Source organism: Balaenoptera musculus, chromosome 17 (assembly GCF_009873245.2).
Source record: "Balaenoptera musculus isolate JJ_BM4_2016_0621 chromosome 17, mBalMus1.pri.v3, whole genome shotgun sequence".
NCBI lineage: Eukaryota > Metazoa > Chordata > Mammalia > Artiodactyla > Balaenopteridae > Balaenoptera > Balaenoptera musculus.
The window spans coordinates 70189-121875 of NC_045801.1; the positions used below are offsets into that span (position 1 = coordinate 70189).

At 47.6% G+C, this 51687-nt stretch overlaps 2 protein-coding genes across 16 annotated transcripts in view; one reads left to right on the plus strand and one right to left on the minus strand.

Annotated features, from left to right (window-relative positions):
• Positions 1 to 409: 409 nt before the first annotated feature.
• ZNF250 (zinc finger protein 250) lies at positions 410 to 20015 on the plus strand. 7 transcript variants are annotated; one of them, XM_036831051.1, is made up of 7 exons: positions 952 to 967; positions 6435 to 6689; positions 6862 to 6956; positions 7181 to 7307; positions 7414 to 7527; positions 9238 to 9300; positions 17575 to 19468. In XM_036831051.1, exons 3-7 carry the CDS (start codon positions 6915 to 6917, stop codon positions 18897 to 18899), a joined length of 1671 nt encoding a protein of 556 aa, XP_036686946.1. In that variant the 5' UTR covers positions 952 to 967; positions 6435 to 6689; positions 6862 to 6914; the 3' UTR covers positions 18900 to 19468. The 7 variants fall into 7 exon arrangements, with proteins under 7 accessions (XP_036686952.1, XP_036686948.1, XP_036686947.1 ...); XM_036831057.1 differs by lacking the exons at positions 952 to 967; positions 6435 to 6689 and adding an exon at positions 410 to 498 and having other exon boundaries at positions 6896 to 6956; XM_036831053.1 differs by lacking the exons at positions 952 to 967; positions 6435 to 6689 and adding an exon at positions 416 to 498.
• A 20860-nt stretch (positions 20016 to 40875) lies between these two features.
• ZNF34 (zinc finger protein 34) overlaps positions 40876 to 51687 on the minus strand; it is an 11182-nt gene continuing 370 nt past the window's right edge. The window contains exons 1-7 of one of the 9 annotated variants that reach the window (XM_036831059.1): positions 47448 to 47601; positions 46829 to 47151; positions 46696 to 46748; positions 46249 to 46335; positions 45833 to 45959; positions 45324 to 45434; positions 40876 to 43284 (exon numbers count right to left, since the gene is read on the minus strand). In XM_036831059.1, the coding sequence (XP_036686954.1) occupies positions 41921 to 43284; positions 45324 to 45434; positions 45833 to 45959; positions 46249 to 46281 (1635 nt within the window). In that variant the 5' untranslated portion in view covers positions 46282 to 46335; positions 46696 to 46748; positions 46829 to 47151; positions 47448 to 47601 and the 3' untranslated portion in view covers positions 40876 to 41920. Of the gene's footprint in view, positions 43285 to 45323; positions 45435 to 45832; positions 45960 to 46248; positions 47640 to 51687 lie in introns of those variants that run through there. The other 8 variants (XM_036831063.1, XM_036831068.1, XM_036831060.1 and 5 more) reach the window with 8 other exon arrangements.

Consider the following 51687-nt stretch of genomic DNA (forward strand, 5'->3'; position numbering starts at 1 on the left):
AAAACCACCTGGGACGGTGCAATAGTAGAGCCAAATCGGACGACCTTGGTCCTGGCTTCAGTCCCTTGGCAGAGGGGACTCTGCTCACGGGGGTGTGCGTGCTAGGCGAGTTCCCCGTGGGAAGGTGACCTCACTCTCCGCGGAGTGGGAACCCTGCCCCTGATGCCGGTGCCTGCTACCCAGAGAATTACTGCCACATCCTCCCCCACTTCCAGCCTGGGGCCTCTCCCCAGACCACTTCTCCTGCCCCGCAGTCGGGGCACCGGCTCTGCCTGGCCAGTCCTCCCAGCCTGCCGAGCTCTTCCCTAGGCCCAGCCAACGTGCCACTTGGAAGGACACCAGCCCGCCCTTGGGGGGCCAGAGAGTGCGGTAGGAAGCAGCGATGACCACCTCTTCCTTCCGCCCGCGCTAGTCCTCCACGTCGGCCACAGCGTCCTCCTCGGACGCTCCAGCCCCGGACCGCGCACCGCCCCGAAGTGTGCAAACACCAGCGCAGGGGTATGGGGAGGCGGTCGCCGCCACACATGACGACCACCGCCAGCCCGTGCCAGGCCCCGCCTCGGCGGGGTGACACCGGCTGAAGCAGGGCGGGGACCGGCCAGGGTGGGGGTGCGGCGGCCACTACGGCCTACAGGGCCAGCAGTTGGGGGGGCCACGCCGGAAGTGCGGCCTTGGGAGGCCCGGACGCGGCGTGGCCTCTCTAGGCGCGATGGAGGCCGTGTCTCTCGGTGGCTCCGGAGCGCGAGTCACAGGCGTCAGTCAGGAGAAAGGCGCCGGGCAGGGAAGGCGGGGCCCACGGCGGACTGGGAAGTGTCGCGCTCTAGGAGTGGTTGCCTGGGAGGCGTGGGCGTGGCCCTGGGAGGCGGGGCGCTCCGGGATTGGCGGGTACGCAGACGGGGCGGGGTGTCCCCTTTGTCTGAGTGAGGTGCGGGCGGTCGCATCTGCGCGTGAGACTGCGGCGGGGACGGTGAGTCGGGGCACGGGCAGCACCGGGAGCCTCTGCCCTCGGGGCGGGGGGGCCGGGACCCTCCACGCGGCCGGGCGCTTCCCACGCGCGCCCCCTGCCCTCTCCAGGCGCACTCCGAGCCCCCGCCCCACTCTCGCCTCCGCCGGGCCCTCCCCGCCCCGCTCCCGCGAACGGCGAGCCCTGCCCAGCGGGTGGTCCTCGACCCCGCGAGCTCCAGCTTCTCGCGGCGCCCGGGGGCGGGCCGGGGTCGCGGGACCGCTGTCCGCGGGGGTCGCACTCAGCGTCCCGGCGGCCTTGGCGTCTCTCTGGGAAAAGTGCTTCCTCCCGAGTTCCCCTCCCGCCTCCATTTTCCATCGAGGCTCGTTTCCCGGTTACTTTGTAAAAGCCCTTTTTCGTGAGCGCGACCAGCCTTTCCCAGAGTCCGCGGGTGTCTGCCTGCTGGAAGCTTGCCGGGGCGCTTCAGCGGGAGACGGCGTGCCGCCTTTTCAGCCGAGCCCTCGGTGTGCGCTGCCCTTGGCGTTTCCTTTCTCATCAGCTCGGTTCTTTAACCTACGTGTCTTCTCAAATTGTCATTTGACTCCGGTTATGGTGTTTTTTTCCGTTTTGAGATGGAAGATTTCGAGTGTTTAATGGTCAGATATTTACCCTCGAGGCTTTTGGCTTTGTGCTGTGTTTTAAAGGGCTTTCCCTATTCCAAGATTAGTTTTTAAATAAACTCTTGTTTTTCTCTGGTACTTGTGAAATGTTGGCTCCATCTGGAATCATGTTGGTGTGGGGCAAGTTGGGAATCCAGATTCAGTGTTGTCTCTAAATCCTGATATTTCTGACACAACCTACTGAATAATTCATTTCTCCATTGATTTGGAAAACCACCTTTGTCACGAGTTAAGTTCTCGAGTCTTGGGCCCATTTCTGGGATTCATGGTGCTTTGATGTGCAAAGGTTTTGATTTTCATGCAGCAGATCTGTGGATCTCTGCCCCCCAGACTTTATTCAAGTTCTTTTTATGATGTAATTTTTAAATTTATCTCTTATTCATTCATTAGCCGAATGCTTTCAGTATATGATATGAAATGATCTCATTTTTTTTCTGTCTTTTTTTTGTTTTTTGTCGTATTTTTTTAATCTCTGCTTTTGCTTAGCTTTCTGGGAGATAAGTTGAGCCTTGTGCAAAGATCTAAGTTTAGACCCCTTGTCCAAGTGCCGGTTACTGGACCATCTTCCCCGGGATCCGTTTGTTTATCGACGTGGCCCTGCTCTCCCCCTTCTAGTCCAGGCCAGCTTGGCTCTCGGCACCACGGCTTTGTGGATACAGTGGGCAGAATTAGCATCACATTTCTCAGGTTTATTTTAACCTTGTTTCTTGTTGCCATCTGTGAATAGAACCTTTTTCCCTGTGTATTTTCTGACTCCGTGTTGCTGGTGTGTAGGAAAGCTGTCCACGTGGATGCATGTTTGTGATCATTTACTTCCGAAGGTTGCAGGGTTGTGCTTTGGGCTTACGGGTGGCTCAGAAGTGCCTCTTTGGAAGGCGATTCCACCCTGGAGGGTGGGGCTCCGTGGAGATGAAGAAAGAGGGGGCAGGCCTTCCAGCAGGAAAACCTGGGGGTGAGGACGGTGAGGATGAGGGGGGAGACTCTGGGAGCCTCCCACCCCAGACCAGGGACTGGGAGTGTGCCTGTCATGCCTGTCACTGTGGGCGGGGTCTTTGGAAGAAAGGCTCTTTTATATCAAGATCATCAGCAGTTCCAGCAAGAGCGATAAGTTACTAAAGCTTAGCTTACAAAACCAAATAATAACAAACGTTAAGTTCTGAGCTCTTTGCGTCTCTGCAGTCCCTTAGTCACCACCCGAGCCAGACCTCACTCGGCAGAGTCTCACTGCAGTGTGACCACTGCTGCAGAGAATGTTGGCCTGTTCTGGTTTGTTTGGGTTATTCCCTGGTGGGAGTTGCAAAAAATGAAATTCCTGCATCTGAAGAATGACAGTGACCCGTGGGTGGGTGGGTCACTGTTGCGGGCACCCCTGGGGCGGGTGCTTTTTGTACTTGCCGCTGTGTTGGGGGCGGCATGGCCTCCTTAGGCAGCTCCTCAGAGCCAGTTCTGACCCTTGGTGGTGGTGATTTCGGCTCTGGGGACCATCTAAACAGGACTTGTCCTGCCCAGCTGTTCGCCCTTCCTGATGCCTGGAGCTCCGGGCATCGAGGTGGGGGTGGCCTGGTAAAAGCCAGGTTCAGTGCCCAGGTGGCTCTCTTGTCCTCCCTGTGGTGTCGGTTAGCGGCCTGCAGTGTTTTTTGCACGTCTTTGCATCTGGCACAGACTCGTTCCAGGAGACCCAGACCTTATCTACCAAAGTGCAAGTAAAGAAAAATGAAAAACTAGTTAGTACCAGTTTTTAAATTTGTTTTCTTTATTTTTTATCAGGATGTAAGTGTCTTATTCTATTTGGGTTGCTATAGCAAAGCACCACACACTGGGCAGCCTGTAAAACAACAGACATTGATTTCTCACAGTGCGGAGGCCGGATGTCCGAGGTCAGGGGGCCAGCAGGGGCGGGTGAGGCCCTCTTCCTGGCTGCAGACTTCTGTGTCCTCACGTGGAGGAAGGGGCAAGGGAGCTCTGTGGGGTCTCTTATCAGGGGGACTCCACCTTCATGACCGAAGCACTCCCAAAGGCCCCACCTCATAACACTCTCACATTGGGCATTAGGATTTCAACACATACATATACATTTGGGGGACACAGACCTTCAGAGCAGAGCAACAAGCGTACTTCACGATACGCTTTTTCCCTTTGGCAGTTTGCAGAGGTCATCCTAGGCAGAGTTCTTTTGCTTTCGTGCTTCTCTGGGACTCACCGCAGGTGGGAATCTTGTCGCCTTCTCCCTCTCCACCCCTCCGTGCCTCAGGCCTGTTGGCCGCTGGGTTTGAGTTAATCCCATCGGGTGACTGCCGCTTAGTCAAGCGCTCTCACCTGAGAGGAGGTGTGTCTCTCTGTCTTACCAGTGTGGACAAGGGCTCACACCCCTTGTGAGGGTGAGCCCTGAGGTCTTTGTTTGTGAAACAGGAGCATCGTGGACACACGCCGTATCCCGTGCTTTTGCTGACCCGTCTGGCCACCGGGCGCAGCCTGAATCTTGGTCTTAGCAGGTGCCGGACTGGTGTGTGGAAGGACTGTGGCTTTGGCAGCAGCACCATCCTGGAGCCTGCTTCTGAAACCCCACGACTCACATGGGATTTGAACTCATGGGCCGAGACTCGAACTCACTGTCTTTTAATTGAAACCACACACCTAGGCTCAGGACTTACTGAAGCTCAGGTTCTGTATGTCAGCGGTCCCCAACCTTTTTGGCCCCAGGGACCGGTTTCGTGGAAGACAGTTTTTCCACGGACGGGGTAGGGGGGGATGGTTCAGGCGGTCATGCAGGCGATGGGGAGCAGCAGGTGAAGCTTCGTTTGCCCGCCACTCACCTCCTGCGCTGCGGCCCGGTCCGGTACCCGTCCGCGGCCTGGGGGTTGGGGACCCCTGCTCCATGTCTCAGCGCAGAAGGAATTCATAGTAAGAGGCTAAGTGATAGGTGAGAAGTGGAATTATTTAGAGAGGTACACATTCCTTAGAATGTGGTCCGTCTCAAAAGGCGAGAGTGGCCCTGAAATATGGGGTGGTTACTTTTTATGGGCTGGGTAATTTCATAGGCTAACAAGTAGGAGGATTATTCCAGCTTTTTCAGGGGAAGGGCAGGGGCCTCGGAACTGTGGGGCCTGTGGGTGTGTCATTTAGCTGATGTATTACAATGAGCATATAATGAGGCTCTGGGGGGCGAGTCTTCCACCATCTTGGGCGTAGTTGGTTCTAACCAGTTTTTGTCATATCTGACATCTGTGTTATTCTTTAAGGATTGTGCTCTGCCCCCTCCCCTCCTGGTTTCACCTCCCTCCCGGGAGGGCGTGCACTGCCTAAGGGTGTATCTGCTGCACCTAAATATACCAGGTGACTTTCTCACCTAAGAAAGAGCGTACCGGAAACTCCGCTTCCCCATTGCTGCTGGCAGCAGATGTTCGCCGGGCACTTGTTGCTGTTGTGAGGGTGGAGTGTGGTCTCATTGCTCCTGTAATTTCATACACTTTTTCAGCAAACATTGAGCCACTGGCTGCTCTGCTGGGGCAGGAAGGGGGGTGTGAGAGCGATGAGGCAGAGGACCCCAAGGGGGCTCAGGAGGGGCTTCAGCGAGAGGGTGACATGGCCAAGCACCAGCCGAGGGGCGGGAGCCACCCCAGCCAAGGGGAGGCCCGGGCAGGGCTGGGCAGCCTCAGGAACGGTGTGGGGGCAGGGTGGGGGTGGCCTTGGAGCCGAGAACAGTCACTGCGTTCCCATGGGGGGGCAGGACAGGACGGTGCTGCCGCGGGCCCAGGTTCTGGATCGTATGCAGCTGCCAGATCAGCTGGGGCAGAACCGGGTGGAGGGCGGGGTCGGTGTTTGATGTTAATTGTCTGAGGTGCTAGAGGACACCCACGTGGAGATGCCCGGTGGGGGGAAGGAGGTCACCAGTTCAGCACACCAAAGGGAGCCCCTGGGCTCCACTGGACATTCAGGCCTGTGCAGCGGGAAGCAGCTCAGGTCACAGACACGGGCTCGGGCAGGAGCTGGCCTGGCCCAAGGCCTCGTGGCCAGCCACCAGCACCCACTGGGGAGGCTGTGAATGGGGCGCCTGTGGGTGCTCATTATTGGGTCCTGGCCCAGGTATGGTCAGCCCGTAGTGCAAATGACTGTCCACCTCTGCTGGGTTCCCAGAGGACCAGAGCTGTGCCGTTAACAAAGGTCGGTATCCGTTTTCGGGTGAATTCTGGGGTACTTTTATTCACTCCTTGAATTCTAATCGAAGACTCCGGTTGGAATTCTAATTACAGTCGTGTTGCCTTTACATGCACAGACACGCGCGCGCGCACACGTTTTGGGGGAATGGGCCTTTCTGGTGGACGGAGGGGTGGGCAGTGAGGGCCATCCTCTCTCTCCGCCACGGCTCCTGCTCCCCAGAGGCGGCCGCGGTCACGAGTTCAGTGTGTATTTTCCTGAAAGTTGTGTGTGTAAACGTACTCATCCACGGGACGCTTTACCAAGAGCGTGAGGTGGTGGCTCCCTGACTTGCTCCCCCAGAGGCCCACAGCATGAGGCGAAGCGTCCTGCTTGGTGAGGTGCCTGCCTGAGGGCTTGACCTCATTATTGTGTCGCTTTTCCCCGAGCAATCTGCCTGCTGGGCTTCTGTGTCCCTGTTGCGGACCCGCCTCGGCCTCCAGATGATGTCAGCCCCATCGCCCTGCCAGGAGAGCTCTTGGTCCCCCCTTCTGTCTGGCAGTTGAGGTGTGACAGATAGCTTACTTGGCCTGGCATTTCCCCAGAACCTGCCCACCCTCGGGCCTCCCTGTCAGGTGCTCAAACCAAATCCCTGGGTCACTCTGGACTCCCACCAGAACCCGACCCCCGCTGGAGCCGCCACCAGGGCAGGACCAGGCGCGGCCAGGGCATTGGTGGGCCCACAGGAGGGCTGTGGTCAAGCCAGGCATGCAGGGCCTGGCATGGGGTCCCCACAGGAGTGCGGCCCTGGCAGGACTGTCCACGCCCAGCATCTCTGGAGGCAGCCAGGCCCGGTGCCTCCCTGGATGACAGCTTGGCTCCTGTGAGGACACGCTCACCCGGGCCTGTGCACGCACTGCAGGCCGTGCCAGGTGAGCTGGGCAGACGGCCCACTGCCCTAGGGGCGCACGGCGTCCCCAGGTGTCTCAGGTGGGACCTTCCTGGGCCCGAGAGCTCGGGGTCCATCTGTGCGGCTCTGGGACTGGAGTCAGAGTTCACGGGGGGCCCGGCTGGGCCTGTCATGTGCTCCCTGCTCTTCCTCAGTCCCACAGGCTCCTCCGATTTCCATCTTCCTCAGAGACCCCAGGGACCAGGTGATGGCAGCGGCCAGGCTCCTACCGCCACCGGCGGTGCCCCAGGTGAGTTGCCCCGAGGCCTGCGCAGCACCCCTGCCTTGCTCACAGTCGGCCCACGCCTGGGGCTCCTGGTGGCAGCCTGAACATCACTGCCTCCTGAATGCTGTGGCCCCTCCTGTCACTGCCCCCGCATCCCTGGGCGTATCCCCACACCCCCATGCTGCTTGCACCCACCTCGTCTCGGATGGAGACACTCAGTCGACCTGCAGCAGCCCCTGTCATTCCAGGCCAAGGTGACCTTCGAGGACGTGGCCGTGCTCCTCTCCCAGGAGGAGTGGGACCGCCTGGGCCCTGCTCAGCGGGGCCTCTACCGACATGTGATGATGGAAACCTATGGGAACGTGGTCTCCGTGGGTAAGGTCCCTCTGCAGGCCTCGTCTGTCTGTGTGCTCGGCCCAGGGCGGGTTAGGGTGCTCACGGATGCTGTGTAGACAAAAGGCCTTTCCCTCCCCGTGAGCAGGAATTCCAGGATCCAAGCCCGAGGTGATCTCGCAGCTGGAGCGAGGAGAGGAGCCGTGGGTCCTGGACAAACAGGGAAATGAGGGGCACAGGGGCCTGGGCATTGGCCGCTCAGGTGAGTGGGGAGCCGCCTTCCTGCACCAAGGGCTGAGCACCTGCGGGTGCTGATGGGAGGTGGCCGGAGTGGCTTCCTCCTGGGGTCTGATTTGGCAGGGACCCTGCGGGCAGGCGGGGCCGAGCAGGCAGAGGCCCAGGGCAGGGAGCGAGCACAGAGGCAAGTGCAGCCTGGTGGTGGGTTGGGCGCAGGCAGAGTGGGGAGAGCACCCATGGGGACCGGGCCCCTGCCAGGTCCCCGTTCTGATGGGACATCCAGCGTTTGAGGGATACCTGGTTGGTTTAGGGAAGGAGGAGGCACCCTAAGTGTAGAAGGGAAGTTTCTTAACCTGCTAAGTAGTGGGGCTGGAGCTGTTTGCGATGAGGAGCCCACCATCCACAGCCACGTGGCGCTGTCCGGGCGTCCCACCCAAAATAAGGCAAGACAGACGAAACACAACAACGAAGTTGAAGCTATAGAACTGGAAAGAAATCACTGAAAATCATATGGTTTTCTCTTGTAAGATTGATTAGAATTCACAAGAGAGTTTGCTAGGTACAAAATCAGTTTTATTTCTATGTATCAGCACCAAAGGTATGATTTTTTTTTCCAGTTTTATTGAGATATAATTGACATAACATTACAAGTTTAAGGTGTAGAACATAATGATTTGACTTAAATATATTGTGAAATAATAACCACAGTAAGTTTAGGTCACATCCACCATCTCATATAGGTACAACAGCAAGAGAGAAAAAAATTTTTTAAAGATGTGATATTCTTTTTTTTTTTTTTGAAAGATGTGATATTCTTAAAGGTAGCATTTACCGCAGCATCAGAGAGGTGAGGTATCCAGTAGTTAACCTAGCAGACGAAGTACCAGACGTTTATGGAGGAAAGTGTAGAAGGGGGGGTGCCGGCAGAGGCGTCCAGTCCTGAGGGCAGTGGCCAGCAGTTGCTTTAGGGCGGGGTGGGGGTGGGCGACATCCAGCGAAGGACGAGGACAGGAGTCTCAGGGAACCTCAGCCAGCCTGCCCTGCAGGACGCGGCCCCTCTGGCTGTGAGGACAGCACGGCACCAATCCCATGGCTGCTCCACTCCAGGGTCTCTGGGTACTGCGTGGAGGGGCATCAGGTGTTACGGACAGCCCGCCTCTTACTGACCTGCAGAATCAGGTATCCTCAGAGGAGCAGTGACTTCGCTGGACCCGGAGGAATGCGATTTTCCAGGGAATGTAGAAAAGGCACAGCATCATGTTGAGCATATCTTTGACTGCAGCTGCAGGGGGCAAGAAAACAGCTGCCCCCAACCAGACCTGGGTCCCTGGTGGACCAGCTGTGGTTTCACCTGATGGAGGTTTTAGACGAGTGCCCTTCAGATCTGATGCCAAAGAGACCGCCGTTCTCCAAGAGCATGGCGGGCTGGAGAGAGAAGCTTTCGCACAGAAGCACCCGCGCACTCTGCCCCCCACCCGCAGGCCCCGGAGGACGGGGTCTGAGAGATGCGGGGCGTGCACAGAGCAGGAGCTGCCTGCTGCAGCCCGGGCCGCCACCATGTGCCTCAGCCTCGCCCGGCGGCTCCTCAAAGGGAGAAGCGTGTGCACCTGCCCGGCCCTGCTGTCTCTGACCCAATGAATTGCACTTTCGTCTTGTAACAGGAAGTGAGAGGATTTTCCACTCTTGGGAGAGGCGTTGGTTTTGTTGTCCCTTCAACTCTCTGTTCCTTTTGCAGACAACTTCACGTGTGACCACAAGGCAGCTTGTGTGCAGCAAGACAGCACGTCCTGTCCCTGGGGTAAGTGTGTGTCTCATCTTCTTTTTGATCCAGTACAATCCCTGACGTGTTTGTGCTCGTGTTCACGAGAACACGAGGAGATTCCCAGGCTGCTCTGATGTAGAACATGTGTTTTCATTACACAACACACACAATCTCTACAGAATGCCGGCGGGGGGCGGGGGCGGTTAATTAAAAAATTGGTTTCAGTGGACTTGCTTTTTCCCCTTTATTTGTCTTGTTGCTACTGTACACTTGAAACAACGATGAAGCCGCCATCCTGAGAGTGTGGGGCAAGAGGCAGCCCATCCCCGCATTCCTGGCAGCCTGGGTCTGTTGTGCGCTGTGTTTGTGCCATGGGTAATGGAGGGAGTTACCTCCTGAAATGTTAATTTATTCTTCACCGTTAAAGTCATCTTTCTTGTCTTGTTAGTCTGGCATCAGGCCAGAAGCCACCCATTCAGGAAGCTTCAAACATTAGAAGTGATACTTTTCCACGCAAATGAGTAATTATTTCTTTGACCTACCAGCTTTACTCTGTGATGATGAGGCTTATAAGTCAAAAAAAGGAACTAAAACTTGTTTTCCGCTTAAAAAAAACACATAGTACAAGTTTTTAAGAACATGTAAAAATCTTATTAAACAGATGACAGTGAATTCAGATATTTAAATGAAGAACCTATGGAATACTGTTGCCATTTATCAGTACAGTGCACACTTAATAAATAAATTGCTCTGAAGAGAATAAAATATGAAGAAACACCCAATAAGAAAAATGGGCACAAAACTTGAACAGGTTCTAATAGAAGAGAACCAAAGGAGAGGCCAGATGAGAAGGTGGCGGCCACCTACAAGCCAACAGAAGAGGCCTCAGGATGAAATCTACCTTGCTGGCACCTTGATCTTGGGCTTCCCAGCCTCCTGTTGTTTAAGCCCCCCAGTCTAGGATATTTTGTTAGGATACCAAGCCAACTAAGATAACCACCAGGATCCCTGCCCTCTGATCCCTGGTATACGTGCCCTGCATAATCCCCAGGACTGTGGTTATGTGTTTTATGATTAGGTTATGTTAAATGGCACTGTTGCCTTTAAGGAACAGAGAATGCTCCAAATCTGGGTCTAGAGCTCAGAGACAAGTCAAATTCAAAGCAGGAGGAGGGAATTCCCTGGCAGTCCAGTGGTTAGGACTCAGCACTTTCACTGCCTTGGCCCAGGTTCAATCCCTGGTCAGGGAACTAAGATCCCACAAGCTGCTCTGTGTGGCCAAAAATAAATGTATTAATTTAAAAAAAAAATTTTCAAAGCAGGAGATGGATATGATGCATCATTGCTGCCTTAAAGATGCAGGTAGGAGGTAGGAGCAGAGAGTGACTCCCAGGCGGCATCCAGCAAGGAAACGGTCACCTCGGCCCTGCAGCTCCAAGGAGCCAAATGTTGCCAACAATAAAAAAGAGCTGAGAAGTGGATTTATCCCCTGAGCTTTCACACAAGATTTCAGACCGGCTGACACTTTATCTCAGCCTTGTGATACCCTGAGCAGAGAACCCATCCCCACCATGCAGAATTGTGGCCTACAGAACTGTAAGCTAATAAATACAGTTCCCAGTGCTCACACAAGGCTGGGAACACTGTCGCTTCCCACCAGCAAGAGTGGAAAACCTTGTAACTCACAAGGCATCATCAGGTAGAGTACTGAGTAGGGTCTTGCCTCGCTAATGGGGGGTGGGGGGAATAACCTTAAACACTGCTCTGGTCAGACTGAACAGAGTTGAAAGGCAAGAACCATACAATTTCCAAGTAACATAGCCACGTATTAGAACAAAGCTCAATAATGTTTATAAAAATACGGAAGTATCCAGCACCAAGCAAGGGGAAATCCATGATGTCCAGCATCTAATGAAAAATTACCGGAGATACAAAGAAGCAAGAAAATACAACCATGATTAGAAGAAAAACCAGTCAAGTGAAACTGACCAGAAATGACAGGGATGATAGAATTGGGAGATAAGGATATTAAAACAGAATAAATTCCATATGTTCAGGGAGCTACAGGAAATAGTGTATTAGGTAGAGACATGGAAGATTAATTTTTTTAAAACCCAAATCTAATTTCTAAAGATGAAAACAACGATTAGATGAAAAATTCACTGGGTAAAATTAGTGGCAGATTAAACATTGCAGAAGAAAAGATTAGTGAACTTGAAAACAAAGGCATGGAAACTTTTGAAAAGGAAACAGGACAAAGGCTAAAAAAGATTGAAGAATGTCGGTGAGCTGTGGGAGAACCTGAAATAGCCTGATATATATCATTGATGGGAACAAAGCAGGAAAAATATTTGAAGAAGTGACAGTTGAAGTTTTTCCAAATTTGATGAAAACTATAAACTCAGAAATCTAAGAAGCTCAAGGGACCCTATGCATAAGAAACATGAATAAAATTACACTAAACCACATCATGATTAAATGTTGACAACTGGTGACAAAGAGAACATTTTAAAGGCAGCCAGAGAAAAAGACATATCACATGGAGAGAAGCAGGGGCCAAAGGCAGACTGACAGACTGAAGACTCATGCTGTGAACCCTGAGACAACCACTAAAATAGCCCAGAGTTATAGCTGAGAAGACAGCAAAGGAGATAAGATAGAATCATGAAAAATACCTAACTTTTTAGAAAGAAGAAAAAGAAGAGGGAACAAACAACAGGGTGTATAGTGGCTGGTCCAGGGTAACCACTGCTTCCCTGCACTACTGACTGCTCCATAGTGGTGCACACAAAGCATGCTGTTGTATTGGCCGGCTCAGGCTGCCATAACAAAATGCCACTGATCGGGTCCTTAAACATCAGAAATTTACTTCTCACAGTTCTAGAGGCTGGAAGTCCAAAATCAAGGTACCAGCTGATTTGGTTTCTGGCGAGGGCTCTGCTCTCTTCCTGACTTGCAAGCAGCCACTTTGTCTTCCTTCCTTCCTCCCTCCCTCCCTTCCTTTTCTTTTCTTTCTTTTTTTCTTTCCTTCCCTTCCTTCCCTTCCTTCCTTCCTTTCTTTCTTTCTCTCTCGCTCTCTTTCCTTCTCTCCTTCCTTCTTTCTTTCCTTCCTTCCTTCCTTTCTTTCCTTCCTTCCTTTCCTTTCTTTCTTCCTTCCTTCCTTCCTTCCCTTTCTTTCAATATTTATTTATTTATTTGCAACAGGTCTTAGTTGTGGCTTGCCAGCTCCTTGGTTGCAGCTTGCCAGCTCCTTAGTTGTAGCACATGGGCTCCTTAGTTGTGACATGTGAACTCTTAGTTGTGGCATGCATGTGGGATCTAGTTCCCTGACCAGGGATTGAACCCAGGCCCCCTGCATTGGGAACGTGGAGTCTTATCCACTGTGCAGGCGGCCACGTTCTTGCTGTGTGTTCACTTGACTCTCTGTGCTTGCGGAGACATAAGGACACTATTCTCATCACTGCGGCCTGCCCTGATGACCTCAACTAGCCCTAAGCACTTTCCAAAGGCCCCACCTCCAAATACCATCACACTGGGGGTTAGGGCTTCAGAATACAAATTTGGGAGAACACAAATTTTCAGTCCTTAACAACTTCCCTGTTCCTTCTTTCCCAATTTTATGATACTGTCCTAAGTTTTATATATGTTGTAAACCCACAATATGCAACTACTGTTTTTGCTTTAGACGGTTGTCTTTTAGAGTGACTTAGAAAACTTTTTCATAGTCTTTTATATTTACCTTCATTTTAACCATTTCCAAAAACCGTCATTTCTTTGTGCAATTCCAAGTTTCTGTCAGGTATATTTTTTCCCCATGAAGAACTTCCTTTAACAGTAATGTGGATTTCATGGTTGGGAACTCTCTCCATTGGGTTTTTTCTTTTCAAAAAATTATCTTTTTTTTTGAAAGGTATTTTTTGCTGGGCACAGAGTTGTAAATTGACAAGTGTTTTCCTCTCAGCACTTGAAGGATGTCCGTGCATTGTCTTCTGACGTGATGAAGGTTTCTGATGACGAGTCTGCTGTATTTCTTACATTGGTTCCTCTGTGTTCTCTGTGGTTTTTTTCCCTGTAGCTGCGTCTAAGATTTTCTCATTCTCTTTGGTTTTTAGGAGTTTGAATAGGAAACATGTTTGTGTTTCTCTGATCTTGGATCTGTGTTTTGATATCATCTGTTATTGTTGGAAAAATCCCAGCCATTATCCTTTCAGATGTTTTACTTCCTTGTCCTCTGTCTTCTCCTGGGATTCTAACGACGTGCAAGTTGGTCTGTTCGGTATTGACCCACAGCTCTGTTCAGTGTTGTGTTTATTGTTTACTGTTCATTTTCCTCTTTGTGGTTCAGTTTGAATAATTTCTGTTGACCTATTTGCAAGCTCCCTGGTCGTTTCCTCAACTGAGTTGAGTCTACTGACGAGCACATCAAAGGCATCCTTTACCTCTGTCGCTGTGTCTTGTGTCTGATGGTGCAGGTTGTTCCAACACACGGGTCACCTCTGAGCCTGGCGTATTGCCGCTTTGTGTGTGTGTGTGTGTGTGTGTGCACACATGTGCGCGCACTCACACACCCTTTTCTTTTTTGGTATCTCTTACTTTTTTATTGAATGTCAGCCATCACTCATGGGACAGCGAAAGAGGTAAACTGTCTGTCTGGAAACACAGCCTCTCCTGCTCAACTGTTAGTGAGGAAGGCAGAGTCAGTTCAGTCAGGAGCTGGGCTGGGTTCTTTTGTGCCCATAGTTGCCTTCAGGGCGCCACCAGATTCAGGTTCCACAGGCACTTCCTCGTGCAGGGCGGGGGCGCTCAGTCTCCCGTGTGCTTCTGTACCGCAGAGGCTTGCTCCACCCGCAACAGCCTGCTGTGGCTTGTTGCTCAGCGCTTGTTAGACTTGGGGAAGCGGGGATGGAGCAACCCCTGCTCTCCTAGTCCGTCCTTGGGCTCAGCCCTCCCCCAGCTGAAGGAGGTTCTAACTGTCTGGGCCCAGGGTCGTTTCCTGCCCCTTCCCCACCCCCACCCACCAAGCACAGGATAGTCTTCCCTTCCCCCAGCCATGATTTTCATCTGTCCCCAGAGTGTCAAGTTTGCTTACCCTCCCCCAGCGACTCACAACTTTTGTTCCGTAGAGAAGGCTCCCCCCTCTTTCAGACCTGAACGCCCAAGGGAGCCTCCCTGTGGTACTACCCCCAGGGGAGGTCCATAGAGATGCGCCCTTGTGTCCATGCTCCCAGGGGCTCTTTGTCAATTTGTTAATGTTTTAGCTGGAGTCTCTGAGCCGCTTGTGTGGTGGCCCTGCCTTCCATCTTCCTCTCACCCCTCCCTTCAGCCATGGGCCATCCCACGCACCTGTCTTTCCCTAGATTTCGGGTCAGTTGGTTATTATTGTGACATTAGTTTTGTGATGGATTCAGAAAAGTTAAGATTTTGTAGATTGTCTAGCTTTTTCTTGCTGTCGGGATGGAAGAGATGCTCTTTCCAGGTTTCTAGCCCCTGGGGGAAGGCCGTTAACAAAATGACATAATAATACGTGTTGTCTTAAATAATATAATAACGACATTAATGGTAGAAGAACATGGGAATCACAGCTGGATTGGTCAGTGCAGTCACGAGACTTTGCCAAATTGAGATTGTGTTCTTCTGAGGGTCCCGGGGAGGAGCCGTCACTGCCTCTGATGAAGAGGCAGTGCTTGGAAGCAGAGGGCAGTGACTGTTTGGCAACAGGAACAAGGGCTTGGACACTGGGGTTGGAAGAGGAAGAGAAGAACAGAAGAGGGACTTCCCTGGTGGTCCAGTGGTTAAGACTCCGTGCTTCCAATGCAGGGGATGCAGGTTTGATCCCTGGCCAGGGAACTAAGATCCCACATGGCACATGGTGCAGCAAAAAAAAAAAAAAAGGGAATCAGAAGAGAGACGTGGGTCCTGAAGGCCCCCAGCTGCAGGAGGGAGGAGCCAAGTTCCGTTCTGGACGTTTGACATGGATGTGCTGGTGGGCCCTCCAGATGAAGAGGTCTGGCTGCAGGCAGAACACCCACCTGAGCCCTGGAGAGCAGTGTGGGTGGGGAAGCCAGGATGTCCCCGTGTCGGGGGCAGCTGAAGCTCGGGGTGGGACCCCAGCCTCTACACCACTGTGGGGGCCCCTCTCCCTCAGTGTGACTTCTTTAAGGAACCCTGGGTAAGTCTTCCCAGCCCTGCTCCTGCCTCTCGCGAGATGACCCTCTGCTGGGGGTTTGCTGCAGTCGGGCTGCCTCCATCCTTTTTTTTTTTTTTTTTTTTTTAATGTTTTTTGGGGTTTTTAAAAATAAATTTATTTATGTTTATTTTTGACTGTGTTGGGTCTTCGTTGCTGCCTACGGGCTTTCTCTAGTTGTGGTGAGCCGGGGCTACTCTTCGTTGCGGTGCGCGGGCTTCTCGTTGCGGTGGCTTCTCTTGTTGTGGAGCACAGGGTCTAGGCACACGGGCTTCAGTAGTTGTGGCGTACGGGCTTAGTTGCTCCGTGGCATGTGGGATCTTCCCGGACCAGGGCTGGAACCCGTGTCCCCTGCATTGGCAGGCGGATTCTTAACCACTGCGCCACCAGGGAAGCCCCTGCCTCCATCCTTTTGCAAGAAGTATTAGCGTTTGGTATGTCTAAGTCCCTCCAAGGTAACCATTTCCTGGATGTCACAAGACATCACAGGTCAAATCAAGCACATGTTGACCCTGTTGGCACAAATCTCTTTCCAAACACTTCAGTCAAAGTCTATCTTAGACGCTCCCTTGCTTGGTGGAGGGACTGCTTGGGTTCCGAGCCCATTATTTTCCAAGGGTCCTGGTTGGGGTTTGAGGGAGCCCGTTGCACAGCACCTGTCTTCTCAAACCAAGTTCTGAATGAATTAAAAAGTAAAGCTTATATCTCAATAATGCTGTTACCACCAAAAAAGAAAGAAAAGAAAAGCTGATGGGACTTGAAAATATTCTTACTACAGAAAAAGCACAGTTCGGTGACAACGTGCCTGGTTGCCGTTCAGTATGCTTCCTAATCAGAAACTCCAGAAAGACCTTTAACCACCAGATTCAGGCAGGGAGGGGCTTCTGTGTCTTCACCATGAAGCAGAATGCAGGTCCCCTGAGCTGAGAAGGCCCGGAGGAGGGGAGGGAGAGGCAGGCACCACAGGCACGCACGTTGGTGCCATTCTAGCTCGTGATCTCCTGGTGTTTCTGGGATAGCATTTGTCAGTCTGCTTTCCCCAAGGGCTGCCGGCCCTGGCACCTGTCAGAGGCCGCAGGAGTGTCCTTGTGTGGCGAGGGAGTGAGAGTTCCCTCCTCGGATCTTCCTCTGTGCGAGTGCTTTCTCTAGTTGTGGTGAGCAGGGGCCACTCTTCACTGCAGTGCGCGGGCCTCTCACTATCGCGGCCTCTCTCGTTGCGGAGCACAGGCTCCAGACGCGCAGGCTCAGTAGGTGTGGCTCACGGGCCCAGCTGCTTCGCAGCATGTGGGGTCTTCCCAGACCAGGGCTCAAACCCGTGTCCCCCACATTGGCAGGCAGATTCTCAACCACTGCGCCACCAGGGAAGCCCGCGACCGCCATTTTTAGCACTGTCCCCAGCGATGCCTTTGGGAAGCTAGAGGCAGCAGCACAGTGGGTGCTGAGATGGGCACTGGGAGGGTCGTGGGAGGACTGGTTCCATCCTGTCCCGCGTCTTGTGCTGTCACAGCCCTGCCGCAGGCCAGCTTCACCTGCTGAGTGTCCTTGATGAACATGACTCTGAGCAGGCCGTCCTCCGGGACAGTCCTGTCCCCTGGTGACGTCAACTCAGTGGCTCTGTCTCCGAGATTTAAAAAAATGTCCTTGGCACCCCTTGCTCCGCCCACTCAGCCTACAGAGCCCCTGACCTGACTGTAGAAACATCCCCTGGCGTTCTCTGCCATCCTCACTGACGCCTGGAAGGCCTGTCTTGTCCCCCAGGGAGCAGTCTGCTGGACACGCACGCAGCGCTCACGCATCTCCCTAGCAGCCCCCTTCCCACCCCCCACGGTCATAGGTGTGGTCCTGCCTCGATCCCACCTCCGATGGCCTCTGGATACTCCAGGGAGGGCGAGGCTGGGGTGGCAGTGGGCTCTGACCTCGTGTGCCCCTCACAGGGGCCCTCGGACTGGAGCCGGCCCTTCTCTCCAGCCACACTGTCGGCCTGGGCACCTTTTGTGTCACCTGCTGGTGGCTTCTCAGCCGTGGGCATCCAGGGTCCTCCCTGCTCCAGTGAAGCGCCTTCAGGGTGGCAATTGCTCTGCAGTTTCAAGTGGGTTAACACACTCACTTTGGTTTTGTTGTTTCAGGATGTGAAAACAAGGAGCAGGACCAGAACAGAGACTTGAGTCTGAGACCGCTCACTTCAGAGGAAATATCGATGATTCTGAGGAAAACACCTGCCGAGTGGAGCGATCAGGGAAGCTACGAACCCGAGGAGAGCTTCTGTCTGAGTCCCAGCCACGCTGGCCCCCCTGAAGGCCGGGCCTTGAGTCAGGGCATGCCTGTCGCTCAGCGACCAGCCGTTCCTGGCGGGGAGAGACCCTACCGGTGCATGGAGTGTGGGAAGTGCTTTGGGCGGAGCTCCCACCTCCTCCAGCACCAGAGGACCCACACTGGGGAGAGGCCCTACGTGTGTGGCGTGTGCGGCAAGGCCTTCAGCCAGAGCTCGGTCCTCAGCAAGCACAGGAGGATCCACACGGGCGAGAAGCCCTACGCGTGTCACGAATGTGGAAAGGCCTTTCGAGTGAGCTCAGATCTTGCTCAGCATCACAAGATACACACGGGGGAGAAGCCACACGAGTGTCTCGAGTGTCGCAAGGCCTTCACGCAGCTCTCCCACCTCCTCCAGCACCAGCGCATCCACACCGGGGAGAGGCCCTACGTGTGCGGCGTGTGCGGGAAGGCCTTCAACCACAGCACTGTGCTGCGCAGCCACCGGCGGGTGCACACCGGGGAGAAGCCGCACGCGTGCGCAGAGTGTGGCCGTGCCTTCAGCGTGAAGAGAACGCTGCTCCAGCACCAGCGGGTGCACACCGGGGAGAAGCCCTACGCCTGTGGTGAGTGTGGCCGCGCCTTCAGCGACCGCTCCGTCCTCATCCAGCACCACAGCGTGCACACGGGCGAGAAGCCCTATGAGTGCAGCGAGTGTGGCAAGGCCTTCCGGCACCGCTCCACCCTCCTGAACCACGAACGCATCCACACCGAGGAGAAGCCCTATGGCTGCTACGCATGCGGCAAGGCCTTCGTGCAGCACTCCCACCTGACCCAGCACCAGCGGGTCCACACTGGCGAAAAGCCTTACGTGTGCGGCGAGTGTGGCCACGCCTTCAGTGCCCGCAGGTCCCTGGTCCAGCACCAGCGGGTCCACACGGGCGAGAGGCCATTCCGCTGTGCACAGTGCGACAAGGCCTTCAGCCTGAAGGCCACGCTGATCGTGCACCTGAGGACCCACACAGGCGAGAGGCCCTACGAGTGTAGCCGCTGTGGCAAGGCCTTCAGCCAGTACTCGGTGCTCGTGCAGCACCAACGCATCCACACAGGTGAGAGGCCCTATGAATGTGGGGAGTGTGGCCGCGCCTTTAACCAGCACGGCCACCTGATCCAGCACCAGAAGGTACACAGGAAGCTGTGACCTTGGCCGCACACGAAGCTGCACTCGGGAACTTGGGCACCCAGCCCCAGGAAGCCTCCAGTCCAAGGGAGGTGCCCGTCAGCATCACCAAGTGTCACTGAGAAACTCAAGGGAAGCACTGACATGGCTCTGGAAGAACTTCAGAGGATGCCTCATTTGTTTCTCTCAACTTCTTGAGGTTACATTGCAGAGTAATTACACAATTGTAGAGAATTTTGGTGAAGACAGTTACAATTCATTATTTAACATTAGTTTATTAGAAGTGAGGAAGTAAAGGAAGTTACAGCATAAGGATTACTGTCACAGTAAAACTTCCTCACACTCCAAATAAAGGTTTTTTTCTTAGAACGTTATATGCCTTTCCTAAATTCAATGACTGTTCTGATTATTGCACTTAAAATTAGAATGTTGGACTATATTTTCAGTATTCTGGTAAGCACTACAATGCTGTGTGGATAAAATGATATAAAAAAGATTGTCACCAAGTGTCGTAATGTATTATGGCTGAAAATCCTGTGTGTGTGGAACCACTTGTTTTGTATGAAAACCGGGTGGTGGGGCAGGGGTGGGACTCTAAAGATTAATTAGTGAGAAATGATGTAATTTAGAAAACCCTTTATCTAGTCCTTTAACTTTTCAAGATCAGAAGGGATGTCCTAACTTACTTATTAGTGAAGATTCAACTCAAGAATGCTTCTTTTCCTCAAAACCTGTGCACGGAAATCATGGGATGTCTTGGGCTTCTGGGCCCATGTAGGCTTAGGAGGCCTCTTCGCACTCAGAGCCCAGACCTCACAGCTGCTACACCACATGGGTGCCTCTTTATACACTATGGTGTTTCCCAAAAATAGTGTTACTAAAAAGACAGTTCTTTGGCACATACTTTTAAAACAAAATTCTCAAATAGCTTTTTGTTTACTCTTTCTAATATTTCTATTCCTATGAGGGTTTTCTTTCATTTTTTACTCCTCGTTCCAACAGAGTCTAGCATTCATTGTCGTGTACTGTGATTAATATCTAGTTTATTCATAATTTGTAAAAGTTTTTTTCTCTCTATTGAGAACATACCAGCATCTCAGGAAAAATTAAGGACCAGAGTGTTGATCCTTTTCTTTTTCTTTTTTTTTTTTTTTTTTTTTTGGCTGTGTTGGGTCTTCGTTGCTGCACGTGTGCTCTTCTCTAGTTGTGGTGCGTGGGCTTCTCATTGCAGTGGCTTCTCATTGCAGAGCACAGGCACCAGGTGCACAGACTTCAGTAGTTGTGGCACATGGGCTCAGTAGCTGTAGCTCTTGGGTTCTACAGCACAGGCTCAGTAGTTGTGGCACATGGGCTTCGTTGCTCCACAGTATGTGGGATCTTCCCGGACCAGGGCTCAAACCCATGTCCGCTGCATTGGCAGGTGGATTCTTAACCACTGCGCCACCAGGGAAGTCCTAGAGTGTTGATCCTTACGTCCATAGCAATCATCACTGATGCAGGTGAAAGCTTGTTTGCCCCTCTCTGCAGACACTGCTGAGAGGAGCTTACATCACTCAGGTGTAACATGAGAGAGGAACTGAGATCACAGGAAAGATACCAAACTTTCTGACTCAGTCCATGACTGGCATCTGACTCCCAGTGCTACTCAGAGCTGAGCCTACCACTACTCCTCAGGACACAATTCCTAATCATGTGGAAGTTAGAGTAAGAAACAGTCATGTTCCAAGACAAGGCTGCCCACTCTCACCACCTCTATTCAACATAGTACTGGAAGTCCTCGCCACAGCAATCAGACAAGAAAAAGAAAGAAAAGGCATCCAAATTGGAAGGGAAGAGGTAAAGTTGCCATTATTTGCAGATGATGTGAATACTATTGGGTGGGCCAAAATGTTCATTCAGCTCTTTCTTTAAGATGGCTCAGTAGCCATCTTAAATGAACTTTTAATGAAGTTTTAACTTCATTAAAAACAATTTTGTTAGACTGTATGTGACAGCTGTCATATCAGTGTGCATTTAAAAAAAGACTTGTATCAAAAGTCTTGAATTTCTGTGTAGCCATTTTAATATCAAAGATGGAAGAAAAAGAGCAACATTTTCAGCATATTATGCTTTATTATTTCAAAAAAGGCAAAAACGCAACCTAAATGCAAAAAAAAGATTTGTGCAGTGTATGGAGAAGGTGCTGTGATGGACTGAACGTGTCAAAAGTGGTTTGTGAAGTCTTGTACTGGAGATTTCTCCCTGGACGATGCTCCATGGTTGGGTAGACCAGTTGAAGTTGATAGCGATCAAACAGAGAACATTAACTGAGAACAATCAACATTATACCACACAGGAGATAGCCAACATACTCAAAATATCCAAATCAAGCGCTGAAAATCACTTGAACCAGCTTGGTTATGTTCATCACTTTGATGTTTGCGTTCCACATAAGCGGAGAAAACCTTGACCGTATTTCCCATGCGCTTCTCCACTTAAACATAATGAAAATGTTCCATTTTTAAAACAAATTGTGATGGGTGATTGAAAAGTGGATACTGTACAATAATGTGAAATGGAAGAGATCATGGGGCAAGAGAAATGAACCATCACCAACCACACCAAAGGCCAGTCTTCATCCAAAGAAGGTGATGTTGTGTATATGGATTGGAAGGGGGTCCTCTATTATGAGCTCCTTCTGGAAAACCAAACGATTAATTCCAACAAGTACTGATCCCCATTAGACCAAATGAAAGCAGCACTCATCGAAAAGCGTCTGGAATTAGTCAACAGAAAACGCATAATCTTCCAGCAGGATAACGCGAGACCACATGTTTCTTTGATGACCAGGCAAAAACTATTACAGCTTGGCTGGGAAGTTCTGATTCATCCACCATATTCACCAGACATTGCACCTTTGGATTTCCATTTATTTAGGTCTTTACAAAATTCTCTTAATGGAAACAATTTCAACTCCCTGGAACACTGTAAAAGGCACCTGGAACAGTTCTTTGCTCAAAAAGTTTTGGGGGAGCTTCCCTGGTGGTGCAGTGGTTGAAGAATCCGCCTGCCAATGCAGGGGACACGGTTCAAGCCCTGGTCCGGGAAGATCCCACATGCCACGGAGCAACTAGGCCTGTGCGCCACAACTAGTGAGCCTGCGCTCTAGAGCCCGAGAGCCACTACTGAGCCTGCATGCCACAACTACTGAAGCCCACACGCCTAGAGCCCGCGCTCTGCAACAAGAGAAGCCACCACGATGAGAAGACTGCGCACCACAACAAAGAGTAGCCCCTGCTCGCCGCAACTAGAGAAAGCCCGCGTGCAGCAACAAAGACCCAACACAGCCAAAGGTAAATAAATTAAATAAATAAATTTATTTTAAAAAAAAGTTTTGGGAAGATGGAATTACGAAGTTGCCTGAAAAATGGCAGAAGGTAGAACAAAAGAGTGAATACGTTGTTCAATAAAGTTCTTGGTGAAAATGAAAAATGTGTCTTTTATTTTTACTTAAAAGCCAAAGGCACTTTTTCACCAACTGAATATACAGAAGATCCTAAAGACTCCACACAAAAACTTCTAGAACTGATAATCCTAAAATTCATATGGAACCATAAAATACCCAGAATTGCCAAAGAAATCCTGAGGAAAAAGAACAAAGCAGGGGACTTCCTTGGTGGCGCAGTGGTTAAGAATCCGTCTGCCAATGCAGGGGACACAAGTTCCAGCAACGAAGACCCAATGCAGCCAAAAATAAATTAATAAATTAATTTATTAAAAAAAACAAAGCAGGAAGCATAACCGTCCCAGATTTGAGACAATACTATTGGATTGGCCAAAAAGTTCGTTCGGGTTTTTCTGTAACATCTTACGGAAAAACCTGAACTTTTTGGCCAACTCAGTACAAAGCTACAGTAATCAAAACTGTGGTATTGGCACAAAAAACCAACAAATGAGTCAATGGAACAGAATAGCCCAGAAATAGGCCCACACATCCATGGTCAATTAATCTTTGACAAAGGAGGCAAGAATATACAGTGGTAAAAAAAACTCTCTTCAGCAAGTGGTGTTGGGAAAGTTGGATGCATGTATATCATTGAAGTTAGAACACTCTCACCATAAACAAAAATAAACTCAAAATGGCTTACATAAGACATGACACCATAAAACTCGTGGAAGAGAACATAGGCAAAACATTCCCTGACAAATCGTACCTGAGGCAGTCTCCCAAGGAAATAGAAATAAAAACAAAAATAAACAAATGGGACCTAATCAAACTTACAAACTTTTGCACAGCAAAGGAAACCATAAGCAAAACAAAAAGACAACGTACAGAGTGGGAGAAAATGTTTACAAACAATCAACTGACAAGGGCTTAATTTCTAAAATGTACAAACAGCTCATACAACTCAACAACAAAACAAATAACCCAGTTAAAAAGTGGGCAGAAAACCTAAACAGACACTTCTTCAAAGAGGAAATACAGATGGCCAACAGCCACATGAAAAAATGCACAACATCGCCAATTATTAGAGAAATGCAAATCAAAACTACAATGAGGTACCACCTCACACCAGTCAGAATGGCCATCATTAAAAAGTCTACAAATAACAAATACTGGAGAGGGTGTGGAGAAAAGGGAACCCTCCTACACTGTTGGTGGGAATGTAAACTGGTACAACCACTATGGAGAACAGTATGGCGATTCCTCAGAAAATTAAACATAGAATTATCATATGATCCAGCAATCCTACTCCTGGGAATATATACAGACAAAACTCTAATCCAAAAAGATACATGTACCCCTATGCTCATAGCAGCACTATTCACAATAGCCAAAACATGGAAGCAACCTAAATGTCCATCGACAGATGAATGGGTAAAGATGGGGTCTATTTATACAATGGAATACTACTCTGCCATAAAAAAGAACAAAATAATGCCATTAGCAGCAGCAATGGATGCAACTAGAGATTATCATACTAAGTGAAGTAAGTCATAAAGAAAAAGACAAATACCATATGATATCACTTATATGTGGAATCTAAAATATGACACAAATGAACCTATTTTTGAAACAGAATCTTGGACATAGAGAACAGACTATTGGTTGCCAAGGGGGAGGGGGTTGGGGAGGGATGGAGTGGGAGGTTGAGGTTAGCAGATGGAAGCTTTTATATATATTGTTAATGTTTAATGGATAAACAACAAGGATCTACTGTATAGCACAGAGAATTATATTCAATATCATATGATAAACCATAATGGAAAAGAATATTTTAAAAAAGAGTATATATATGTATAACTGAATCACTTTGCTGCACAGCAGAAATTAACACAACATTGTTAATCAACTATATTTCAATTAAAAATATATATTGATTTTTTAAAAAAGAAAAAAAAACTAATGCTCTTGGAAAAAAAAAGAAATGGTCATGTTGTAGTCAAGATGAAAATAAGAGGTCAGGTAATTTCAATGTACAGAGATGTTTATTTGGAAAGACCCTCTATCACAGGACAACTTGAGTTACACAGTGCAAATCATTCTGATTGCTAAATCCTCCAAGTAAGTTAGGGTTTTGGGGGAAATCGTTCCAAAATGTATAGTTTGTTTTCCCACCTTGCCAAATGAAGTGCACTTACTCTGTCATTCTGCCTTTTCTTGCTCTCAGCTGCACTGACCTGAGTGGCAAGCTGCAGTGCCCCTCTCCCTGGGAAGGAGCCTGGAACATGCATTTTTGCCACTTGCCTCTCCAAGGAGCAGGAGTAGCACATGACCTGCTGGGACCTAAGGGCAGTCTGCCCTTTTTGGAAGTCGCGTCAGAGGCTGGAATGACCTTTGGGGTCCCCCTCACCCTGGTAACACCATTCTCAGCCATTATCTCCCACCTCTGACTTGTCAGCAGCATTCATACTTACTTTGGATTTTTTTTTTTTAGTTTGAAGTCTTTATATTTTATGTATTTAAATCTTTCTATTATTTCTCCTTACAGCTACCAAAAATCTGATGCTTAGTTCTCTTCAAATTTTCTATTATTTGGAAAATATTTTAGACCACCTAGAATTTGGTGTACTGTGTATAATCTGACATTTTCCAATAAAAAAGCAATGCCTGGACACCATATTTATGCGTGAAGGAAGATCAGTAACTTTGGCTTAAGGATCTCCTACACATCAGAGGCCATTGGACATGAGTGGGCAATCCAACCAGGAGAGCCTGAGAAAGGCTCATGGGTGCCAAATGCAAACAAACCATGCCTCTCCCGCCAGTCAATCAGTGAAGGCTATGCTGTGATACGCAGAGCTGTGAAGGGACAGGAAAATGCATGCTGGTGACAATACAGTCCACCTGCCGGGTAAGGGGACACAAGAGTGTGACCATCTCCTCTGGAGGAAGATGCCTGCGCACCAGGACGTGGCTGGCAGGTGCCAGGCAGCCCAGAGGCTCCCTGAGGGGCAGGGGGCACTCCTGGAGAACGAGTCTGGAAGTTTAGTCCACCAAAGTCCACTCCGTGCACAGAGAGGCTGGAGGTGGAGGCCCAGGAGTCGGACATGCCCGGGGGCAGAGGAAAATCAGGAGTGGCGGTGAGGACAGCACTGGGGTCTCGACTCTGGCCCATCTGGATAAGTTTGGGGAACACTTTTAGTTTCATGTGTAAAAGTTCCTGAGCTGAGAAATGCCGGTGAGATGGTGTGCAGTTCAGGGTCCCCAAGACTGCCCTCACCTCTGACACCACTCACAGGTTTCAGGCTCCCCAAGATCACTCTTAAGTTCAATAATTTGCTACATGGACACACAGAACTCACCTTGAAAGCTGATATACCATGGTTACAATGTGTTACAGGGAACAGACATAGATTCAAATCAGCCAAGAGGCTGCATGGGGCGGAATCCAGGGAAAGTTCCAGATGTGGAGCTTCCGTTGTCCTCTCCCTGCAGAGTCACAGGCAGCATTACTTTCCTGACACTGGTGTGGGACACAGTGCGCGGGTATGGCAACAGGGAAGCTCACCTGAGCCTTGGCATCCAGAGCTCTTACTGGGGCCGGTGACAGCTGGCCGCCTGCATGACCGACCTCAGGCTCCAGCCCCTCCAGAGGTTGAGCTGATGCCGTGCAGCCCAAGGACTCCACCACAGGTCATTGTTGGTGTAGACCACCTCTCATGGCCCAAGGCTGCAGGTAAACAAAGATACTCTTCTCAGGCAGGACATTCCAACCATCCAGGAGCCCAGGACAGAGGCCAGCCCTCTCCTGAGGTGAGGGTAGTCTTTTCTGCAAAGGTGATTAAGAGTGGGTTGGAGGGACTTACCTGGTGGTGCAGTGGTTAAGAATCTGCCTGCCAGTGCAGGGGACACAGGTTCCATCCCTGGTCCAGGAAGATCCCACATGCCGCGGAGCAACTAAGCCTGTGCACCACAACTACTGAGCTCGTGCGCCACAACTACTGAAGCTCGCGTGTCTAGAGCCCGTGCTCCACAACAAGAGAAGCCACGACAATGAGAAGCCCGCGCACCACAATGAAGAGTAGCCCCCACTCTCCACAACTAGAGAAAGACCGCACACAGCAACGAAGACCCAACGCAGCCAAAAAAAAAAAAGAGTGGGTTGGAGCCCAGACCTGCCTGCAACTACTGTGACCTCAGGACAGTCACTTCCCTTTGTGAGCCTGGGGTTCTGTCACAGGGTCAGTGTGGAATTAAGTCACTGCAGGAAGACCAGCCCAGGCCTCAGTCCATGTGGTCCACGTGCTGAGTTTGCAGGACTCTGGACAGGTGCAACCACCACGGGGGTTAAGGGGAGCCACTCACCCCCATGAGGAGGCGTCCAAACACTCTACAACCCCAGGGGACCCCGAGACCCACGTAGGAAGCTGGGACAGGCGCTTCCCCAGGCAAGCATGAGAGGCCTCATGGCCCCCTCCAGCCACTCCAGCCACTCAAGGAGAGCAGAGAGGCCATTCACCCGGGGGGGCACCCATGGACTGGCTCAACCCAAGGACAGGGCTGGGAGGGCCCAGGTCCAGCTCCCAGCAACCCTGTGGCTCAGATCTGATGTCCTGTCTGGGTCTTTGCCCCAAGGGTGTGCACAGGGCCAGGCACAAAACCTAGTATGTGAGCACCAAACATGCACGCTGTGAGCATGACCTCACCTGGCCTCACCATGACGTTCAGGGTGGATGCCGTTACCTCTTTTACTCAGGGATGCTTGAGCCTCCCCTAACAGGCCAGGGTCCTCATTGTCTGACCCTCTGACCCCAACTGCTCATCTGACTCACTGCTAGCTGCCCAGAGTTGTTAACAATTAATATCTAACAAGCAGCCTGTGGTCTGGGATGATATCACCCCCAAAGGCAGGCTCACAAATTGGTTCCTGATCTCCTGAGCTGAGGAGACAACAGGACACAGCCACAGGAGTGAGCTGACCAGGTGCCCAGGAGCGGCCGCCCAAGACAGCCCAGTGCCAACATCCAGAACCAGTGGGTCCCTCTGCCCGTGCTCCCTCCCCATCCCAAGACGGGCTGGACGCTTGGCCCCTGTGAAAATGTGTCACCAACTCGTGTTACTAGCTCTATTAAGCCAAAACCAAACAGCCAGGAAAACCTGTCAGACCGTGTCCTCTGGTTCTGCACAATGAAAACGACAGCGTACCTTTCTTTTTCCAGGTACACTTCACCATTAAATATGTTTCTTCAGACTGCACTGCCCCTCCACCCCTCCCTGCCTCTCCAGCCTACCCCCCAACCCAGGGCTTTGGGGCTCCCTTCAAGTAGGCCACAGTCCCTCGGGTGCCACTGGCTCAGGGGACATCCACGCCAGTGGAAGGGACTCCCCCAGAGCAGGGGTTCTTAGACAACCCAAGAAAAGATCATCTGGGCCACAAGCAGTGACAGGGCAAAGGGTCTGAGAAAGAGGAGGGTCCCACTTAAACCCAAACAAAGAAATGCTGTTTCCTGAGTAATCAGTCAGTTAGTGAAGCACTGGCCACGGTCGTGCCTGTTTAATCTGCAAGCAGAGGTTAAAAGCACGACGTCCATGCAGGAAGGTGGAGTGGAAATCAGACTGTGCTCTGCTCAACTTTGCATCCTGACAGGCAGGCAGGCGAATAGTTTTCCAATGATTCAGTGCTGGTGACATTACAAATTGGGTACAACCACTCTAGAAAGCGTTTGCATATTTACATCAGTGTCCTTTAAAACATTTATCCTGTTCCTAGGAATGTATGCTAAAGACACAATTTAAAAGAATAAGTTAAAGGTCTGAAGTAGTCACTGTGGAATAATATATGTCCAAATGATAAGTTTTATAAAACTAAAATATGTTAATTAGGTAAACATTTTGTTACTGTTACAAAGGCAGTTAACAGGGAGTGATGTCCTGGAAGATGGCAGAGTAGGAAGCTCCAGGACTCTGTCCCTCCACCTAAAGGACCATTGAGCTGGCAGGAACTCTAAAGTAACTATTCTGGAACTCAAGTCTAGTCAGACGCTTGCAGCATCCAGGAGAGAGCTTGACGAAGAGGGTAGGAAATTTCAGCAAATTCCAGTGAATCCACAGCTGGCCGGCACGTAGCACACCCATCACCTGGTCCATGGCACACAGCCGTGTGGATGCTGGCCTGCATTTCTGACACAGCTTTGCTGGAGGAAGGATAGGCAATAAGGCCACCATCTTCCAAACATGAGAACTGTGTTCTGACGGCTGACTGCTGCTTTTGATCACTGCAGGGCTGGCACAGGTTTGGCTGTCATTGTTTTAAACACTGGTTTCAAATGGGTAAAAGTGGCTTCCAGGGGGAATTAAAAAGATACTTGTTTCTTCCCCTTTTGGGAACTAGATATTTAAGGAAATCTTTGTTAGGTCACTGGATGACCACATGGAAAATTAAACAGATATTTCAGGGACTACACTTCGAAAAAGTAAGGAAAAGTCACAGGTGGCTCCAACCCTCAACAAGCAAGATGCAGCAACCCCGAGGGGTGGGGGACTTACAATCCGGAGTTGGCATCACATGATGCTCAGAACGTACCAAGCAGAAACTGTGGGACTGAAATGTACAACGACTGAAATGAAAAACTCACTGGAGGGGTTCAAGAGCAGATCTGAGCAGCAGAAGGAAGATCAATGAACTTGAAGATAAGACAACTGGTTTTTTGGTTTGTTTTTTGTTTTTCTTTTTTCTGTTGTGGTTGTGTCTTACCTTGTTGCAGTTGTTTCAACTATATTTTTATTTTCCCTAATTTTATCTAAGTTTATTTTTTATTCCTTGTTATTGTACTGCTTTTTTTCTTTTCTTTTTTTTTTTTGCCGTGCCACGCAGCTTGCGGGATCTTGGTGCCCAGGTTGGGCCCAAGCTCCTGTGGTGGGAGCTCTGAGTCCAAACTGCTGGACTAATAGAGAACCTCAGACCCCAGGGAATATCAATCAGAGTGAGGCCTCCCGGAGGTCTTCATCTCGTCACCAAGATCTGGCTCTACCCAACTGCCTGCAAACTCCAGGGCTGGATGCCTCAGGCCAAACAACCAGTAAGACAGGAACACAGCCCCACCCATAAAAAAAAAAAAAAAAAAGAAAAAGAAACGACAAAAAAATATGTTACAGATGAAAGAGAAAGGTAAAAACCTACAAGACCAAATAAATGAAAACGAAATAGGCAACCTACCTGAAAAATAATTCAGAGTAATGATAGTAAAGATGATCCAAAATCTCGGGAAAAGAATGGAGAAAATACAAGAAACATTTAACAAGGATCTATAAGAACTAAAGAGCAAACAAACAGTGATGAACACCACAATTACTGAAGTTATAAATACTCTAGAAGGGGCTTCCCTGGTGGCGCAATGGTTGAGAATCCGGCTGCCAATGCATGGGACACGGGTTCGAGCCCTGGTCCGGGAAGATCCCACATGCTGCGGAGCAACTAAGCCCGTGCGCAACAACTACTGAGCCTGTGCTCTAGAGCCCGTGAGCCACAACTACTGAGCCCACGTGCCGCAACTACTGAACCCCACGCGCCTAGAGCCCATGCTCCATGAGAGAAGCCACTGCAGTGAGAAGCGCCGCGCACTGCAACGAAGAGTAGCCCCCGCTCACCGCAACTAGAGAAAGCCTGCGTGCAGCAACGAAGACCCAACACAGACAAAAATAAATTAATTAAATAAATATATTTTTAAAATATATTTTTAAAAATACTCTAGAAGGAATCAATAGGAGAATAACTCAGGCAGAAGACTGGATAAGTGAGCTGAAAGATAAAATGGTGGAAATAACTGCCAGGGAGCAAAATAAAGAAAAAAAGAATGAAAACAATTGAGGACATCTCAGAGACCCCAGGGACAACATTAAACTCACCAACATTTTAACTATAGGGGTCCCAGAAGAAGAGGAGAAAAAGAAAGGGTCTGAGAAAATCTTTGAAGTGATCATAGTTGAAATCTTCCCTAACATGGGAAAGAAACTAGTCAGTCAAGTCCAGGAAGTGCAGAAAGTCCCATACAGGATAAACCCAAAGAGAAACACGCCGAGACGCATATTAATCAAACTATCAAAAATTAAATACAAAGAAAAAATATTAAAAGCAGCAAGGGAAAAGCAACAAATAACATACAAGGGAATCCCCACAAGGTTAACAGCTGATCTTTCAGAAGAAACGCTGCAAGCCAGAAGGGAATGGCAGGACCTATTTAAAATGATGAAAGGGAAAAACCTACAACCAACATTACTCCACCCAGCAAGGACCTCATTAAAATTCGACGGAGAAATCAAAAGCTTTACAGACAAGCAAAAGCTATGAGAGTTCAGCACCACCAAACTAGCTTTACAACAAATGCTAAAGGAACTTCTCTAAGCAGGAAACACAAGAGAAGAAAAAGACCCACAAAAACAAACCCAAATCAATTAAGAAAATGGTAATAGGAACACACATATCAATAATCACCTTGAATGTAAATTGATTAAATGCTCCAACCAAAAGACACAGACTGGCTGAATGGATACAAAAACAAGATCTGTATATATGCTGTCTACAAGAGACCCACTTCAGACCTAGGGAAACATACAGACTGAAAGTGAGGGGATGGAAAAAGATACTCTACACAAATGGAAATCACAAGAAAGCTGGAGTAGCAATACTCATATCAGATAAAATAGACTTTAAAATAAAGACTGTTACAAGAGATAAGGAAGGACACTACATAATGATCAAGGGATCAATCCAAGAGGAAAACATAACAATTGTATTTATGCAATGCAGCCAAAAATAAATAAACAAAAATTTTTTTAAATGTATGCCCCCAACATAGGAGCACCTCAATACATAAGGCAAATGGTAACAGCCATGAAAGGAAAAATTGACAGTAACACAATAATAGTGGGGGACTTTAATACCCCACTTACACCAATAGACAGATCATCCACACAGAAAATAAATAAGGAAAACACAAGCTTTAAATGACACAAACAACCAGACAGACTTAATTGATATTTTTAGGACATTCCACCTGAAAGTGGTAGAATACACTTCTTCTCAAGTGCACACAGAACGTTCTCCAGAAGAGATCACATCTTGGGTCACAAATCAAGCCCTGGAAAATTTCTGAAAATTGAAATTGTATCAAGCATCTTTTTCCACCACAACACTATGAGATTAGAAATCAATTACAGGAAAAAAACTGTAAAAAACACAAATACATGGAGGCTAAACAGTGTACTGTTAAATAACCAAGATATCACTGAGAAATCAAAGAAGAAATAAGAAAATACCTAGAAACAGATGACAACGAAAACACGATGATCCAAAACCTATGGGAGGACTTCCCTGGTGGGGCAGTGGTTAAGAATCCGCCTGCCAATGCAGGGGACATGGGTTCGAGCCCTGGTCCAGGAAGATCCCATATGCCGTGGCGCAACAAAGCCCGTGCACCACAACTACTGAGCCTGAAAGCCACAACTACTACTGAGCCTGTGCACCAAAACTACTGAAGCCTGGGTGCCTAGAGCCCATGCTCCGAAACAAAGACAAGCCACCACAATGAGAAGCCTGCACACTGCAACAAAGAGTAGCCCCCACTCACTGCAACTAGAGAAAGCCCATGTGCAGCAATGAAGACCCAACACAGCCAAAAATTAATTAATTAATTAAAAAAAAAAAAAAAAGAATCCGCCTGTCAATGCAGGGGACACGGGTTTGAGCCCTGGTTCAGGGAGATCCCACATGCCGCAGAACAACTAAGCCCGTGTGCTACTACTGAGCCTGTGCTCTAGAGCCTGTGAGCCACAACTACTGAAGCCCATGCGCCTAGAGCCCATACTCCACAACAAGAGAAGCCACCGCAATGACAAGCCCGCGCACCACAACTAGACAAAACCCACGCACAGCAACAAAGACCCAAACACAGTCAAATAAATGAATAAATAATAAATAAATAAATTTTTAAAAAACCCTACAGGATGCAGCAAAAGCAGTTCTAAGAGGGAAGTTCACAGCAATTCAAGCTCACCTCAAGAAATAAGAAAAATCTCAAATGAACAATCTAACCTTACACCTAAAGGAACTAGAAAAAGAACAAAGAAAACCCAAAGTTAGTAGAAGAAATCATAAAGATCAGAGCAGAAATAAATGAAATAGAGATGAAGAAAATAGCAAAGATCAATAAAACTAAAAGTTGGTTCTTTGAGATGATAAACAAAATTGATAAACCTTTAGCCAGACTCATCAAGAAAATACGGAAGCCACAAATCAGTAAAATCTGAAATGAAAAAGGAGAGATTACAACTGACACTGCAGAAATACAAAAGATCAGAAGAGACCACTACAAGCAACTATATGCCAATAAAATGCATAACCTGGAAGAAACGGACAAATTCTTGGAAAGGTACAATTTTCCAAGACTGAACCAGGAAGAATTAGAAAATATAAACAGACCAATCACAGGTAATGAAATTGAAACTGTAATTAAAAATCTTCCAACAAACAGAAGTCCAGGACCAGATGGCTTCACAGGCGAATTCTATCGAACATTTAGAGAAGAGTTAACACCTATCCTTCTCAAACTCTTCCAAAAAATTGCAGAGGGAAGAACACTCCCGAGCTCGTTCTACAAGGCCACCATCACCTTGATACCAAAACCAGACAAAGATATCACAAAAAAAGAAAATTTTAGACCAATATGACTGATGAACACAGACGCAAAAATCAACAAAATACTAGCAAACAGAATCCAACAACACATTAAAAAGATCATACACCATGATCAAGTGGGGTTTATCCCAGGAATGCAAGGATTCTTCAATATACGCAAATCAATCAATGTGATACACCATATTAACAAATTGAAGGATAAAAACCATATGATCATCTCAATAGATGCAGAAAAAGCTTTTGACAAAATTCAACATCCATTTATGACAAAAACTCTCCAGAAAATGGGCATACAGGGAACCTACCTCAACATAATAAAAGCCACATATGACAAATCCACAGCAAACATCATTCTCAATGGTGAAAAACTGAAAGCATTTCCTCTAAGATCAGGAAAAAGACAAGGATGTCCACTCTCACCACTATTATTCAACACAGTATTGGAAGTCCGAGCCACAGCAATCAGAGAAGAAAAAGAAATAAAAGGAATACAAGTTGGAAAGGAAGAAGTAAAACTGTCACTGTTTGCCGATGACATGATACTATACATAGAGATTCCTAAAGATGCCACCAGAAAATTACTAGAGCTAATCAATGAATTTGCTAAGGTTGCAGGATACAAAATTAATGCACAGAAATCTCTTGCATTCCTATACACTAACAACGACAGATCAGAACGAGAAATTAAGAAAACAATCCCATTTACCATTGCAACAAAAAGAATAAAATACCTAGGAATAAACCCACCTAAGGAGGCAAAAGACCTGTACTCAGAAAACTATAAAACACTGATGAAAGAAATCAGAGCTAACATAAACAGATGGAGATATACCATGCTCCTGAATTGCAAGAATCAATATTGTGAAAATGACTATACAACCCAAAGCAATCTACAGGTTCAATGCAATCCCTATCAAATTACCAATGGCATTTTTCACAGAACTAGAATAAGAAATTTTACAATTTGTATGGAAACACAAAAGACCCCAAACAGCCAAAGCAATCTTAAGAAAGAAAAACGGAGCTGGACGAATCAGGCTCCCTGACTTCAGACTATATTGCAAAGCTACAGTAACCAAGACAGTACAGTACTGGCACAAAAAGAGAAACATAGATTAATGGAACAGGATAGAAAGCCCAGAGTTAAACTCACGCACATATGGTCACCTTATCTTTGACAAAGGAGGCAAGAATATACAATGGAGAAAAGACAGCCTCTTCAATAAGCGTGCTGGGAAAACTGGACAGCTACATGTAAAAGAATGAAATTAGAACACACCCTAACACCACACACAAAAATAAACTCAAAATGGATTAAAGACCTAAATGTAAGGCCAGACAATATAAAACTCTTAGAGGAAAACATAGGCAGAACACTCTATGACATAAATCACAGCAAGATCCTTTTTGACCCACCTCCTAGAGTAAGGGAAATAAAAACATAAACAAACAGATGGGACCTAATGAAACCTAAAAGCTTTTGCACAGCAAAGGAAACCATAAACAAGATGAAAAGACAACCCTCAGAATGCGAGAAAGTATTTGCAAACGAAGCAACTGACAAAAGATTAATCTCCAAAATATACAAGCAGCTCATGCAGCTCAATATCACAAAAACAAAAAACCCAATCCAAAAATGGGTGGAAGACCTAAATAGACATTTCTCCAAAGAGGACATACCGATGGCTAACAAATATATGAAAAGATGCTCAACATCACTAATCGTTAGAGAAATGCAAATCAAAACCACAATGAGGTATGACCTGACACCAGTCAGAATGGCCATCATCAAAAAATCTACAAACAGTAAATGTTGGAGAGGGTGTGGAGAAAAGGGAACCCTCCTGCACTGTTGGTGGGAATGTCAATTGATACAGCCACTATGGAGAACAGTATGGAGGTTCCTTAAAAGACTAAAAATAGAACTACCATATGACCCAGCAATCCCACTACTGGGCATATTCCCTGAGAAAACTATAATTCAAAAAGACACATGCATCCCAATGTTCATTGCAGCACTATTTACAATAGCCAGGTCATGGAAGTAACCTAAATGCCCATCAACAGACGAATGGATAAAGAAGATGTGGTACATATATACAATGGAATATTACTCAGCCATAAAAAGGAACGAAATTGGGTCATTTGTGGAGACGTGGATGGATCTAGAGACTGTCATACAGAGTGAAGTAAGTCAGAAAGAGAAAAACAAATATCATATATTAATGCATATATGTGGAACCTAGAAAAATGGTACAGATGAACCGGTTTGCAGGGCAGAAATTGAGACACAGATGTAGAGAACAAATGTATGGACACCAAGGGGGGAAAGTGGCAGGTGGTGGGGGTGGTGGTGGGATGAACTAAGAGATTGGGATTGACATGTATACACTGATGTGTATGAAATGGATGACTAATAAGAACCTGCTGTATAAAAAAATAAATAAAAGGAAAAAAAAGTAAAGCAACATGACTGCGGGGAAAAAAAAAAAAAAAAAAAGACTATATACTTTATGCTCCAAAGGTTGTTTAAACCTCTCTTATAAAATCTATCATATTTTGCCATCAACATTATTGAGCTTGGGCTTATAAAAAAAAAAGATACATGTACCACAATGTTCACTGCAGCACTATTTACAATAGCCAGGACATGGAAGCAACCTAAATGTCCATCAACAGTTGAATGGGGCTTCCCTGGTGGTGCAGTGGTTAAGAATCCACCTGCCAATGCAGGGGACACGGGTTTGAGCCCTGGTCCAGGAAGATCCCACATGCCGCGGAGCAACTAAGCCCGTGTGCCACAACTACTGAGCCTGCGCTCTAGAGCTGGTGAGCCACAACTACTGACCCCATGTGCCACAACTACTGAGCCTGCACTCTAGAGCCCGTGCTCCGCAACACGAGAAGCCACCGCAATGAGAAGCCCGCGCACCACAATGAAGACCCAATGCAGCCAAAAATAAATAAATAAAATAAAAATTAAAAAAAAAAACACAACAGATGAATGGATAAAGAAGATGTGGCACATATATACAATGGAATATTACTCGGCCATAAAAAGGAACGAAATTGAGTTATTTGTAGTGAGGTGGATGGACCTAGAATCTGTCATATAGAGCGAAGTAAGTCAGAAAGAAGAAAACTAATACCATTATGCTAACGCATATATATAGAATTTTAAAAACCAGTACTGATGAACCTAGTGGCAGTGCAGGAATAAAGACACAGACGTAGAGAACGGACTTGAGGGCACGGTGGGGAAGAGGAAGCTGGGACGAAGTGAGAGAGTAGCACTGACATATATACACAACCAAATGTAAAATGAACGGCTAGTGGGAAGCTGCTGCATAGCACAAGGAGATCAACTTGTGATGACCTAGAGGGGTGGGATAGGGAGGGTGGGAGGGAGGCTCAAGAGGGAGGGGATATGGGGATATATGTATGCATATAGTTGATTCACTTTGTTATACCGCAGAAACTAACAGAACATTGTAAAGCATTTATACTCCAATAAAGATGTGAAGAAGAAAAAAAAAAAGACAATTGGAATTACCCAGTATAAGGAGCAGAAAGAAAAAATGAAGAAAAATGAACAGATCCAAGAAACCTATGAATCACTATCAAATGTACCAACATACACATTACAGGACTCCCAGAAAGAAGAGAAAGGCCAGAAAAGATATCTGAAGAAATAATGGACAGGAACTTCTGAAATCTGAGATGTGAATATGCACACCCAATGCCAAACAGGATAAACAGAGGTCCACACTGAAACAAATTAGAGTCAAGTTGTCAAAACCCAAAGACGGAGACAATTCTGAAAGCAGCAACCAAAGAATGGCTCCTCAAGTACAGTGAAATGAGAGGATATTAGATAGTAACTCAATGCCACAAGAAAAAATAAAGAACACTAGTAAAAGGAACTACATAGGTAAATATAAAAAGCTAGTATTACAATATTTTTGTTATGGCTTGTAATGTCTCCTTTTCCTACATGATTTAATAGGCAAATGCATGACAATAATCGTAAGTGAGTCATACAAAGATGTGACCTGTGACAATAACAACATAAAGGGGGGACAGAGATGTAAAGGTAGAGTGTGTTTACACTACTAAACTAAGTCAGTATTATTCCAACTAAGTTGTTCTCAGCTTAGGTTAACGTAATCCCCAAAGTAATGACTAAGAAAATAACTAAAAAATATACAGAAAAGTAAAGAAGGGAATTAAAATGGTACACTACAAAAAAAAAAAAAAATCAACTAAGGACTTCCCTGGTGGCACAGTGGTTAAGAATCCACCTGCCAATGCAGGGGACACGGGTTCGAGCCCTGGTCCGGAAAGATCCCACATGCCGCGGAGCAAGTAAGCCAGTGCGCCACAACTACTGAGCTTGCGCTCCAGAGCCCACACACCACAACTACTGAGCCCGCATGCCACAACTACTAAAGCCCATGTGCCTAGAGCCCGTGCTCTGCCACAAGAGAAGCCACCTGCAACAAGAGGAGCCACCGCAATGAGAAGCCCACGCACCACAACAAAGACCCAAAAAACTTGAGACATACAGAAGACAAATAGATAAATGATAGAAATAAACCATTCAACAGGAACCATGTAAAATGTAAATAGATTAAACTATCTTATTAAAGGGCAGAGATAGGCAGCGTAGATTTTAAAAGCCAGGATCCAGGGACTTCCCTGGTGGCACAGTGGTTAAGAATCTGCCTGCCAACGCAGGGGACACAGGTTCGAGCTCTAGTCTGGGAAGATCCCACATGTCGCGGAGCAACTAAGCCTGTGCGCCACAGCTGCTGAGCCTGCGCTCTGGAGCCCATGAGCCACAACTACTGAAGCCCACGTGCCTAGAGCCTGTGCTCCGCAACAAGAGAAGCCACCGCAATGAGAAACCCATGCACCACAACGAAGTGTAGTACCCGCTTGCTGCAATTAGAAAAAGGCTGCGCGCAGCAACGAAGACCCGATGCAGCCAAACATAAATAAATTAAATTAATTAAAAAAAAAAAAGGAGAATCTACCTGCCAATGCAGGGGACACGGGTTCGAGCCCCAGTCCTGGAAGACCCCACATGTCGCGGAGCAACTAAGCCTATGCACCACAACTACTGAGCCTGCGCACCGCAAATACTGAGCCCACATGCTGCAACTACTGAAGCCTGCACACCTAGAGCCCGTGTGCCACAACAAGAGAAGCTACTGCAATGAGAAGTCTGCACACTTCAACGAAAAGTAGCCTCCGCTCGCCACAACTAGAGAAAGCCTGTGTGCAGCAACGAAGACCCAACGCAGCCAAAAATAAATAAAATTAAAAAAATAAAAAGCCAAGATTCAACTACATGTTGTCTACAAGAGACTCTCTTTAGATATAAGGACATCAAGGAAAAGCCCAACAGAGAGGGCTTCAGTCTACAGAACATTTAAAAAAGAATAAATACCAACCCTTCTCAAACTCTTCCCAAAAACTGAAGAGGAAGTAATACTTCTTAACTTATTCTATGAGTCTAGCATTACCATGATATCAATGAGAGACAAAGACAAAAAACTATGGACCAATATCCTTATGAGTATTCATGCAAAGATCTTCAACAAAATACTAGCAAACCAAATTCAACATATTAAAAGGATTATGCACGGGGACTTCCCTGGTGGTCCAGTGGCTAAGACTCCACGCTCCCGATGCAGGGGGCCTGGGTTCCGTCCCTGGTCAGGGAACTAGATCCCACAGGCCATAATTAAGAGTTCGCACACCACAACTAAAGATCGCACATGCAGCAACGAAGATCCTGCATGCCACAACTAAGACCTGGTGCAGCCAAATTAATTAATTTAAAAAAAATCCCCATTTAAAAAGGATTATGCATGATGACCAAGCAGGATTTATTCACAGAATGCAAGGAGGGTCAACATATGAAAATCAACCATTGTAATACATCACATTAATAAAATGAGGAAAAAAACCCCACTTGATCATGTCAACTGAGGCAGAACACTACTCAACATGATCTACAGATTCACTACAATCCCTATCAAAACCCCAATGACGTTTTTTTGCAGAAATAGAAACACCCATCCTAAAATTCATATGGAATCTCAAGGGACAGCCAAAACCACCTTAAAAAAGAACTAGGGACTTCCCTAGTGGTCCAGGGACTTAAGACTCCACGTTCCCAACACACGGGACCCTGCTTCAATCCCTGGTCAGGGAACGCAATCCCACATGCCACAGCTAAGCATTCTCATGCCCAACTAAAGATCCCGCATGCCACAACTAACACCCAACACAGCCTAATTAATTAATTAATTAATTTAAAAGTTAGAGAACATACACTTCCTGATTTCAAAACTTACTACAAAGCTACACTAATCAAAACAGTGTGATGCTGGCATAAGGACATATAACCAATGGAAGAGAATAGAGCCTAGAAATAAACCCTTGCATGTACAGTCGCTTTTTGACAAGGGTGCCAAGACCATTTGTTATGAACTGAATGTTTGTGCCCCCTCAAAATTCATAAGCTGAAGCTCTAACCCCCAATGTGACTGTATTTGGAGGTAAGGCCTGTGAAGTGGTGATAAAGGTTAAATGAGGTCATAGGGTGGGGCCCTAATGCCATAGGGCTGGTGCCCTGATAAGAAGAGGGAAGTGACACCTGAGATCTTTCTCCACCAAGTGAGGACACAGTGAGGTGGCTATACTGCAAGCCTGGAAAGGAATCCTCACCAGGAGCTGAATCAGCCAACACCTTGATCTTGGACTTGGTTTTTTGTTTTTTTTTTTAATTTATTTTATTTATTTATTTATTTTTGGCTGCATCGGGTCTTCGTTGCTGCATGCGGGTTTTCTTTTAGCTGTGGCGAGCAGGGGCTACTCTTCATTGAGGTGCGCAGGCTTCTCACTGCAGTGGCTTCTCTTGTTGTGGTGCATAGGCTCTAGGCACACAGGCTTCAGTAGTTGTGGCACACGGGCTCCAGAGCGTAGGCTGACTAGCTGTGGCGCACGGGCTTAGTTGCTCCGTGGCATGTGGGATCTTCCTGGACCAGGGCTTGAACCCGTGTCCCCTGCATTGGCAGGCAGATTCTTAACCACTGCACCACCAGTGAAGCCCAATCTTGGACTTCTTAGTCTCCAGAAATGTGAGAAATAAATTTCTGGTTTTTAAGCCACCTGGTCTGTGGTATTTTGTTGTGGCAGCTTGAGCTAACACACCATTCAGTGGGGTAAAAGAAAAGACTTTTCCAAAAATGTTATAGGGAAAACTGGATAACCACACACAGAAAAGTTTAAAGTTGGACCCTTATCTTATACCATATATAAAAATTAGCTCAAAACAGATCAAAGACCAAAACATAATACCTAAAAATATAAAATCCCTTAGAAGAAAACGTAGGGGCAAATCTTCATAATCTTGGATTTAGCAATGATTTCCTGGATATGACACCCTGAGCACAGGCAACAAGAGAAAAAATAGATAAACTGAACATCATAAAAATTAAAACCTTCTGGCATCAAAGGACACTATCAAGAGACTAGAAAGACAACTCATAGAATGAGAAAATATTTGCCAGTTATTATATCTGATAAAGGATTACTATGCAAAATACATAACTCCTACACCTCAACAACAAAAACAAACAGCCCAATTCAAAAATGGGCAAGGGATTTGAATAGACATTTCTCTGAAGAAGGAATAGAAATAAATGGTCCATAAGCACATAAAAAGATGCTCAATATCATTAGTCATCATGGAAATGCAAAACAAAACCACAGTGAGTTACCACTTCACACCCATTAGGATGACTATGAACAAAATAATGGAAAAATAACAAGTATTGACAAGGATGTAGAGAAACTGGAACCTTCGTGAATTGCTAGTGGGGATATAACATAGTACTGCCATTGTGGAAAAGTGTGGCCATTCTTCAGAAACTTAAACATAGAATTACCATATAATCCAGCAGTTTTACTCCTAGGATTATACCCCAAAGTACTGAAAGTAGGGAAAGTACAAGTACAGATCTGTATACTAATGTTCATAGCAGCATTATGCACAATAATCAACACGCAGAAACACCCAAGTAATCTATCAACAAATGATGGGTAAACAAAACGTGGTATCAACAAACAGTGCAATTATTATTCAGCTGTAAAGAAAGAATGTCGTCCTGACACCTGTTACAACACAATGAACCTTGAGGACATTATGCTAAGTGAAATAAGCCAGGACATAAAGGGCAAATGTTGTATGACCTCACTTATATGACGTACTTAGAATAGAAAAATTCTCTGAGACAGAAAAATGGAAAGGGGGAGGGTGGACAATTACTGTTTAATGTGTGCAGAGTTTCTGTTTCGGATAAAACAGTTTGGAAACAGATTTGCTGATGGTTATACAATATTGTGAATGTATCTAATGCCACTGAATTGTACACTTAAAAATGGTTTAAATGGTACATGTAATGTTGTATATATTTTACCACAATAAAAAAGGCAGTTCTATTAAGTGATACAGAAAATGCTAATTTTAAAAAATTTACAATGTGTAAAACCATGTAAACACATAGAATTCTCTCCAGTGTGAGTTTTCCAGGATTGAGGAAACGAGCTGCACAGAAAGCACCACAGTACTTCTCTTGAGGATGCTGTTCGGTGTGTCTGGACAAAACCTACACCGGGTGCAGTGGTGGTGAGTTCTCTTTGTCTAAGGGGAGGCTACAGGAGTTTCTCCTGTTTGCTTATGTTTCTCACTCGATTTCTCTAAAATGAACATGCACTGCTTCTGTTTTAAGATTTTTTTTTAATTAGACAGAAATGCTCTTTCACCTGTGACAACACTATGTGGACAGCAAGTAAAGGGCTGGGTGGGTCACATGCAGGAAGTGCACAGCAGACCTCAGGGGCCTCCCCCAGTCACGGGGAAAAGTCTTCCCGGAGATGAATCCTCTGATGCTGGGACATGTTGGAGCTGTGCCTGAAGGCCTTGCCACACTCGCTGCATGTGTACGGCTTCTCCCCGGTGTGGATCCTCCGGTGCTGCAGGAGGTACGTGCCCTGGCTGAAGGCTTTCTTGCAATCAGTGCATTTGTACGGCTTCTCTCCGTGGTGTGACCTCTGATGGTGGATGAGTCTGGAACTGTTGTGGAAGGCCTTCCCACACTCACCGCACTTGTAGGGTTTCTCTCCCGTGTGGATCCTCTGATGCTGGATGAGGTGGGTGCTCTGGCTGAAGACTTTGCCACAGTCATTACATTCATAGGGCTTTTCTCCAGTGTGGCTTCTCTGATGTTCAACAAGCTTGGTTTTTTGGATGAAGGCTTTCTCACATTCATTACATTTATAGGGTTTTTCTCCAGTGTGAATTCTTTGATGTTGAATAAGGTTAGAACTCTGGGTAAAGCCTTTGCCACATTCTTTGCACTCGTATGGCTTCTCTCCAGTGTGAGTCCGACGATGTCGGATGAGGATTGAGCCGTCACTGAAGGCCTTCCCACAGTCGTTGCACTTGTAGGGCTTCTCTCCAGTGTGGATCCTCTGGTGATAAATGAGGGACGAGTAAGCACTGAAGTGCTTCCCACACTCACCACACTTGTAGGGCTTCTCCCCAGTGTGGATCCTCTGATGCTTCATGAGGTTGGGCCTCTGATTGAACGTCTTCCCGCACTCATCGCAGCGGTAGGGGATCTCCCCGGAGTGCATCCTGCGGTGATTGATGAGTTCGCAGCTCTGGTGGAAGGCTTTCCCACACTCGTCGCACTTGTAGGGCTTCTCTTCGCTGTGCAGCCGCTGGTGCTTGGCAAGGTTAGCACTGTACCTGAAGGCTTTCCCACAGCAACCGCAATAATGCAATTTTTTCCCAATAGGAATTTTGTGATCTTCTTTAACAACTAAATTTGCAGTGAAAACTTCCCCTAAATCACGAACTATATTTGTTTTTTTGGACCTGTGTACACGCTTATGGTTATTAAGGTATGATCTCTGTTCAAAACTTTGCTCACATATATCGCATTTGTGAGGTCTCTGATCAGCGAGAGGGCTTGACCCCAACCTGAAGTTTCCCCCACACTCCAGGCCACTCTCCTTGTTGGCCAGTGTGACTGGCCTGGGGCCTCTCTGCTCCACAGGCCCGTCCATGTTCCCCTCTGTCTCCCTGACATGCTCACAGGCTTCTCCCGGCTCAGGTCCCTGGAGAACACTGCCCCTGAGTTGGTCCAGTTCTTCCCCATAGAGCATCTCGCCTGAAGTCAACTCCTGGTTCTCACTCCTGGTCCCATGAGCTGAAACAACAAATGGAACACCTCAGGGTCACCTGTTCTGACTCTGGAAGGAAGGTATAAAGATGCTGCTGACCACCTGTGGAGTACCATCTCCACCATCTCCAAAGTCACAACAACACCATCTCCAAAGTCTTGCAGACATGAGAGCCTGGAGCCCAGAGGCTTAAAAGCCTCACCCAGGGCTGCAATCTCACGCAGCACAAGCATACGCCCAACTCTTAACACCCACACCATTGCTGCCTGCCTTCTGCCCACAAAGCCTGCTTGGTTGGGACTGCAGGATACCTGTCCTCATCACAAAAGGACAGAAGATGGAAGCTTCATAGAATCATGGAAACCAGAGCAAGGAGGGGTCCCAAAAGTCATGAAGGATATCTGACAAAGAAATTAAAGCTGAGTGAGTGTAAGGCTGCCTAACAACAGCTAATCCACCCCAAAATCCATGGTGGGAAAACCAGCTGCCTCCCCAGAAGGGCAGAGAGCAGAGCTCATGCCAACTGAGGAGGAGAGGATAGAGCACACAGAGGCTGGGTCCCTCAGCCCTCCCTAGCAGGCCACGCCCATTCCCAGGGCTCTTCCCAGGGGCCTGAGAGGCCACCCCGGGAGCCACCAGCACCTTAAACTCAAGATGCAACAAGGGATGCCCTCAAGTCTGAGGCCCATGTCTCCACCCTTTCTTCCCTGACAAGGCACACAGTAACTCCACTCGCAGGAATACACTCAACAAAAATGCATTCTCTGTGAGCCAAGACACACACACACACACACACGGCCCCAAAATGGGGACAACCAAATGCCCTGCAGAAGTACAATGGAAAAAACTTGTGGTGTGTTCAAGACAGAACAGCGAACAGACAGAACAAACTCCATACAACATGGCAGGTTCACCACATGCAGGTGCCCCGCAGGAGTCAGAGAGAAGGGCTGGTAGGGAGCAGTGAGAAATGACTGAGGAGGCCCTGTGGGCTCCCAGGGAACTAGATATGTTCTCTATTTTGATCTGGATGATGGATTTTCATAAAAATTGACTGAGCTGTAAATAGGGTCTGTCCCATTTCTGTAAGTATTTATACTTGAATAAACAAATTTACAAACGTGAAATTCAAGTTCTTTGAGCCGAAAGTTCCTTTCTAGGACATCAGCAAGACACCTGCAAAAAGTCACTCATCAGCGTTCTCTGTGGCAATGAACCCAGAGGACACCATTCCCCACAGCACTTCCACTGAGAGCAGTGACCGCAGCTCGTGTGCACAGAAATGGAAATGCATTCAGTGAAAAATCCAGCGACCCCACAATGCACACAGATCACTGCATTCCTATTAGGAAGCAATGTCTGTGTGTGGGTGCAGACCAGACTTCACTGGAAAAGGGACAGCAGGTACACACCGGAACACATTTGTATCTGGGTGCTAGGATCTGGGATGATGTGTACTCCCTCCCTTTCCTATAATGGCCTGAAATCATCTAGTAGGTTAACTCAGAAGAGGGCAAACGAAGCGATGTTCTCCATCGCTATGGCCCCGCCTGACGGTCTGACACCCCTCGGAGGGCATGAGCTCTGGACAGCAGGGCTCCATGGAGTCCTGGGGGCCTGGCCTTCCTTCACAGCACACCCGAGTGCCTTCCTCTTTTCTCCTCCACCAACATTGCCCCTTCTTACCCTCCTACAAGATTCAGCTCAAGAATCACCCTGTAAATAAGCAATATACTGTGCTGCACAGGGAAACATAGCCATTACTTTGTAGCAACTTTAAATGAAGTATAACCTGTAAAAATACTTAATCGCTACATTGTACACCTGAAACTAACAATATTGTAAATCAACTATACTTCAGTTAAAAGAAAGAGTCACCCCACTCTGGCACCCAGGCTGGCAAAGATGACCCGGGTTTCAGCAGAGGCCACTCCCAGGGCTACTGCGCTGGCCATAATGCATCTTCCTCCAAACTCATGAGTCGGCTGACACTACATATTGTAAACCCCCACGTGGACCCCCACTTGTTCAGCAAGTGAGTCGGGGAGTCAGCCCCGCTACGCACCTGAGCCATCGATGGTCGGTCCCTCTCTCCCCTGCACGTCCAGGACCCACGGCTCATCCCCTCGCTCCAACTGTGTAATCACCTCCGGCTTGGGGCCTGTAGGTCCAGCTCCTGGGAAGGAGACGAGGCCTGGGGTTGATGCCAAGGACACAGTGTGGGCTCACCCTGGGACTGGCGGGGGAGAGGACACACAGGTACAGGGGGTGATGTGAAGTCTGGATACTCCCTGGAGGGGTGGACGTGGTCATGAAGATGAAGATCTGAGCACAGGGGACTCTCTCCACCAGGAGGTGCACCTACGTTGGGCCTGGGGCAGGGAGGCAGTCTTATCCGGTGCTGGCGAACCCATCTCCACCCAGGGCCCTCCTCTGTGCAGACCAGGCCTGCCTGGGACCAGGGTCAGTGACACCCGTCTCTGGGCCCAGGGGATGAGGCCCCCAGCCCAGCCCCTGCTGAGCCCTGAGTCCCCAGGACTGTTCCCTGAGTTGCATCCCAGAAAGGGGCCTCACCCAGCGAGACCAGGTTCCTGTAGGTTTCCAGCATCACATCCCTGTAGAGGCCCTTCTGAACAGGGCCCAAACGGCCCCACTCCTCCCTGGAGAGGAGCACGGCCACGTCCTCGAAGGTCACTTCAGCCTGCAACAACAAGAGCTGCTGCAGGCCCAAGCGTGGCTCAGGCTGGGCCCGGGCTAGAGAAGCAGCACAGGGGTGATCACAGGCCTGATCCCTCAGCGTGGCCCTAGGGGGTGACCTGACCCTTTGGCTGCTGAGCCAGCTCACTCAGGAAGGTTGGGGGATTCCCAGGGTCACCCTTCCTCTGCTCAGTGCCCCACAGCAGAGACGCCTGACAGTGTTTGCTGAGGCCAAGCAGACAAGGAAGCCCTGGGAGAAGACCTCACGCCTCCCAGGGAAGACAGATGCTCACCTGGGGCAGGGCAGACAGATGCAAAGCTGCCATTGCCTAGTACCCTGGGCTTCCCGGGAATGGAGGCAGGAGCCAGTCACTCAGGTGCTGAGGGAAGAGAGAAGAACATGTGGAGGTCCAGCCTGGCCCCTCCTGCAGCCGGCCTCAGTGCTCGGCCTCCCGGGCAGACTCCGCTTCCTGCAGACACGTACAACATTTCAGGTCATCTGCCCCCACCTCCTCCTGGGCACCAAGTAGTCTCATTCAGGAGGAGGATGGAAACAGTCATTCACTTTATATGAAAGAATAAAGATAACACATTAAGGGCTGAGGAAGAAAAAGGAGTGAAAAAAAAAAATCAATAGAAGGCATAAAGCAAAGTCAAAGATGAGGAGGCAAAAAACACAAAACTAGTAGAAACAAGACCAATGGATGTGTAACAGTTAGAAGTAAAAGGATTAAACTCACCTACTGGAAGCACAAGACTCTCCAATTAGATACACAAAATGGACCTATATAACCTAAAATAACACAGAAAGGCTAAATATAAAACAGACCAAAGAAACACTAATTAAAATAAAGCTATAATAGCTATATTTACCTTTTCTGTATCTTTAAAGCTCTTTATTGGAGTATGACGTTTATACAGCAGAGTCGACAAATCGAACACACAGCTCGAGGGGCCCGGCCCACAGAACCAGGCCCTGACAGCCCTGCCACTGCTGCAGGCTCTGCCTCCTTGCTGGCCTCCCAGGAGAACCTCTGCCTGGCTCCTGGCAGCACAGATCAGCGCCCTGTGGACTCTGTCAGAGGGGCTATGCCTTTTGCACTCTGTGCTGCCTTCTTCCCCTTAGCACGGTGTTTGCGAGCTGAACATGCTTTGCTGCATGTGCCTTAGCGATGTTTATACCAATCAAAACAAGACTGAAAGCAAAAATCATTATTAGGAACAAAAGCAGACACCGGGTATTAATAAAAGGAAAAATCCACCAAAAGCTGTAATTAGAAACATGTGTATCTACAAACAAATCCTCGAAGTGTAGAAAACCAAAGCTAAGTGCAGTGCCAAAGAGAAACATGCAAACCCTCCCCTGGAATGAGAGATTTTATTAACACACTTCCCTCAGAAATGAGTGGATCAAATAGAGGATACTTACTTAAAACACAGAGAATACACTTTTTCAAAATGTACACTGAATATTATAAGAAATAACACATACCAGACAAACAAGAAAGTTTCAAAATATTCCATGGACTTCCCTGGTGGTCCAGTGGTAAAGAATCTGCCTTCCAATGCAGGGGATGTGGGTTTGATCACTGCTCGTAGAACTAAGATCCCACATGCCACGGGGCAACTAAGCCTGCGTGCCACAACTTCTGAGTCCACACGCCCTGGAGCCTGCGCACCACAACTAGAAGACAAAACCCACACACCACAACTAGAGAGAAGCCCACATGCCGCAACAAAGAGCCCGCACACCGCAACAAAAGATTCCGCGTGCCACAGCTAAGACCAAACGCAGCCAAGAATAAAATAAAATAAAATAAATAATAAAAAATAAACCTTAAAAAATGTGTGTATATATATATATATATAAAACACAAAAAATTCCAAAGGCTGTTATCATTTGGCAAACTTTCATATTGTTGTTCCACTAGAAGTATCTGATTTAAAAAAGGACCCCCCTTCAAGAAAAACACAGAAATGGAAATTAAGGTGGAAATGGAAACAAAGATTACCTAAGGGAAACCTTAATGCACTTATTTTAACAAAGAGATTGAAATAATAATCTAAGCATTCAACAAGAAACCAGGCACAGAATAAGAAAGCAATTCAAGGAAAGAAAATGAAAAAAAATAAACACAATTTAAAGAAACAGAAAATAATCTCAACCTTGGTTCTTTGAAAATGCTAATAAAATACACAAACGTCTGGCAAGTCCAAAGTGGGGAAGGGGAAAAGATGGAAAAGAAAATACTATTAAGAACAAAAAAGGGAACACAACTCTACATACCACGCATAAGAGTAGTGGTTCTCAGAGTGCAGGCCAAGACCCTGGCACTCCTAGCACTCAAGTCTGTTTCATAACAACGCTAAGGGAACACAACAGAAGCATTAGCATTAGTCAGCGACAAGAGGCAGATGCTTGCTCCCTCACCCAGCTGCTATGTAACAGTGTACCAAAGACGCTAGCCAATGCATTAAGTCACAGAAAAAGAAATACAAGCTACAGTTCAGTTGTTAGGACTCTGTGCTTCCACTGCAAGGGACACTGGTTTGATCCCAGGTTGGGGAACTAAGATTCCACATGCCACCACGCAACCAAAATAAAAAAGAAGAAGAAGAAGAAAAAAGACAATCTACATAGAAAATCCGAGAGTATCAACCCAGTGTTGGGATGATAAGAGTTCAACAGGATTGCCATATACAAGGTCAATAGACTAATTAATATCACTCCCATATACTAACAATCAGCAACCAAAAAAACAGCATTCTTAACAGCTACAAAAACTATACCGCACCTACGAAATCTAACAAAAAAAAAGTAACTTTATGGACAAGATGATAAAACTTCATTGAAGGACACACACATAAAAAACCAAAACCTATGGAGAAACAGACAACGTTCATAAACAGAAGGGCTCGATGTCACAGAAATGTCAGTTCTCCCCAAATGAATCTATTACTTCTGTACAAGCAAAACTGCAACGGGACATATCATGATATCTGACCAAAATGACTCTAAACATCACAAGAGTAATGATCTAATAAGATTAACCAAGGCAATGCCAAAGAAGAACTAAGGCAGAGCCATGCCCTACCAGATATCAAGTCTTTTTTTTTTTTTTTATAAATTTATTTATTTATTTATTTTATTTTTTGGCTGCATTGAGTCTTCGTTGCTGTGCGCGGGCTTTCTCTAGTTGCATTGAGCGGGAGCTACTCTTTGTTGCGGTGCGCGGGCTTCTCATTGAGGTGGCTTCTCTTGCTGTGGAGCACAGGCTCTAGGCGTGCGGGCTTCAGTAGTTGTGGCACGTGGGCTCAGTAGTTGTGGCTCGCAGGCTCTAGAGCGCAGGCTCAGTAGTTGCAGCACACGGGCTTAGTTGCTCCATGGCATGTGGGATCTTCCCGGGCCAGGGCTCGAACCCGTGTCCCCTGCACTGGCAGGCGGATTCTTAACCACTGAGCCACCAGGGAAGTCCTCAAGTCTTATTATAAGGCTGTGGTAATACAAGTGAGATACAGCTGTCCCTAGGTGTCCATGCAGAATTGATTCCAGGACCCCAATAGGATACCAAAATCTGAAAATACTCAACTCCCTTATATAAAATGGCATAGTCTTTGCATATAACCCACACACATACACATCCTCCCGTATACTTGAAATCATCTCTAGATTACTTATAATACTTAACACAATGTAGATGCTATATAAATACTTGTAAATACAATGGATATACTATGTAAGGAGTTGCCAGGTGGGTCTTCCCTGGTGGCGCAGTGGTTAGGAATCCACCTGCTGATGTAGGGGACACGGGTTCGAGCCCCGGTCTGGGAAGATCCCACACGCCACGGAGCAACTAAGCCTATGTGCCACAACTACTGAGCCTGTGAGCCACAACTACTGAGCCCGAGTGCCACACTACTGAAGCCCGCGCACCTGTAGAGCCCGTGTTCCGCAACAAGAGAAGCCACCGCTTGCCGCAACTAGAGAAAGCCCATGTGCAGCAATGAAGACCCAACGCAGCCAAAAATAAATTAATTTTAAAAAAAGAACATCCTTTACCTTTTCAAAAAAAAAAAAGCAAAAACTAAGCATTGGTGAGGATTTGGAGAAAAGGGAACCCTTGCACACTGTTGGTGGAAATGTAAATTGGTGCATCAACTATGAAAAACAGTATGAAGGTTCCTCAAAAAATTATAAGTAGAACCACCATATGATCCAACAATCCTACTTCTCAGTATATAGCCAAAAGAAATGAAATCTGGAGCTCAAAGTGAGATCTGCACTCCCGTGTTCACTGCAGCATTATTCACAACAGCTAAGTCATGGAAACAACCTAAACGTCTGTCCATGGATGAAAGGATAAAGTAAATATGGCAAAAAATAAATAAATAAAAACAAGGAAAAAAAAGAAATGTGGCATATATATACAATGGAATATTATTCAGTCATTAAAAAAAGAAGGATGGGCTTTCCTGGTGGCGCAGTGGTTGAGAGTCTGCCTGCCAACGCAGGGGACACGGGTTTGAGCCCTGGTCTGGGAAGATCCCACATGCCGCGGAGCGACTAGGCCCGTGAGCCACAAGTACTGAGCCTGCACGTTTGGAGCCTGTGCTCCGCAACAAGAGAGGCCGCGACGGTGAGAGGCCCGCGCACCGCGATGAAGAGTGGCCCCCGCTCGCCGCAACTAGAGAAAGCCCACGCACGGAGACGAAGACCCAACACAGCCAAAAGAATAAATAAATAAATAAAGTGTAAAAATTAAAAAAAAAAAAAAAAAAGAAGGAATTCCTGTCATTGGCAACAACATGGATGAACCTGGAGAGCATTATACTAGGTTAAATAAGCCAGACACAGGAAGACAAACGCCGCATGATCTCACTTATACGTGGTATCTAAAACAGTCCAAATCATAGACTCAAGGGGTAGAATGGTGGTCGCCAGGGTTTGGGGGTTAATGAAAATGGACATGTTGGTCAGAGTACAAACTTTCAGTTATGCAAGATGAATAAGTTCTGGAGAGTTAATGAACAGCCAGGTAACTATAGTTAACAATACTGTATTATATACTTTGAAATTTGCTAAGAGGATTTTTTTTTTTTTTAATTTAGACTGCTACGGGTCTTAGTTGCGGCATGCAAACTCTTAGTTGCGGCATGTGGGATTTGGTTCCCTGACCAGGGGTCAAACCCAGGCCCCCTGCATTGGGAGCGCGGAGTCTTAGCCACTGGACCGCCAGGGTTTTTAACAGTTTTCTTAAATTACAAAAAAAAAGGGCGGGGGGAGGGGCTTGAAAAAATTGTAGCAAAAAGAGAACTGGCAATCCCAGTCCCTGACGTTTGCTAATCCATTCTCTGTACTTAAATTTTATAGAAAAAGATTTTTTAATGCTACATTTTAAAAGCACAAAACAATGGGGCAAATAAAAAGGTTTCAGACCTTGAATAAAAGTCTCTAGAAAGAGAAACAAAAATTTAGCTGCTGGGAGAAAGGCTTCCGAGGGCCAGAAGCAGAAGGGTGGGGCGGGGTGCGGGACCCGCAGGGCCGCGGGGGAAATGCGGAGGCGGGCTGACGCTGGAGGTGACGGGAGAGTGCGCGGGCATGAACCCCCCCCCAGCTGGAGGCCCGCGAGAAGGGAACCGGGGGCGGAACGAGTTGGGGGCGGAACGAGTTGGGGGCGGAGAGAGAGAGAGGGGAGCACAACAGCGCGAGGCCGGCGCGCGCGGCGCCTGGT

Coding starts and splice junctions, on each gene's coding strand:
- ZNF250 (XM_036831057.1), top strand. CDS start 6,915: ATGGCAGCGGCCAGGCTCCTACCGCCACCGGCGGTGCCCCAG. Junction 6,957..7,180: donor CGCCACCGGCGGTGCCCCAG/GTGAGTTGCCCC, acceptor CTGTCATTCCAG/GCCAAGGTGACCTTCGAGGA. Junction 9,301..17,574: donor CAGCACGTCCTGTCCCTGGG/GTAAGTGTGTGT, acceptor TTGTTGTTTCAG/GATGTGAAAACAAGGAGCAG.